The 63,018-nt window shown below is 38.8% G+C and overlaps 6 protein-coding genes across 12 annotated transcripts in view; 3 read left to right on the forward strand and 3 right to left on the reverse strand.

The window, feature by feature from the left end:
• Window positions 1–7,113, reverse strand: part of LOC103718354 (protein DWARF 53-LIKE-like) — an 11,085-nt gene extending 3,972 nt beyond the window's left edge. Inside the window, exon 1 of the mRNA XM_008807140.6 lies at window positions 5,393–7,113. Coding sequence (XP_008805362.3) covers window positions 5,393–6,660 — 1,268 coding nt within the window. The 5' untranslated portion in view covers window positions 6,661–7,113. The remainder of the gene's footprint in view (window positions 1–5,392) is intronic.
• Window positions 7,114–21,113: 14,000 nt separating this feature from the next.
• Window positions 21,114–29,990, forward strand: LOC103718363 (uncharacterized). 6 transcript variants are annotated; one of them, XM_089925095.1, is made up of 9 exons: window positions 21,125–21,512; window positions 21,656–22,306; window positions 22,790–23,102; window positions 23,194–23,473; window positions 25,339–25,446; window positions 25,984–26,262; window positions 27,792–27,935; window positions 29,530–29,744; window positions 29,818–29,990. In XM_089925095.1, exons 1-8 carry the CDS (start codon window positions 21,251–21,253, stop codon window positions 29,704–29,706), a joined length of 2,214 nt encoding a protein of 737 aa, XP_089781221.1. In that variant the 5' UTR covers window positions 21,125–21,250; the 3' UTR covers window positions 29,707–29,744; window positions 29,818–29,990. The 6 variants fall into 6 exon arrangements, with proteins under 6 accessions (XP_008805380.3, XP_089781222.1, XP_088559629.2 ...); XM_089925098.1 differs by having other exon boundaries at window positions 29,646–29,744; XM_008807158.5 differs by having other exon boundaries at window positions 21,114–21,509; window positions 29,530–29,990.
• Window positions 29,991–35,368: 5,378 nt separating this feature from the next.
• On the forward strand, window positions 35,369–42,166 carry LOC103718402 (uncharacterized). Of its 2 annotated transcripts, none has more exons than XM_008807209.4 (6): window positions 35,369–35,834; window positions 38,303–38,431; window positions 38,530–38,650; window positions 38,751–38,832; window positions 41,411–41,564; window positions 41,701–42,166. In XM_008807209.4, exons 1-6 carry the CDS (start codon window positions 35,550–35,552, stop codon window positions 41,833–41,835), a joined length of 906 nt encoding a protein of 301 aa, XP_008805431.1. In that variant the 5' UTR covers window positions 35,369–35,549; the 3' UTR covers window positions 41,836–42,166. The 2 variants fall into 2 exon arrangements, with proteins under 2 accessions (XP_008805431.1, XP_088559632.1); XM_088703506.1 differs by having other exon boundaries at window positions 35,371–35,834; window positions 41,731–42,166.
• Window positions 42,167–43,003: 837 nt separating this feature from the next.
• On the forward strand, window positions 43,004–47,035 carry LOC103718412 (uncharacterized). The gene is made up of 3 exons (XM_008807222.6): window positions 43,004–43,335; window positions 45,039–45,381; window positions 46,699–47,035. Exons 1-3 carry the CDS (start codon window positions 43,160–43,162, stop codon window positions 46,762–46,764), a joined length of 585 nt encoding a protein of 194 aa, XP_008805444.1. The 5' UTR covers window positions 43,004–43,159; the 3' UTR covers window positions 46,765–47,035.
• A 343-nt stretch (window positions 47,036–47,378) lies between these two features.
• LOC103718431 (phosphoinositide phospholipase C 6-like) lies at window positions 47,379–52,632 on the reverse strand. Its single transcript, XM_008807260.5, has 9 exons — window positions 52,049–52,632; window positions 51,248–51,444; window positions 50,792–50,927; window positions 50,468–50,707; window positions 50,117–50,370; window positions 49,679–49,796; window positions 48,293–48,445; window positions 48,141–48,227; window positions 47,379–47,926 (listed from the first exon to the last, which is right to left on the reverse strand). The coding sequence occupies exons 1-9, from the start codon at window positions 52,361–52,363 to the stop codon at window positions 47,633–47,635; spliced, it is 1,794 nt and encodes a 597-aa protein (XP_008805482.1). The 5' UTR covers window positions 52,364–52,632; the 3' UTR covers window positions 47,379–47,632.
• A 1,775-nt stretch (window positions 52,633–54,407) lies between these two features.
• LOC120110306 (phosphoinositide phospholipase C 6-like) lies at window positions 54,408–60,166 on the reverse strand. Its single transcript, XM_039124967.3, has 9 exons — window positions 59,800–60,166; window positions 58,747–58,943; window positions 58,095–58,230; window positions 57,808–58,020; window positions 57,084–57,247; window positions 56,686–56,803; window positions 55,367–55,519; window positions 55,206–55,292; window positions 54,408–55,059 (listed from the first exon to the last, which is right to left on the reverse strand). The coding sequence occupies exons 1-9, from the start codon at window positions 60,088–60,090 to the stop codon at window positions 54,769–54,771; spliced, it is 1,650 nt and encodes a 549-aa protein (XP_038980895.2). The 5' UTR covers window positions 60,091–60,166; the 3' UTR covers window positions 54,408–54,768.
• Window positions 60,167–63,018: the final 2,852 nt, after the last annotated feature.

The following is a 63,018-nucleotide window of genomic DNA, read 5'->3' on the forward strand; positions in this document are numbered from 1 at the left end:
CATTTGGCAAGTTCATCGGTGCCACAGAAACTCACAACTCAGAATGATATGCAGAGATATCCATATCATGATTCACAACCAGTTTTTCTTAAAATTCATTAGGCCTCTGCAGTCTGTAAGATGATCAAATTTGGTGAGGACCCACCCCTAAGGAAAAAGAATAAGCTTGGATCAAGAAATATGAACAATCAAATATTTCCAGCTTCATGTATCCATCCATGCATTGCTAAAAATAATGTATCCAACCATGCAAGAATAAAGTCCAAACAATCTGCAAAGTACGACTCGATATCTCCATCTCCTCTTTTCCAGTCAACATTACAGTCTGCTGTTTCAGTGCTGCAGACAAAGCGGAGTCAACCTGTTATCACTTCTGATAGTTTCGATGAACAATGTGAGCCCAAGTTGTCTGGCTCAAATGGGAAGTTCTTGCATTAGATGATGGCCACTCTCAATTAGAGAGCTAATGTCCCCATGTTTTCCATAATGTTATTGAACTGGCATCTTGCATAATGTTTCTTTTACTGGAAGAAGATTAATATCAGAAAAATTTATGGTGTAAGATGCTAGACAAACACTCTGGCAGAATTCAATATAGTATATTCCAGAAATGGAAAATGATTGAATGAATGGAAGTTATATATGATGATATTTTCCAGACAGCCTTTCTAGTAACTGTGGCTCCTCTGCTAACTTGAACTATCCCACTGCAGTTCCAACTTCTTCTAGAGAAACAAGATACAAAAACAATGAACGAATAAGCTGGCCAAAAAACAGCATTTGTGCAAATGAAGGAATATCTTGGTACAGAATATGAGAAGGAAATTATGTAGCCATAGCAACAAGATGAGGACTTACATGTGGCTTAGATGAAGGAACTTGAAAGGAAGTATTAATTATTTAGCTTCTTTGAATTAACAATTGTCAACATTGAACTTAAATCACACCTTGCTATTGGCCTTTTTCCTGTTCTTTTATTAATATGCTGACTGACATTAGCTTTTGTTATAACCCTATTCTGATTTCAAATGCCAAGACTGCCTGATGCATTGGCTGATGTAAACTTAAGGGCTACAGTTAATCTGGACAAGTATTCTGTTTACACCAGGAGTCAATCCCTAACCTAAATTGCTAATCGAGTACAGGACCTCAAAAGGACAGGAATTGACTGAATATTTAAAAGAAACATAGTACATATCGAGCGACAAAACACTTAAGATGAATAATTGAGATGAAGATGATAAGGTATAGAGGCCATATCATGGCGAGAGAATTGCCAACAAAGAACAAACAGAAGTATTAATCATCTATCTGAACCTTTTCGATGCCATAACATTAGTAATTGAAGAAGGCAAGCATCTGATGCACAAATTGGTTAGCTTTATCAGTAAGCACATAAAAGGGCTTAGCTTCATAAAATAATTGAAAAATATTATCGACTTATTAAAAACCATTAACAAGTAATGCAACTTTTTCAGCAGAATATCCAACAGAAAGCATACACATATTAATACATTGAGACTCAGAGGAAAGCTTTAAAAGCTGACCTGTCTCACAGAAATAGTACTTTGCAGGCATAAAATATGCCTGGCTAGAAAATTAGAAATGGAATGGAGATAAGGCATGGACAAGCAGAAAGAAGGTGAGACTGTAGCCAACTTAGAAAGAGAAAAGCAAAACTAAATGAATTGAATCTTGCATGTAGCAAACAAATATGAGAAATATTGAACTTACTCATCTCTGGTGATGGATGATTGAGAGCTGTTTGACTAATAAACCAATAGGTTCAAGCATGGGATATAATCTCAAGCTCCATGAAGTGAGTTGACAACTTGGCCAACGAAAGTCCACCAGAGTATTTTCAGTTAATGATTCAAAATCAACTCAATGCGTCTTAGATTACAATTTAGAAAAATAAGAAAGGCACAGGATAGAAGAAACTGGATTTAGCATACTGAAAAAGAATTTCTGACGTAAATTATGCAATTGTTTGCAAAATGCCAAATTATAATGGAAAAACTCTAGAGAAATATTGCTCGTGAGGAGGAATTTTCCGGCTATGCTCCAAAGTATGCTAGAAAAGTAGCAGCTAGACATGAAATTTGAATGGCTTGAGTTTCAAAGTAAGAGAATCAATCCGGCACCACAACTATTTCTGTTCAAAATTCAAATATAACATAGTCAAGTGCATTAATCCTAGAATATCACCCTTGAAGAACATCTTCCTAGCCACTAGATAGCATAACTTTAATCAAGGTTCATCCTAGTTCACCACTGATAACAATAGTAGATCTCTTCATGACATATGGAAAGAGGGTGAATGGAAGTGACAAAAATGGTGGAGGCAACAGAGAGCCATTGAAAGCCTCAAGACAGCAGGATTTGAGGTGAGAGCTTGGGGTAGAATAATGAGACCACAGATCATGTAGTTTGAGTGTTATATAACTAGACTCATGATTGATCAAAAAACTAGATTTGGTTGCTTAGTTTCTAGATTCGGTTGCTTAGTTTCTAGATTCATTAATCTTGTATTATACAATTTTAATATCTTATCACATTTTATTGTCGAAATGGAAACCTTTTATTTAATAGGAGAAACAACCAATGATTAAATGCATAACAATATTTTATAAACCTCTCATCCAAAACCTCCTATCCCATTATCACTATTCTAACCCCAACCACAGATCCTACAACCCACCACCCTATGGCTTCCGATGCCTCTTTGACACCACTTTTTCATCATTCTCATTTTCACCCTCTTTTCTTGCACAATGAAAAGTGAAAATGAGAACCTTTTCATCATTCTCATTTTTCTCAATTGTTCTCCAAAGTCAGAAATTTGGTGTTCAAGAGTAATTCGACAAGGTTGAGAAATTCAGAGTTTGGAAAAATTGGGCATAGCCAAAGAAAATTTAGGAGAAATTTGGAACATCTGAAAAATAACAAAAGAAACTATTCCTGAACTTGGAAATCACAGGGGATGAGATTGAGATAGCCACTGTGGCCGAGGGAGTGGATGTGCGCTTTGCCGAGGAGGTGTGAAGATAAGCTAAGAAATTAATGCATGTAGGGGCAGCAGACATGGATCTAAGTTGAGATAGAGGAGAAGACGAGGAAGTCATGGCATGTGGGCGGATGAAAGGGAAAAAGTGGAGGGTGGAAGAACAGGAGACGTGGCTTGCTCTGAAGTCCCAACTCCCAAGTATTAGATTTCTCTTACAAAAAAAAAGGAAATTTTTTTAACATAAATAAATTAAAAAGACCTCTACACCCACTGGCCACCTCAGTGCCTTGAGCCATGAGCGCGAAATACAACTTCTACATGGAAACTAGCAGCAAATAGTTTTCTATTTTGTGATTTATCCATATATTTCTTGTATTCTATCTGCAATTAGATTGCAAATGAACTAATTACTCGCAAAATAATTCTGCAAGGTTATCAACTACATATAATTCACAGATTCTTCAAAAATTTGGCAAATCTTATTACTATGCTATTCTCCTTAATGCCAACTCGAGATGGAAAGTTGGTGTAAATTATTCCCCACGTGACCAAGAAAGAATTTTCTAGCAGCATTTTTTAGCTATTCATGTTTCTTTTTCATTAAATTTGGGAGGTGGTATCTTTTCTTTATTATCATGTATCAAGGTTTGCCGTAACGGTCGGTACTGTACCATAACGAACGTACCATACCGTACCGATACCAAAGCGGTATGCAATCTTGTGCCATATCGGAATTTGGTTCACCTTACTGACTCATACTGTATCACGTATGGACACTATGATAGAATACCAGTACAAGGCCTAATACCAAGATGGCGAACCTTGTCATTCACCTTTGGCATGGTTCTCCTTTCCTACTATAGAAAACCGAAGCATGTGATGGAGATAAGCTGCAAAGCTTTCAAAATATCTTCCATAGTAATGTTTTCCATCATCATCCCCCCACTCAAGTAGGATCATCAAAGTGTGCCTCAAGCACCATGGACTGCACTTCTTCATGTCCCAACAGAAATTTTGCCTTTTATAAGATCATAATTGATGTGGAGATGTCATTCGAAGATGGTCCAATGTTAGCAAGTCCTCTTGGCATTATTCTCCTTTGTTTGTTCTCTACCATGCCTAAGTGTGATTTCTTTGAGAAATCAATTGTGCTATATGATTAAATGTGAACAGTGCTAGAAGCCTAGAATACAGTTTTATGTATGGCTCACCTAGGTGTTAGGCTCTCTTTATCTTAATAATGATATTTTGTGTTTTTTTTGGTTAAAAATTACGCCCAAACCTAATCATAAGAAATGTTTCAAAACCATTGCCTTAGCTCAAATCGTTTTGGTCACCACATCACTATCTGCCATTTCGATTGCAAGTCAACCACAGTTGGTTTCATCCTACTTCCTTGCCCTTTACCTTTTGTGGTCTCATCTGATTACCTTAAATCAAAAGAGGTGACAAAGGGTAACAGGAGGACTACAGAGATACTTTGCTCCCCACCCCTGTAGAACTATAGATGGTAACCGGAGATGAACAATGATCAAAGTCACCGGTCCTACCAGCAAACATGAAGTGGTAGAATGTCTAAAAACAATTCATATTCCACATTTAAGGGTTCGCATAGCTCTAGTCCAGTGGAGACCAACATCCTTGCTAAGGGGACGGGAGGAAATTGAGGTAGGCATAATCCACACAGATGTCTCAAGAGTGAGAGAGGTATGGGGTTCAACAAGAAGGTCTCTTGTGCATGGAAGATTTGGCATCCAAGGCTGGGAGTTGTCCCTCCAACATATAATAATATAAATGACTGACCCAAACATTTGTTGAATCAGAACGATCAAATGGTTAAAGCAGTTTATCCATCCAATTTGATGGTTCAAGGTGGATTCTCTACAAATCTAGATCACCACTTAATCCAACCTTTATTAGTTAGTGTCTGATGATTGTCGAGCTGGTTAAAAACTATGAGTCTGTATGCATTTTCCACACCTTTTGATCTACCTGCATCTCATGGTACAAAAACAAGCAGATTTGAGGAGCTGTGTCGTTGTTGTTAACTGGCCTTGAGCTCACAAAATTTGGGCATAAACAGTTAGTATGAAAGCAAGTCATTATTTTGCGCAAGTAATCCAAATGAAGAAGCACAATACCACGAGGCCGGCCTCCAAACAGGATTCCAATCTCTGCCTAAAAACAAACCTTTCCACAAGCAAAACAAGACCTTACAGTCATCAATATATTCAGGAAATTCAAGGATGATGAGCATAGCTTTAATTTCTAAGAAAAATTTTATGAAGAAACAATTAAAAAACCTAAATTAAACCAAATGGCAAGTCATATTGATGATTTAAGTAGAGATCAAAGTGTAAGGGCCCAAGGCACTGATCTACCCACCTGGGAGGCCTGGGGAGCGATCCACCAATCCCGGGTCGTTCCGCGGTAATCGGCAGCAGCTGCAAATCCCAGTCTTTGTCCAACAGAGGATACCGCGACAAGAACTTCATGTAGGTCTCGTATGTGGCCGACCACCCCATCACCCACAGCCTCCCCCGGAGAAGCTCGAGCACCCTGGTCAGCTCCAAAACCAAAGAGCTTTGTTTTCCCGCATCATCACCCCCTTCCACCATCCCCTTCAAATCCCCGATGCTCAAAACCACACCCGGCTCCTCCGCCTGCCGACCCAGCTCCTCCAACCAGGCGCCGATCCACGACCGGTCGTCACCGCTCTTCCCGAGCTCCGACACCTCCCTCTCGATGCTAACGAGCCTCAAACCGCGCAGCTCCGGAGGTAGGACGGACCAGTTCTTCCGCTCCACGGCTCGGGCGAAATCCCGGGCGGCGTCGCCAGCAGTGACGCCGACCAGCATCGGATTCCGGCTGCTCCTCCGGGCGAGGACCTCTCCAATCCTCCGGCAATTGCCGTCGCTGTCATCGGAGCAAAACTGGGAGGAGAAGGGGAAAGTGAAGCCCCGTGGCGTAAGCGCATCCAAGTCGTCCGCAGCCGAGAAGTTGCACAGGAAGAGCGGGGGGCAGCGGGCGGCGCGGGGAAATCGGAGGACGGGCGGCGGGGGACGGAGGACGGCGAGCTTGATATCGCTGCTCCGGAACCCGGCCTCCCCGAAGACCCGGCTAACGACCGGGTCGTCGAGGATGGCGAGCACCAGCTGCTGGAGCTCCACCTTGACGCCGGAAAACGACGACGACCCCTGCTGCTGCTGCTGCTGCTGCTGGTAGAGGTGGAACGTCTCCGGATTCCTTCGCTGGTTAGCCTGCGACCGCTTGATGGCCGCCATCAGCGAGTTCGACACCGGCGGCTCCTCCGCCAGCGCCGCCTGCTGCTGGTGGTGGTGCGACGACGACGACGGCAGCCTATCCAGAGCGACCCCGAAACAGAGCTCCAGCGCTTTAAACTGCAAGCGGGGGGAGTACGCGGAGCTTCGGGCGCGGGATAGAGCGTCTCGGAGGATGGAGGGAACAGCAGTGGAAGCGGCGCCCCCAGGGGATGAGGATGAGGAGGAGGAGGAGGAGAGGAGGGCATAGACGACGTGGAGGGAGGTGGTCTGGGCGTGGGCCCGGCGCCGAGCGACGGCGACGGCGTCGTCAAGGGTGGCCGCGGCCTCGGCCGCCAGGCACTGCCGCGCGCTGCTAACCGGCGTCGGCATCCCGGAATACCATATACAGCAATTAAAAATAACCAAAAAACCTCTCCACCGGCATTATTAAAAGAGAGAAAAAAAAAATCTCCAACCTCTTATTATATAATAAATAGAGCAACGGGGTTGGGAGAAGCAATTCTCGTTCTTGGCCAGGAAAGGAAAGCCGGGCGAAATATAAAACTCGGGGGAAGTGGTAGACTCTATCGTCCCCTTTTGATTATATCTATTTGGCGAGTAGAGTAGAGAGAGAAGGAGGGGGCTTCGATTCCGCGCCCAGCTATCGCTCTCCCGGGAGGAGATGCCAAAGGGAGCGTCCACTTGTTACAGGAGTGGGACCCAATACCAAACGCGACGGTGGAGCAAAGAAAAATAAAAAAAAATAAAAAATATTTCACCCCACCACTCCACCTCCCACTCACAGCACCAACACCCAATGGGTGGTCACTGCCGAGTTTGGTCACTTCCACCATCTTGGGTAGCCGTTATATTATCAATCTCAAAGAAGACGATGGATTACAAAAATTCCAACGGTCATGCTGGATGCCATACACTGCATATGCTTTAGACAAACATTAGTCATCTCTCTTTTTAGATGGATGATGCGGCAATTATTCACGGCTGTATACCCTAGAAAATTCTAAATAAATCCGAAAAATGGAAAGAGATAGGTTGGGTTTTGCTTTTGAGCCTACCTATTTGGCGGCTAGATCGGTTAATTGTCAAAGGGGCAAAGCAAGTCGCAATTGGTTTTCTATTTCAAGTGCTCTCGATCGAACTTGGGTTTGCTATTTGCATTACATTGTGTGGATCTTGGTATTACTAGTGATAAGAGAATACGGAAAGATGAATTGAGAAATCAGAGGACTAGTTTATCTCTCAATTTTGGATTTCAATGAAAAGATCTATTCATGAATTATAATAGCTTGTGTACGACGTGATAACCGCGATTGCATGGAGTCCATGTAATACTCGAGGAGCTGCAAGCTGTATTGGCGGCATGGACCTTGTACAATCATTGCTATTGTATCGTACACAAACTATTTTCTACACTAAATGCATATTGTTCCTATAGTGATGCATCAAGATGCATGCCTGATGGATGAGGTTTACAAAAATGAGTGGCTATGATTGGTGGCATGCATAGCCGCATGGTGCATGCAGTGCAGGAAATAATTGCTCAGCCCTCTTCAATTCAACTCCCAATTAATGGAGAGGACTCCGATTATCATAGGCGGACCCATGGCTGACATGAATTATTATAGTTTGCAAGGGCTCAGATAGGCCCTCTTTCGTCCGTTGGATACTGTTGAGAGATGCTTGATTTATATTGTGCTAGGAATGAGTTGGATTGGGATAAGCTTCAGAATTCTTATCCAACAGTGGCAGGCACGTGTGGATTAGTATGGCTCTTCACCTGCTATTTTCTCGTGCCCCTGTCCTTGCCCTTTCACTCACACGTAGGTGGCGGCCGTGACACGGGTTCGAACCATAAATGGATGGCGTCCATTAGTTGCACACCATCCGAATGTCTCCGGAAACAGTCTCGTATGGTTATGGAAAGGTTGCCTCGGCATTTGATGTGATCAGATATTAAAAATTGCATGGTACAAACTCTCTCTCTCTCAAAAAAAAAGATTTCATGGTACAAGATTGAATGAATCTGATAACTATATAGCTGCTATCAATTTTTTTTCCTCACCAACCGTAACCGTGACATTTGCACCAGATTTAGATTTGTATTATTAATTTGCTTCGTCGTCAGCACGTGTGAGATTGCGTTATTGCTTGTTTTTGTGGTACAAGTTATTATTGGTAGTTGTTGTCCAGCCAATACAAAAGGGATATTTGAGAGCTAGCCTTGTTGTGCATTTATGATCAAGACTCCAACTTAGGAAGATAGGCCGTCATTTTCCTTTAAAGTTTTAAAGAAAAGTACAGGAAAAGAAATGGAAAAGGAAAAGTCTCTTTTCTTGAACAGAAACATCTAATTTTTCATCTTGTGGCTTTTTGCAAAGAAAAAAAAAGCTTTTCATAAGTTAAAGCAACATTTGTATTGCTGAAAAGTTATATTTCTTTCCAATTTTTTTGAAAATAAAAGTTAAAAAAATTGAACCGGATTTTTTTCCCCCATTGGTGGAGCTTTTTCTAGCTAAACAATTATTTGAAAAACATGTATACAAAAATATTAGTTAATTATCTTTTTTTTTACTAAACACGGTGACTAAAGATCGAAAGAAGAAAAATAGAGTTGTTGGAATGGAAAAAAAACTATTGAGAACAATATTATGAGGTGCCTTATAGTATATATAAACCATTGATGAGTAAATGAGAGAGCGAGCCTTGGTTGATCGGTTACATAATTTCCTATTATCCTATATATGTTTCATCTAATCAACAAAAATATTATGACAGGCCTGGGATCATCTCTAGTTTGAGCAGGAAATAGAGATATATCATTCATATGATCCATCTTCTGTGTATCATGCAATGGCTGGTGATTGGACATAGTAAAGATGTACGTATCTTTCCCCGTGCAGTTACATGATGTTGCACAATGCACGAATAACTGGCGATTAAGCTGTATCTCTCTAGTGATTGGAGAAGATACGAGCATGAGTGCAACACCTAAGTGCACGTATAATAGACACGACAAGGTTAGTGGCTCATTATCCTAAATAGTCGGCATGCATCTCTTTTATCTCAGCTAGTGTAACTCCTCACCAATCTCCACTGCCTCAACACAAAAAAGCTTAATCTCACCTTTGCTTGTTCTAAATTCCCTCTGTAATAGCTCCTCCATACTCCATCGACCCGACATCTTTTACCTATCATGGCGACCGAATCCTGTGGAATGTTTTAGCTTTTTATCGAGTAGGATTTAGCATTGATCTTTTCATCATGTAAGATGCTGCTATATATTTATTATTGGAGAGCAAGCATAATATAAGCCCTTTAGAACCATCAATTGTTATTTTTCTTCTAATTTTTCGCCTTCTAGAACCATCAATTCGTAGTCTTCCTTTGTTCTACTATTACCAGCAAAAAACTACTGCGCTTCTCGCTTCTAGCTCCAACACTTGTTGAAAACTTCGAGCATGGAGATGAGGTTGAGTGCCCACCCCCCCCCCCCCCCCCTCAATTTTTAACTTTCAGGTATAAGGGAGACAAGCATGAGAATAAAAAATTAGAATCTAATGAAGTATATCGATACGCATCAGCAGCAAAGAAGGAAGTAAATTGAGATCTGAATTCAGAATGAGATTAATGTTAGAGCCTCAAAGAGCTTATCTTCAACTAGACAAAAATGGAGTCAAGCTCAAGACTAGTGCGTGCTGCATCTCGAGTGTCGCCATTTTTTTCAACATAATGCTGCGCATTTGCGCGTTTCTTCCACTTACACTCAAAACGATTCCATTAAGTACCCTTAGTCTAAAGGTTATTAATCTGAGGTGCTGAATCATATGGCATCCACCATCAATCACAGCAGGCATCCACCATCAATCACAGCAGTCATCCAAAAAAAAATAGTAGGGCCCATGTCCCTCATGTTCTTCCTTCAGGCACTCGTTGCACGCGCCTGACGCAGCGTGGCTGCCAAGAGGAGGTAGCATTCCAACCTACGCTATGTGCCAAGCAACATGCATGCATGCATGCTCCAACCTCTCTCTCTCTCTCTCTCGATCTTCTTTTCTTCCTCTTTCTATCCTTTCCGTTCAACAGAACGGGATGCGATATGATGATAAGGATGGTGATGGAGGAGGAGGTGGTAGTGGTGGGAAGGGGAATAGAAACCCCCACCAGCCACCACAAACATCCCCTTCACCTCTTTAGAATCTGAAAGCTCTCGAGTTGCACCCCGGGCCCCGCCACCCAAGCCACCTTTACGCCCCTTCCTCCCCTTTTTTTTAAAATTTTTCGAGCACGTAATCCTCTATGCCCCTTTGTCCACGCCCCCACCGGCCCCGATGCTTATTTTTTTCTCAAAGACCAAAGACCGGGTTAAAAGTATAAGAACAAGCAAGAATCCCACTCTTGTCTCTTGCTTTCTCTCTCTCTCTCTCCATGTACACATCTCTTCCCATCCCCAGCCCACGCCAGTGCTCGAAAAAAAAAAGGCGAGACCCTCGGGCCGGACCTGTCGCCCTCAAACCCTTCCATTATTGGGGGCAGATGAGCACTCGGCTTTTGAGTGATGATGAAGTCTAGAGAGAGAAAGAGAGAAGGAGAAAAAAGTTGGAAAGAAAGAGGAGACTCTTCGCTCAGTAGAAAGGTTGGAACCCATATTGGTTGGCTTTCTTTTGTTGGATGGTCCCTCCAACCGCCCATAAGAGGACACGCCATAAAGGCACACATGTCCATCAATAGCTATCGCTGTTCTGTTTGTCTTTTTATATGTAAGCTTTTACATATCTATCCTTTGAAAAATTGAACTTCCATGTGTATGTACTAGCAAATTATTCTTTTTGTATATTGGTTGACATGCCTTCTAAGTTCTATAGAGTGATCATTGGATCCACAAGAAGCTATAAACCCCGTTCCTGATACGGGTGCATGCACTTTTGCATATTAAAATATTGATCCTCAAGGCATGGTTATAATAATAATAATAATCTCACAGGCCAGGTTTCTCTCTCTCTCTCTCTCTCTCAAAATATAGTTAACCCACCATCTTATATCATATCCTCTCCATCAACATGTTACTTGTTAAAATAAAACAGCTAATTTCAAATAATTGAGGTAAGACTTGATATTATTATAATTTAGATGAGTGCATTATCTATTTAGATCAATGTTTTTTTTTGTTTATTACTGATATAAAAATATCATGTGGTGTAACCAATTAATGACAGGCAGTGTTCTTGTTACGTGACAATCATCACTGCTTTGATCATATTGCAATCTTACAGGCTAGCAGGAGTGTTGTTGCAGCATCAGCAATTTACAAGATACGCATGCAAATTATATATAAGCACCAAATTAAAGAAGAAAAAACATAATTCAAAGGATATTAATTATATGTGATATTTTTATCTTGTTTTGTTTTGTTTTGCGGGGTAGGGGGTTGAGTGGAGATCGAGCTATCGAATATTGTTGCTTTGTGGAATTATTGGGATGCCTTTCGGAAATGGAGTTCTCTCTTGACACGCACTTCTCACCGTGCGCCGCTTGGCTGCCCTTTCGGGGCCAGACCGGGCCACCCTTCTGCTCCACCAGATATTTTTCCCAACCTTGGTCCTTGCTAGCCCCGGCACTAAATGGCAACGACCCTTGGTATGCCATTTTCTACCACTGGATGCTGGAATCGACCACTTTGCTTGATGTGATATAGCTTGCTAGCCCGGAATCTGATCACCCTTCCATCTGGTTCCCAAAGTTGGGCCAAAGTCTCATAAGTCCACAGGTCTTGACCTTTGTTACGTTTTAAAGCTTAGCTTAGCTTAGCTTTGATTATTAAAACCCATATATTGCTTTGAAGTCTGATCCATCTCTATCCCCATCCTATGGCATCATGTGTCAAAGCTTGGTAGTGCTTCTGTCGCATGGAAAGGTTCTCTGCCCACTGCTTTTCTATGTGGGTTGGCCAAAACCTAAAGCTAGGATACAATTAAAGGTGGCGGCTTTTCCTCCCTATACTTTAATTGGGGTGCATAGCCATCCCCTGTCTTCTAGCTGCTACAAAGTTATCTATCTGCTAATGACTTTACGTATCTTTCGATATGATAAAAGATGTATCTAGCCATGATCATTGAGATCGGAGTTTGATCATATTCGGTGCCTTTCCTGTTCCACGGTCACACCACCTTCTTTCTACAGGGTTGCTACCGTTTGGCCCTTGTCTTTATTTCTATGGCCTACCTCTACCTAATTAACTTTAGCTATATGGGAGGCCTGATGATGACCACATGGCCATTTTGTTTGGATTTGTCTGTTCATTCAATTCTTTGGAAATGGTTTGCATGGAATCGCCCTTGTGATTTTGTCTTGTATCATTAGAACTTTATATACTCGGGGTAGAACTCTATTCCAGATTCCATCGCTTAGAATTCAAGTACTCTTTCCCTGATATAATTTAGATTGAATCTTAAGTGCCTATTGGTGATGCAACTACCTTGAGACTTTACAGGCAAGTAACAAAGAGTGGCAACAACTAAAAGAATAAGAACTTGAAACAATGTGAAAAGAATATGCTATGGTCCTAAGAGACCACAATGTTTTCATTCTTTCCACACACCATGTTGCTTTAGATTCCAACTAGATAATATGCTTACCAATCCACGTTAGCGCTGCTTCATTAAGGATGCATGGGGCGATCGCATTAGGCACAAAAAGGGAGAACACTCGAAGGCCACAGGCATATGCACCAAGCCATTTGATCACTAATGATCACAACGCATGCAATGAATGGTCCTGTCCTTGGATGCATATGTCATATGCCCCTCCCATGGCATGGGTGGGATAGATGTGATGGTGTGTGTATTAGGGGACCAGTCCCACTCGCAGGAGGGTTGAATTAATTGCTCCTGTGATTGATGGCACTTCCACTGTCACACACAGGGAGAGGGAGAGATTCAGGCTTGAGTGGTTGTGAGACTATTCAACGTTCCACTCTGTTGAACATTTGAAATGGAGGCCTCAGAACCTTTTCTTTGTAAAGGTGGCGGAGGACCCTTTCATTGCTGTCCTTTATGCTTTTCTCCTCACCTTTCTCCTTGTTCCGTGGCTCTAGCAAGTCTACATTAGGCCATGGAAACGCTTTTCCTTCATGCAGGGGCTGCCCTCTTTTTTTTTTTTTTGTGGCTTGTGGGGTTTGGGCCATTTCATTTGGCCAAAATCGTTCCTCTCTAGAAGCAAATTTCCTTGGCTTTCCTTTAGAATCATTGGTGTCCCTGGCCAGTTGCAAGCTGCATGCCTCTTAGCTTTCTGGGGCTAGTGGGAGTGGGGAGAGATCACCTCCGCTGCATGCGAGACAGCTTCCGTGCATGACTTGGCTCCCATTCACCACCATGGGAGGCATCGTCCATCTGATAACCCAATATATAACCCGACCAGATTGCTGATTGGACTCAATAAATTTATCATGTTGGATTCCAACACTGTATCCAAGATCTAATTTTCTGTCAACTTGTGCAAGATTTTGGGTCCCCAGGGCCTAGCTACTATGGTCATGTTCCAGTACGGAGATTCGTTGCATCTAAAGATAATGGGATGATTTTGGGTGGATATTAGAGCATCGAGATTGGTGAGCGTGAATCTTAGCACCCCAATGAATGGTAGATGACCGGCTGCATGCCGAAGTCTTATATGATCAAATAAGCTCAGCTTGTCTTCTTCTAAATTGAGCTTAGCCTTAAAGTTCTAATGTGGGAGACATCAATTATTGATACTGTGGGACCTTTGGGTCACATTAGGTCATATCAAATGGATGCAAAAGGGTGAAGGACATGTGTGAAAGCAACTAGCGACATTTGCTGTTACCACTATACTTAGCAATGAAAGTCCAAGACATCATAAAAACTCATTAGTTGACTTGCTGTTAAAATTGACCATCTCCTCCATTCATTATGATGTATTACATTTGACTAAATTCAATGTATGGCTAAAAGAAGGAAAAAAAATGTTGTACCTCATAGAATTTACTTGTTCGATCAGCAACTAAGACAAATGAAACTTATTTTTATTTTAATATCCTGGCGAAAATATTTTTTATTTCTAATAATATGATTAGGAGTTTAGTGTGCTAATGCAACAATGATTTGAAGGAACCAAAATGCAAACTTATTTGATATGCATTGATATGTAACACACAAAATTTAACGTGTATATTAATCACATGGTAATAAACAAATCAAGATTATTATATGATATTGACCATTACGTTACTGATCGAGGGATTTAATCAGATCCTGTTAATTGTTTTAGAAGCTAAGTTACCCACATTTTTTTTTTATCTGCGATGGTTCTTTTTCTCCCCCCCGTTATGGATCACAAAAAGGCTTGAATGGCATGCGCAAATTAGTCCACGGCAATCAGTCTTCTAAGGACTTGAGTGCTAGGGCCTACTTAGCACCAACTTTTCATTGATGTAGGCAAATAATGGAGCCCAAGCATAGCAAGGAAAAGCATGGAACAGAGCTGCCCATTGGGACAAGCTGATTTTAGATTCATTTTCCCAAACTACAATCAACTTTTTCTTGCTTTAGTAGAATATGATTAATTGTGTATCAAATTAAGGCATTGTTTGGAATTGCTCTTGGTAGTAGAATTTTTAAAAATAGAACTTTCAAACTCTCTCTCCCCCCCCCCCTAGGATTAGGGTAGATATGCAGTTAAGTAAAACCGAAGCTTATTTTCTAATACCGATGAGTATTCTGATCGAATGGGCCCGCAACGTGCATCGAGCAATCCATTTACTACATGAATTTGGAAATATTATTTATAAAGCAATGTGTTGTTATATCATCATCATCATCACCATCATGTTAAAATTTTATATGTTCTTCTTTGATTACACAAGTCTATAGCAGGTTATATCTGTGACCAACTACTACAACAAAAATAGAATTTTCTGACTCCTATGTGCCGACGCAAGAAAGTAGCGTCGGCAATTTGTGAGCGCGCCAAATTTTGCCAATACTTTTTAGTAGCGTCGGCAGAAATGAAATTAAGACGACGCTAAATAGCGTCATTAAAACCAAATTGTAAGACGACGCCTCTAAGCATCGTCAGGGGCCAAAGAGAAAAGAGCAGACGACATATAAAAGTGTCATCAGAATCCTACTTACTAAACACCCCATTTAACACTTAACTTTTTTGGTTGAACCCCTAGGCCAGATGACGCTTAAAAGCGCCGTCGGACGCCAACCCACTCCCACTTGGATCAGATGACACTTAAAAGTGTCGTCGAATGCCAACTCATTCCCAAACGACACTATAAACGGTGGAAGGCGCCGATGGTGCATCCCACTTCCCTCCCCCCCTCCCATCCCATGGTCGCCGCCCCTATAAAACGCCGCAACCCTAGCACAATTGCACATCCTGCAATCCTTGCCTCTATGCCAAACCTAGGATTTTAACTGCAGAGCTCTACTAATGTGAAGGTTTTACCAAACACTCTAAACACTAGACTTAATCTTTTAAACTTCTTCTGTTTCTTCAAAGAACTGGTAGCTTTGATTAGTGTTGCACGACAAACTGGGGATATAGAAAAATCGCCAACATCTTTTTGGAGAATTGACAGGTCACCCACTGATTGCAGCTCTTTAGACCGGGTCCACGAAGTTGAGATTTGAGAACCTTAGCCAGGCCAGGCTTAAAGCCACGAGCCCACGACAAACACCGCTCATAGTTGGCCGATTTGGACTGAATAGTTTAACGTAGAAGGCAGCAATAGATGAGGTTAGCTGGTAACAATCGCAATCATATAGTTATTACGAGTGTGCTATTAACGCTTGAAGGTGACAAAGATTTTTTTTTTTTTTAAATAAAACAGATGGATCATATATAAAATATTTTGAAGCGAAAACAGGATGAATGGTGAATTAGTCAACAGAATCTTGTCTTGAGTGCTGAGCTACATAAGGAGCAACCTAATCGGCCGCCCCATTAGCTTCTCTATAGAGTATGGATATGTCTGGCTACCAAGAACACACACTCCCTAGCACAAAAGGATGTCTATCTTTACATGCAAAGCCACTCCTAGACTTTGATTTTTCTTCATTTGGTTGAAATTTGATAGCTTGACAGGTATAATATTTCATTAAGTTTACACAAACTTTCCCAGGTGCTGCCAAAAGTCCCAAAAACCTACCCTTGTGACGTGCGCTCAAATGAAGATTGAAATTTGCGGATTTTGTTGATTTAAACGTAAGCACATTCCAACAAAATCCAGATTTTAAGAACTTGTAATCTGAATAAAAATAAGAAAGTTGAAGGGAAAAATTGGAATTGCAAAAGACACTCGTGGAGACGTCCAAGCATTGTTTAATTTCTTAACTTGTTTCGTAAGATACTCGCATCAGTTGTACCAAAAAATAAATAAGCCTTGATTGAGGAATCCATTAGGTATTTTCTTTATGAATCCATATGAACTCACCAATACTCGCCTAATTGACATGAAACTCATGCACAGAGAATGGAAAAGTTTAACATATCTATGGACTCATGAATAATTTTTTTACATCTAGGAAATAATTGGTCATCAACCAACTATAGTACACCATCGCAAATATAGGGCCATCAAGATTTGGCTAATCATTAATTTGTGCATTTTATTTTAAGGAACAATGTTTAGTCACTGGCCACTTCAATGAGAAGCCATATTTTGATAGTTAATAGCTGGAATTAACTTTCTAAAGGATGCTATTGGGACAAAAGGAAGATATTCATGCAGGTGAGCCCCAGCAACCACTAAAACAAGGAGTTATTATGATAAGTAACCATCAAAAGAAGGTAAAAGAATGCTCTATTCACTCTCTCTTACACTCTACACAATTGGATTGTTGATTATCCTAATATTGGATAAGGCTTCTATGCCCCTCCTATGAACACATGGATTGTTGATTATCCTGATATTGGACAAGGCTTCCATGCCTCTCCTATATGCCATGATTACCATCAAGAGGATTCTACATCTCTGATCATAGTCCAAAGTTTTCGAAAATGATATCGCAGTTCATTTTGAAAAAGATTGGCAGCATTGAGAAGATTCTACGTCATAAATCTTTATTGGTTTACCAAACTCTGATGTGACTATCATTCTACCTTGAAGAACTGCTAGCATCTACTCAATTATTCTTTTATGTAATGAAATTTATTAGTTCTTAATTTCTCTTACCTGCAAGCTATTACTTCCTTCAGTACTTTTACTAAGACATGAACTTGCTTTTCTTGATTCCCAAACTATAGATTTGTATTTTTTAGGAAACACATATCAATGATACTTAAACATCCATACTTAAATTTTATGAATCCGCATGAGTTGTCATGGCCTGAATGCCAAATTCATATGAAATTTGTATTTAAGAAACCAAAAAAATAATTCAAGTTATGATTTTTTTTGTTCAAAAAATAGGAGGGGAGGGGGAGGGGCAGAACCTCACCAGCGTAGCAGCCCCAACTGGGCCCCCTTTCATCAGTGAATATTCGATGCGGGTCGCAAGTTTCTGCATGCCCTCCTCAAATCGTGGAAAATCTCACTGGGCCATCCACGTGTGAGTACGTCATCCTAGCGCCACCTCAGTACTGATAGATAGAAATATATCCATACAGAGACATCCGAGCGTAGGGCATACGGTCTCCTGATTTAATCGATGCTCATGCATTTCGAACCCGGACAACTCAGGTAGAGTCCAAGCCCTTTTACCACCAGGCTACCATCTTGGTGGCTTCAAGTTATGTTTGATCTATATGAAGTTGTCGAGTTTTGTCTTCACAAAGGGTACACATCTCAGAGATCCCAAAATAGATTGATATAAAATTAGGGACCAATCCTGTTATAAACTTCTCAACAAAAAAAAAAAACAACCTAGTAACTTTTATCAAGCTATATGAAGTCATTAGATCCTGCCATTTCATGTATAACTTGTATCTTAGGAACCAAAAAATAATTTTTCAACTTCATGTGATTTCTCGTCCTTAAAGAATGGGCAATGAATCTGTGACACTAGGGATGCATATCGGGCGAGATGAGGTAGCCCATACATGGTCTCAAGCTTGGCCCAGCCCATACTCAACCCACATGTTTGGGGCAAGCTCAGCCCAATAAATGACGAATGAGTTCATGTTGAAATCAGATCAACTCATAGTCTCATAATAATAGGAAATCAGAGTTCGAAAAAGGAATTCCCCTCACATCTATCGTATATCCGATCCGACCTAACTGTCATCCCTAACTTATACGAGAAAAAAATTTTAATATTATATTTTTACTATATATATTTATATGTACATGTTAAGTAAGTATTGCGCTGAGCCTGTTCGAGCTATCAGGCTCATAAGTCTTATAATGTTTGTGTGAGTGAGGTATCTGAAGCAATATTAGAACTCTTATAAAAACATAATGTTTGATTAATGTGGCTTATGCCTTCCAAGTTGTGGAAAGCAGCAAAAGCATAATTATGCGAACAATCCAATTTATTCTGCAAACATTGCAGGAGATTTATCATTCCGCACACTCAATAAGGTGTGAATTTTTCTTCCTTCCTTTTTGCACTGGGCATTTCTGTTTAATAAGTAACTTTGCTTCAAGATTTCTACTATAGGTAGAGGTCCTTCATGATTTCCACTTTATATTATTTTACAGTTTTCTTTGCTGTTTATCGTAGTGGTTTAGGCCCATGGACATTATGGACATATAAAAGGCGGCTTACAGGCTGGTCCATTAGCAGCCATACTACCCCAACTACAGCTTGAGCTGTGCCCGTAAACAGAGGAATCAAAGCCACCACAAGCCCCTCTTTTAATCCATTCCATTTTGTTTTTATTTTTATTTTTCTTTTTTTCAGATTAGTCAATCTTCTTTCGAGAATGGGAGAGCCAATATGTCCAAAATTTAACTAAAACTTATTAAAAAAATAACAATAATTCCTCTGATATAAATTATAAACTTTTTTTTTGTAAAAACATGATATACGAACCCATCTTAGAGAGAGAAAGAGAGAGCATATAAACAAAGAATTGATTGGATCAGCAACAAAAGCACCTAAAATATAACATGAACCGTATGATAAATAATCAACTAACTTCATTTCTTAACTCAATAGAACTATAATCGTCGAATGGTAAGCAATCGACCAAGCTTTTATTTTCGGGAGGGATCGAGCCTTGTAAGCCCTCCATGTGCTTTTTCTTCTTCTCCTGCTCCATCCCTTCCTTCGCTTTAGTTCACTTCAGTTCACTCCAACAGATGTTATCATTCCAAAGAATTAGTCCAAACAAGCATTTTTCTATTTTTAATTCAAAACTCTAATTTATTTTTTCTTCATTCATTTAAAAAGAATATATTTAAATTTAAATTCTTTTGTCTTGTACGACATGAAATGTTGCCAATAGGAAACAAAAAAAAAAAAAAAAAAAAAAGACCAAACCAGCATCAACCCAAATTGATAGGCATCCTGCTCAACCTTGATGGTGGCTCTATCTTTTATTTCTTAAAAAATAATAAAATAATATTTGTACTAAACATGTGGAGCAAAAGGCATTGGTGATAGTAATTATGCAAGAGACAATTGCAATTTTTCATCTCAATCATACTTTGACATTTGACTAATAAATTCTTCTCATTTTCATCCTTTAAAAAAAAAATAAGATAATTTATACAATTTTTATTAATAAATGAGATGTATAAAATGCATCACAGAACTCTGATGAGCAGCAATTGCATATCCAATAAACCCACTTCAGCCTGTTTTGACTAAAACCATACAAACGGCGGGCGGAAGTTCCGTTACAACGGAGCAAGGACGTTTTTCGTTATCTCGAAACTACAGAGCTCTTCAGAATTTCTACCCTCACAGGGTGGTGACCACACTCCCAAAGTTTGACGTCCGAGGCCGCGGGAGAAGGGAAGAAAAGCCGCCTTTCCACCACCCGCCGCCTCAATCCCCTGCCCGATAAAACTATTCGACGAAATCGACCTCTCGCCACGTGTTCTCAATTGGTCCCTTTCACAAGTCACTCTCTTCCTCTCCCTTCCACAAGTACCCCCTTCCTCTCCCTTCCTCATTTATCCACCTACACGGATATCAAAGCATTCCGTTTTCTATTCTTGCATAGATCTCAAAGCATTTGATTCTCTGTCATCCATCCGTCTGTATATATCTTAAAGCACTTTCTTTATATGCACAGATCTCAAAGTGCCCTCATCATATATCATTTATCCACCAAGATAAATCTCAAAACATCTCATCATCTGTCAATTATCCAGGTATATAGATTTTAGAGCACTCCATCCTTTATCATTCATCTGCTTACACAGTTCTTAAAGTATTTTATCCTTTACCGTTCAATTGTTTACGCAAATCTTAAAGTGCTCCATCCACTTAACTCTCTTTCTCTTTCTTTTTATATTCATGCTAAAAAAAAAGTGTCTTGCTATGGAAGCTGAAAAGATAATTTTAGAATTTTATAAAAGTTTAAAAGTTTTTTGGATAATTAGATTGAAAATGCTACGAGATTTATGAGCTGGTCGGTATAACTAGTAAAATTATAAAATTACAGGATGAACTAAATTTATATTCATGAGAACGGGAAATGGCTTTTGAGAGAACCATAAGTTGAGGTCTTTTTCTTTTCCACCTATTAGGTGACTCTTTACGTAATAATACTTTGTAAGAGATGACTGATATTTTTTAGATTTTTAGGACCCAAGTGTTAATGATTTAACTTGAGCCGATGCCTCTGTAATTTTTTATTTTTATTTTTACTGTTTTTTTAAAGGATGACCTCCCCGAGCGCTATTCAACTCTAGCGAGTCGGTGACGCTGCCTTCCAACCCCCCCTTCCTCCCCCCCCCCCCCCTTCAAATCATGCGGCCCCGATGGGATCCCGTCCTCCGCTCCGTAATCCTCCATCTCCCTCCTTTTGAGTCGCTCCGCCCATGGCCTCCCCGAGCGTGCAGGACATCATGGAGTTCTTGACGGCGCATGGCTTCGCCAGCGCCGCCGCCGCCCTTCGCGACGACATCAACTCCCGCTCCGCCGCGGGCGACGCCGACTCCGTCGGCCTCGACCTCCTCCGGCCGCTCAGGATCAATCCCTGCAGTGGCGATGGCGACGGCGGCGGCGGCCTTCCGGTGAGCTCCGCCTCCAGCTCCCGCTCCACCGACGCCTTCGTCAGCCCCGGCTCGTCCCCCTCCGGTGGTACTCCCGGAAAATCTAAAATGACTATTCTTCGAGCAATTACAAGCCAATTTTAGTTGATTACTTGATTAATTTGTTACTTTCGACCGGCATTTTATCTTAAATTCTTGGTCTCGTTACCTATTTTGATGTTTCTTGGACAGAACTATTGAATCCTTATGGAATTTGGTCGCCGGCTGGGGCTAAATCATCTGACTCGTCGTTGGAGAGGGAATTTGGGACTGCGCGAGAGTATGATGAGTCGAATTTGTTCGATGTCCCCTTCTGGGATGATGATCGGTACGAGGGCTATCTCAATGATCCGTACATTGTAAAGATGAGCCCGAGCCCTGGTGGATGCCAGACCGAGGATAAGTTTATAATGTCTATGGATGCTGAGGAGAGACTTGGGAAGCAAGAAATATTTGATTTTTGTGCTGGAGATGAGCATGGAGATGGTGTTGGTGCTAGCTGTTTGGGTTGTTCTGAGATTTATAAATGTTCTTCTCCTCTATGCGATTGTTGCAGTGAATTGAGGGAGCGGTATGACGTGAACGTTGTTGGAAATTCGAGTTTGACAATACATGGAAGGTACCAGATATTTGATGACTATGCAGAGAGACTGGATGAATGTGGGGAAGAAGATGGGCTTCAGTTGAAGTGCGTTGATATGAGGCCAGAGGATGTTGTTTTGGAAGGTGATTTGCTTCAAGATGTCAATGAAGTACAGAAGAAGAAAATTTTGGAGTTTGGGTTAGTGGAGAAGGAATCTCATATGTGTAACTCATATGCAGGTGCCAGGAGTAATCTCACAAGTGAGCATTTGCTTTTTTCTCTTTGATTAATAGTTGTTTTCTGTAATGTTAGTTTTATTTTTTTGGCCAGGGGGTGACTGTCGATTTGTCCAGTCTGTTTGAACAAAAATGATGAGTTGGCGGAATTTGCAAGGTGGCCTATTTATTAATCATAGTCTCGATTGATGGTGTATTGTAAATAAAAATTTTCGATCTGGTTGTTAGACCAGTCTCTTTGTTTTATTGGACACTAAATCTAAAAAGAATTCTAACTTAACTACGTTCTAGAGAGAACGATACCTTTTTGTGATGTGACCATCATTACATGTTATTATATGTTTAATATGGTATGTTTTCTGAAATCTTCTTCAGCTTTGGTGCCTCAGCTCTTACAGTTCTTCCATTCCATTATAATTTCAGAAATATGTGTACTTTTCTTTCTTTATATTTACTATCGTTTAGATGCTGGGTTTCATTATTGAAATTTTTGTCATGTGAATGTAGATGATGATTCTGTATATGAGAGAAAAAGTAGTGGGGATTCAAACAACTGTGGTGGAGTGATTATTGTAAACACTATAGATGATAAGGAGGTGCAAAAAAGAGACTACTGCATACAACCTTTTCCTGAGAGAGCTTCTCAAGATGTAGATGATGCCTATGAAGAGTGTGAAACACTTGATAGGGCACTTGAGGGTTCTGGAGCTGTGGACATTGAAGGAGAGGACGACATTACCAGTAATGAACTTCAGCTGTATAATTGTGATGAGGATGAATATGAAGCATTTGAGTTGAGAATCATACATCGGAAAAAGAGGTAAAATAAGAATCAAACCTTCTTGTCAGAGTATAATTTGATTAATGCATAAAACTATCCTTGTGCTCACATGCTGGACAATCAATTACAGGACTGGCTTTGAAGAAAACAAAGATCTGCCAATTGTTTTGAACTCTGCTATAGCAGGCAGATATTATGTTACTGAATATCTTGGTTCAGCTGCATTCAGCAAGGTTGTCGAGGCACGCGATCTTTATATGGGAATTGATGTGTGCCTTAAAATAATAAAAAATGATAAGGATTTCTTTGATCAGAGTTTGGATGAGATCAAACTCCTCAAATTAGCGAATAAACATGACCCTGCTGATGAGCACCATATATTGCGTCTCTACGACTTCTTCTATCATCAGGTTTGTTGTATCAATTCAGCATATAAGAAGTCTCTTGAATAATGTTCAAACACTTGTTTTTTTCCCCATTCTCACTGAGATAGATCATGCCCAAAAAAAAAAATCAAAGTTCTTTGTGTTTCTAACTGATGCTCAACATGAATATTTTTTTTCTAATATAGTCCTCCTTGATCTGCACTCTCGAGCATTACAATTTTATATTGACATATATACAAAAATACTTGGGAGATTGACCTATAAAGATTGGATCAAGGTCAGTATTCTTCCCCTAGTGAGAGGAATTGACCATTTTACAGCAAAAACAATCCTATCAAAGTCCTCTTGCATAGTTGCAAACTCTAACCTCAAAAGGAGAGCCAAAGCACATTGACAAAGTATCCACTATACATCTCATCCTATTTATCCCAAGCTTATTGGGCATTCTACATACAACCCTATTAACAATCTCTTTCTCAAATCCACTTGAAGATGGATAATCTAGTTGAAATGACTCAGCATGATTTGAAATCTACTAAAAGCTTATTCTAACCAAAAGCTCGTTCTACCCCTTAGGAGATCAGCCATCATTTGCATGTTGTGAATAGCTAGAAAAGACTGCTTTCTCAACATCTCTATGTATAAAAAGAAATGTCAAAAATGATTCTTTTTCTCATTGAGGTACATCTCCCAAAACATTTCCTAAGATAATGGTAGAATGTTAAGCGCAAGGATGGTCACCTATCACTGTTCTTACCCCTTAAAATTCCAACGGATGCCTTTATGCAACCAGCTGATTTTAATCTATTGTTCCTACTTGGAAGAACATCCAAACTTGAGCCTTTTTTTTTTTTTTTTTTTTTTTGCAGAATGGCACTTCTGGGAAAAGTCATAGGCACTCCTTGTTCACATTATTATGATACTTTCTACAGTCAACATAAAACATGCACGAGATCTTTCTCCAATTGTCTTATTTGAATAACTGAGATCTTTCTCCAGTATCATGGGCACACTTCTGGGCCTCTAAACAGTAAGAAGCCATCAAAGTTAAAAATTTTGTCTCCCGATAATTTTGGCTCTTATGGCACATAGCTGGCATTGTGGAAGATGAATATTTAACACATTCAATAAGGTAAGAGGCATGTAGTTCTTGATGCAATTATCACTCATCATTACTTATGAATCAAGGCAAAGAAATTCATATTAGATCCTGACTGAGAAGTCACCCTAGTAATACACTTTGTATCTCTCCACACCCTATATTCAACATCAACAATATCCAAGAATTGCTGATAAAAGAATTGAATAAAAATCAAGCTCAGGTGCCTTCTTCTCAGGCATCTCAAGCAATGCTTTCCTAATCTCTTTCTATGTAATTTTCTAAAACATTGTATAAGTCATAAAAGATTGGTATAAGCGCTACCAATCAGGGTGTATGAACACCTGCTAATAATCAGGGCACTAATGCAAGCAATGAGTGGTTGGTTCTTAGTAGGAGACAATAAATTTTATAAGAATACTGTGCATTCCATGAGCATTGTGGATAAATGACGATGGAGGTTTTCAACATTTTTGGTGTTGAATCTGTAAGTCATGTTTGCTGGATTGTTTTTCACTCAGTGGTTAACAAGCAATATTCTTTTGAAATCCATATGCATTTAGTTAATATTTTGTCTTTATATATTTTTAATTAGGTTATTTCATCCGTTAGGATTTTCTGCTTTTGTGATTACATGTGTTTCTTTCTTATACTAATGGGTATATCTGGTTTGTTCTTGGTACTCATATTTAAATTTGTCCTTTTTAATTAAATAGCTTTATAAAAATACAACTTCTAAAATTTGATTTGTTGATTGTTCTGAAATTCTGACCGCAGAAAAATCCTACAGGAACATCTTTTCATTGTTACTGAACTACTTCGAGCAAATCTGTACGAATTTCAGAAATATAATCAGGAAACTGGTGGGGAGGTGTATTTCACATTGTCCAAGATACAGGTTTATTCTTTCTATTTTTAATAGTCATTAGGCACTCATACAAAAGTTTTGTAGACTAGGAATACCTGTAAAACTAACATAGTCCTCACCATATTACAAATAAAACTAATACATCTGACCGTTTGCCATAATTGGAAATATTTGTAGTCCCGCTTTGATCAGTAACAAATAAGGTGAGTGAAAGAATTGTTTTCTATGCTTGTTTAAAGAAATTTATGATAATATTCATGCTGGCTACTCTACGAGTCAAGTCAAAACACACTAAAGCTTTATCAAAAAGGCACCAATTTTTAATGTAATTTAGAAATGTTCTCTCTATTAACATGCCTTGAATCATCTAGTTCATTCTTTAGTTTGTTAAGATCATTTCATTGGCTGGTGACAATCTTTAAGTTTCAAGTAATGCCGCATATAATTTCCTATTTCAACAACAGAAACTTGAAATTCTATGTGTTACTTATTTATTATTTATTGTTGATAGGAAGAACAAATACTAAATGATTAACGACTTATATTGGATCTTCCTTTTTCTCTCAGGATATAGCTCGACAATGTTTAGAGGCTTTGGAGTACCTGCATCATTTGAGAATAATTCATTGTGATCTAAAGCCTGAGAATATCCTTATTAAAAGCTACAACAGATGTGAAATTAAGGTTATTGATCTTGGAAGCAGTTGCTTTCAGATGGACAACTTGTGCCTGCATATCCAATCTCGTTCTTATAGAGCTCCTGAAACTATTCTCGGTCTACCTTTTAATGAGAAGATTGATGTTTGGTCTCTTGGTTGCATCCTAGCTGAGCTTTACACTGGTGATGTAAGTTTAACTTGATTTTCCATAGCTTAAATTTATAGAGATATGCTTTTTTGTTAGATATTGTAACAATGTCTAATGATATATAAACTCCAGGTATCATACTTGATTGGAATCATCACTGAAGTAAAAGTTCTTTTCATCCTTTTCTTGTAACTGCTTAGTTTGACAATGTTATTCATAAAATGCAATTATCTCTTTAGAGAAGCTTATAAAATTCATTATGTGATTGAAAGATCCACCCTTTTCTTTTAAAATAGTCTTATGACTAAGTCCTTATGGTTTGCAGCACAAATTTCACCAATGTAATTTATGTTATTTGTGTTCATTCTAAGAAGAAAGGAACAAGCATCCTTGTCCCTTGATGGTAGAAAATAAATTTCCGTTTCACAACTCAGTTTTGGTCTTCTTTAGACCCTACTATTTCTCGTATCATCGACTCCCTCTGTGAAATCCTACCATCTAGGATGGCATATAACTGCGATCATAGCTTCAAGTTCTTCGATGGAGACACAACTGAGATTTTGTGATACTTCCTACTAGAGAAGTTCAGATCAAATGCAGAAGTTCAGATCAAATGCAAGTTGGTCTACAGGGTCAAGTCTCTCTATGATGGCCTTATTGACTGTACCATTGATTGATTAGTTGGTAGTGATTTCAACCAAGAGTATGAAATTAACTTCGTTAATGACATCAGAAAAAAGACATTGACTTTATCAAAAACTTCACTCCATCGCTAGACAAAATCATATTAGGTGAATTCTTAATGTTCTTATCATTTATATGTGACCTCGATGTTGTTACATAATACATGATAGATTATATATTAGATATATTGGTGTTGAATGTCTGGCCAACCTGGGTTTTCCAGGGCTAACTTTATTTAAGCCCAGGCCTGGCCTGAAAATTGATATCTGGCCTGGCCTTATGCTGAAAAGGCAGCCCATGTGGCCCATGCCAAGTATATAATACCAATTAATATTACTATGTATAATACTACCATGTTGTCAGAAATCTTTAACTGCAAGAAGCTTGAGAAAGTTATAACAATGCACGGATCAGGAAGAATCTTTCAGTGGAACAAGTGGTAGTGTTTCTCTGTTATAGCAATTATTGCCAGGGTACATTCATACCATTCTCCCATGTGACTTAAAGCATTATCCTTCTTATTACGAGGGCTATCTCCTTTTTCTGAAAGCTTATCCTTATTGGTGCAAGGAATTCTAAGTTTATTAAACAAATTCACCTGACTTACTCAGGATATGCTTAAGAGATCATTCAACCAACAAGTTGTTAGGATTTGGAACTGCTAGTATAAACTCGATTACAGCTCTCTTCAGCCATAGATGTTGTGTTTTTACTCATCCATATGTTTTCCCCCTTCAAAAACTTTGTTCAAAGTATCTGCTTAAGAACAAGTATTATTTATGAAGCACGTATGTATAGATCACTGCTTGCTATAATATTTGAATTTTTAAAATTTTCTTTCCATACCAGCTGATTACAAGTTGTAAGGTTTTTTCCTACAACAGGTGCTCTTTCCAAATGTTTCAGCAGTCATGATGCTGGCTCGCATGATTGGGATTCTTGGTCCAATTGACATGGAGATGCTTGTAATGGGCCAGGAAACCCACAAATACTTCACAGATAACTTTGATCTTTATCACAGAAATGAGGTTTGTGTCACATTCTTAGTCTTAACTTCAATATAAAAGCTGTCTAGTCATTTCTTAAACTTAAATAAGATTATCATTTTGTTAATCTTTCCGAACTCAATATAAAATAAGGTTTGTTAGTTATAATTTTGTTTTCTCAGTGTTAATATCTTTTTGTATGTAGAAAATCTCTTTACTATAGCTGCATAGTAATTTTAAAATGGGAAATAGAATTACATTGAAAGACAAGAAGAATTCATTTGATTATTTGTCAATTTTTGCAAGCTCAAATATATGATATAAGGCTTGTTAGTTATAATTCTGTTTTGTTAATGTTAAGACGCCCTTGAATGTAGAAATTCTCTTTACAACAGCTACCTAGTAATTTTGAAATGAAAAATAGAATATTCTTATGTAGGTCACTTTGAGGTATGCTACCAGAATCATACATCATATCTATGTTTTGCTTAGTATTAGTTTTTTGGCTTCTGTCCATGATGAACCATACACTTCTAAACAGGGAGTGTTGTTTCATATAAAGTCCTGCAATATTCACAGTGACATGTTTTTGTGAGTTCAATTATTTTTAGTGAAAGGCCAATTTGAATGTCTTGCAATTCAATGTTCTCAGACTTTGAGCCTTGGCGCTACGGTAAGGTTGCTTCAATTGTGACCTAAGGGTTTCATGGGTTCAAAGCATGGAAATAGCCTCTCCACATGTAGGGGTAAAGCTGGATCTTCGTGAGACCCTGCAATGGCAGGAGCCTCATGCACTGGGCCGCTCTTTTTGGATGCTTTCTAAGGGATTCATTATTTTGGGATTTTGGTTTACAGACAACTAATTTAGGCAGATCATCAATTGGTTTGAGTCGGAACTCCATCTTTCAAAGAAGAGGATTAATTCAAAGTAACTCAAAAGAAACGGAATACATACAACCTGTTGAAGTGGTACATGTGTAGATAATGAGCATGGACGGATGAATCCTGTGCAACATCTAATTGCATGGAAAAAGGTGAACTAAGAAAATAAGAATTCTCAGACCATCTATTTGTGGCACATTTTAGCGAATCCTGCTTACCCTTATGTTAATGTCTTCCTGATGGCAAGTTTCTAAACTCTTTGTTACTTAAAATGCAAGTCTTTCTTGAAAGACTAGCTATTGAAAGTAATATGCATGATTGATAGCATAAAGATTGCCGATAGCCATAAATCATATGATAGACTATCTTCTGTCTGAAACTCATGCTTGAAAGTTTCTAGATCATTACCTTTGCAACATTCAAACTTGAAGCCACATTGTGAATTTAAGCCATTTTTACCATAACATGTCACATAAATGAGAAATCTTTGGAATAATTTGGAGGAATTATTATGTAAGGAGCCTGGATATAACCTTTATTACCTCGAGAATAATCAACTAACAGGATCAATGTAGTCCCATGGGGAAGTTTGTTGTGTTATGATATAGTTACCTTGTTAGCTGGTTTTCCTCATTAAAAAAAAAGGTTAAATGATTTTATAGTGTCATTAAGTGTTTATCTGGCCAAAACTGTTGGAAGTATGTTATGACTATTGAAAAATAACTATTTTATTTTGTCTATATGTGCTTCTCAGGAAACAGATCAGATAGAGCATGTGATACCTGAGAAGTCATCATTGGCACATCATTTGCAAGTTTCTGATACAAAATTTCTCGATTTCCTTTCATGTTTGCTCGAAATAAATCCTAGGAGGCGGCCCACAGCAAGACAAGCGTTATTACATCCATGGCTTTCCTTTCCATATGAGTAAATCTCCATCCAAAGTTTCACTGATGCCCCTTATAAAAGGCCAGTGCCATACCACCTTGTTTCAATACCTGCTATTGCTTTTGCTAAGCAAAGGCATTTTCACCATCTACAGGTTCAATGTTCTGTTGTATGTTTGTCCGCAATTTCTGCATCCCAAGTGTATTGAGTGAGTATCCTGAAAACAACAAAGAGAAAGTTATACCAAGTGAATCGAGTCATACATGTAACTATGCATGTAAATATCTAACATACATGTTCTGTATATATTTTATGGTTCTTTCCGAACGTTTGGCCCTGAGTTCCAGTTCCATGCTTGCAACTCCCGGAGCTGGAAATGCTATTAAGTTCTAAGCAGCTTTTATTTGGCTAGTAAGTTGATTTCTAAGCCACATTTTGGTCCTGTCTTGGCCTGAGTGTTATCCATGTTGCCATCAATCAAGTGATGTATTTGTATTAAAATCATTTGGCTCTGGAAGTGGTGATTAATACTGATAAATCAGTGGAAGGCTTCTGATTTCTAAAACTCCAATACCATAGTAAGTTTGGACAGTTGACTAATATTAGGATTAATTGGGAAAAATGAAATGTTGCTTTTTATTGTTTTAGATTAGAAATTTCGAAACAGGATATGCAGATATCCTAAGTGATATGTAACGTTCAATACATTGAATAATCAGCAAATATGATAAAGCAAGTACTGTTTTATACTTCTTCTTGTGTTAGAAATTTATTATGCAGGGAGCTCTATAGTTGAAGTTGTACTGCAACTTAGAAGGCATTGTCTATTAGATGAAAGTTTTGAAAAAAGAGGGATGCACTTAATAGATATTTCGTAAAACATATTGCGAATGGATGTTAGGTTAGGATAATTGATATATATGGAGATAAGGATATTTTAGATAGGGAGGTTGGTGTTGAAGTCGCCAGTGGTGATATTCATGGTGCGGACCTAAGCACCATGGGGAAGGAGGACGGGTGGTGCGGGCTTTGAGGAGGTGGAGAAGGTGAATGAGAGAGGTGGGTTGGGTGATGTAAAGGTGAGGATACGTGGTGGTAGAGGTAGAGGAGGTGGTAGAGTGGAGGAGAGGGGAAAAGAAAGGAAATTTTTTTTTTTTTAATTAAGATAGAAAGGGGAAATTCTTTTTTCTTTAATTAAGATATCTTGTTTTGTGGCTATTTTGACTGCAAGTGAACCTACCACAAGATGGCCTAAGTTGTTGCTTAGGAGCAAAGCAACTTAGTACATAATTTGAGGGGTAGATATCCAAACGAGCGGGATGGTTTGCACCTCCAACTTGAGTTACATATGGCTCTACTGTTTCCAAGTAGCCTGTATAAGTAAGCAGACATATCATCTTATAATTCATCAGTTCATAGATAATTTCATGTTTATTCATGTTATTTTTAATAAAAGAGAATTAGTTGGAGACGAAAAAACAAAGGAGTAAACTCGAAAACATTTTTTTGGCCATCTTGATTAAATAGTTTCTTCATGGTTAAAAGAAAAATAAGTCTCTTTGACAACATTAAACCAAAGTATTAGGCGGCGTGACCCAGGTATCGGGTAATCCTAAATAGTTGAAAACCAAAATTGAAATGTGGAGAATTCTTTTAGTCTTGCTCGGTTAAGGTGATAGTCAAAAGGGGGGCAAAATAAGGGAGTATGATAGAATAATGCTGAATAAATGAAGTTTATTCAGATAATTCCAGTTTATTTAAGAACCACACAGAATCATTTTATTCTGCTGGTGTGGAATAACCTTCTTTTCATCAAGCATTATTCCAGAATGTGCCTCACATGTTCACCACCCTTGGCCTCAAAACTTAATCCCAAATCTTGAATGATTTAAATACACAATATAATGGAAGCGTAATGTAGATCACAACACATCATTTGTCATGAACGGTGATGACATAGTTACATAAATTCTATGATGGAACAACATTAGTTCCCGGATAGTTTCTATTGAAATGAACGACCTCTTGTCGTCACGGCAAGCCCCCTAAGAAGAGTATATCCACGAGGACTCGCTGCTATTATTTATAACCATCCTGGCCTCGAAAACCAAGCCAATTCAACTATGTCCCAGTTTGATAGACCTCGAGCCAGCTTTAAAATTATCACCAACAGTCCCTAGAATGTGAGTGGTTTAGCCGCTACGAACTAAAATAAGCATGGATTTACGTCCAAGCTCACAGGTTTTTTAGGTTGAAACCATCTTATCTTGTCCTATGTTCAATCCAACTTGCTAACTATCAATAAATTAAGTTCGCAATTCGATTTTATGTGTAATAGGACTGGTAATGGACCCCTTTTTTTTAAAAAAATTGGCTGAGCAAGAACAAAATACTTGGAGGCTTATCATGCTGACTGCAACTTCACCTAACGTGCCAAACCCAAGCATGGCCCACGACACCAACTTGGATCTAAAAAAAAAGAGACATGTTTGTAGGCAATCTATTTTTGATTTCTATTAATATTTTTGTTTATTCCTATTTTCAGAATGGTGATCCAAAATGTAGCTTATGTTTTGAACGGATTGCATTATAAAGGTTTGCTTTGTAAAGGTGCATCAAGAGACGCATCTCTTGGTTTAGACCCAAAAGACACATATGGCAGTTTAGTTTTCTTTTCAGTAAAGGGATGCAATATGTCCGAGGGACACGTCTCTTAAATAAAGGGTTGCGACCCTTTACTATAAGACGGCTATTCACTTGCAGTCTATCGTATTTTTAAATAAAGTATATGAATTATTTCATCTCACACGACTCAGCATCCTATAATGAGGGTGCAAGAGTGGATTAACATCTTGGTAATATATGAGAAATGTGAGTGAATTAAGTTATATAACTTACAACCAATTACCTCAACTATCTTCCATGGCTATTTTATCAAATTTACAGCGCCAGTCAAATAAGTTTAGAACGATTCTATCCATCTTGGCACCCCACTTTCTTGGGCGCTTTAGGTGGTGTTCTATAACAACCAACCAAGAAACTCATTTGCATATCTTTTTATAAAAAGTAGAGATGATCATAGGTTAGATTTGGACATGGAAAATATCAAATTTTAAATAGATATGGCCTAATATCTAACTAAAAATGAATATAACTTAGGCTCGAGATTGTCTTCCTCCAATGGTCAGCTCTAAATTGGCAAGCTTTGTTATACCAAATGTAAGAGCAAGCTAAACAATCCAGTAAACCAAGAAAAAAAAGTTGAAAATATCACTTAAAAAGAAATGAGTGGGTGTCAGAACAATTGATTCCCCATAACGAATAAGCTAACTTTATCTCTCAATTGCCTATCCTGTGCTGGAGAAGGTCCTCTAGTTCTTTGGATTTAGTTGTCTAACTTTATACTCGGGATATTCCCCACTCCATGGCACCTTTTGCTCGTCCATTCAGCTCGCTTAAAAAGAAATGAGTGGGTGTCAGAACAATTATAGTCATTTACATCATTATTCCTTTTTTACATTCTTTGAATTTATCTTAATTGCAAGTGTTTGAGGCCCAAATCTCCTTGCACCAGGGAACTGTTGCGTTGTCCATGACGCTGATATCCTGAATGCGCCAATCTCCTTTTTGTCACACGGGCCTCATTTATGAAAGCTCTTTTTTTTTTTTTTTCAGGCACTATTCTTGGGCCTTATACCATTGCTCATCTGAAGGTGACCTGACCTGACTATACCCTGGAGAAATGTATGTGGAGTATAAACTATCACAATCCCTTATCTACTTTTGACTGATGTGCATAAGAGGACACAAAGGTAGGTCCCATCTTCTCTTCTGATCCAATTAACATGTTGTTATCTAGAAGTAAAATAAAAGTAAATTAAAAAACCAAAGCCCTGTGCTCTAAGTATAGAGCGAATCAAAACATTAAATACCATAATGAAAGAAATCGGAAAACAAATCAGCTAGCCGATCGATCCCATATATCGCACCAAAGACTTCATGTATTGCAACTGATAAAAAGCTACAAGCCTTGATGCATGGTTTCAGAATCTAACCATTACATCATTTTATTCTTCTTTAATTCAAGAAGTTAAAAGAAATATTTGATTCATTTGGTCACTAGCAGGATATACTTTCTTCCAACCCTTCCACTGAATCAGCCCCCCAGTGGTTGACTGACTTGGACTAGGAGTCAAGCCTGTAATTTATAACAACTAATAATGCTTTCCCTCACATCATGGCTGGTGTTATAGGAGAACATAGTTCAATTGCCCCACCCACCCCAATCTCATTAACTTCATACAAAAAAATAATACATCGAGCACTTGCATTACCTCTGAACCTGGTCATGCTTTCAGTTTGATACAGCCCATGGCTTTTGCCACTCTTCTGTTCCCAGTAAGCCAGTCGTATTAACCAATGGAAGAAGCCCAAGCCATTTACAACTGCCACTTGGCAAACCAGTTTAGAGACGCAAGGAACTCAATACTGTTACTGGGTCCATCAATAATAAACAAATAATAGAATATCCCCGATTCAATGATTGTGAGCTGGATTTCCTACAAACATCCATAAAAGTAGCGGAAAAGTAAAAGCTTCTATCTACCATGTGCCCTCCATCATTCCATGCAAAAGACCAAGCTTTGGACTTCTTCTACCTTCCACATCAGCTGCAGGCCCCACCCATGAAACGCCGTGAGAAAAATAAGCCTCGCACTCGATGGAATCTTTGAACCAGTCTTTACTCATTCATCCTCTCCACTTGACTCAGACCAGTACACCGAACTATCAAGTTTTCTTTGCGGTGTAGAAACTTTTTTTCTTCGGATTCAGTCCAATGCCATAGGAGCTTTAAAATTCGAGTTTGGATACATATCGTATGGATCTTAATGTATATGAGCATGGATATGGTACTGCTGAATATAATGCAAGAGGTGGACGACAGTTAAACAAGACAGTATATGTACACGATGTGCATTGTTTGATGCCCATTTATCTTCTAATAGCAATTATTTAGAGATGCACAACTTTCTGCAGTATGAGAGATATATGATGCAGGATTTTGTTTTTTTTTTTGCTGAAATGGATGATTCATACATTTCTGGTACGGATACATCTAATAAAATCAAAAAATAAAAGATTTTGAAGCGCTCTAGGCAACACCCTATCTCCGACCCATAGGATGTCTTCGAAGTGACTGGTTATGTACGAAGCCACCGAATCCATAGCCTTGTTTGCCTCTCTAAATAAATGCTTGGTCTGAAAGATCACTCAGTTATTCACCATAACTAAAATATTCTGAAGCAGATGGTGACCCCACTAACATAGCTAGAGCCATTTTGAATTTAGACGTTCACAGTGGCCATACAAGATCTTGGTTGAATGTATGTATACCATGGATTATATAATACTCTTAACAAAAGGCTTTTGAAGCTGGTGGTGTTCTTGCACCAAAAACTACGGAGTCAGTTAACGACTCGGTACCGGTTCGGTGTCCCCCGACCCAACCTCAACTCTCTTTCTCTCCGGGATAGCCGGCGAACCGCCGTGAGCGACCCGGAACATCCATCTCGGAGGCTTTCTAAAAATAAATAAAGGCATAAAAAACCGAGCACCACCGGTGAGCCGGTGGGTCCCATCTCCGGCCCCACGCATGATTGGTACGTCCCCTTTTTGTCCCCGCCCCAACCCCCCTCCTCGCGGCCAACGAGCGATTTTGGCCTTCCTTTCTCTCTTCCCCTTCACCTCCTCCGCGCCGACCTTCTCCCGGCTCCCCGCGGCGTATCCTGCCCCGCTTTGTGGCCCCAACAGCGCCTCGCCACGTGGACGCCCGCCAGCCCTCGCTCCCCTGACTCCTGTCCTTTTTCCTGCCTCTCCGGGGCTCTCATGGCGGAGCTGGCCGCGGCGGAGGTCTACGCCGCCGCCGGGCGGAGGACGACGACGGGGCAGGCGTGGCGGACGGTGCTGGGCTGGCTGGGATTCCTGTTCCAGATCCTGCTCCAGATCCTGAGAGGCACGCCGTCTTGGGCTCAGGTGCTCTCCTTCGTCGGCCTCCGCCACCCCCTCCTCTCCTCCTCCTCCTCCTCCTCCCCGGCCTTCAAGCCCCTCCCCGCCGAGGCACCCAACGACACCCCGCCCCCGCCTCCCCCGGAGGTTCTCGATAAGCTCACGGTATGTCATCGTCTCCGGTCCTCTTGTTCTAATTTTTTTGTTCCCTTGGTGGTATTTCCTTTCTTTCCTGGGAAAAAAAGGGAGAAAGGAGCCACTTTTGTCCTTGAATGTAATAAAAACCTCATCTTTTCTTGTTTTTCTGCATCTTTACTAGTGATTTTTATTTTCGATTAGAAGGACGAATGGTTAGCGGGATCCGGTTTTCGTGCGATTGGTGTAGATTTGTTGGTTACTTTTGATCTTTGTGAGCTTTCTGGATCCGGATGTTCTGTTTGGAATTGGGAGATCGGTCATTAAACTGGAACGATGCTAGGATCCGATCATGTATTCTCTCGAGTTCTGACCAATTTTAGATTCTTTTGGGAGCTTTGGGTGCCTGTAACATCTATTCTCCTTTAGTTTCAAATCCGAATTTCGCCACTTGCGGCTTCAGGGGCTTGATATAATTATTGGATTCTAAAAGGTGGGGTGATGATTGATTCCAATTACTGGGAATGGTTTTAGGATGAAGCGTTGAATACTGAGACATGTTCGTCTTTTCGGCTGATGCTGTCTGACCATCACACAATTCAAGATCAGTTTTGAGAGGATTTACATCATCTGGGTTAAGCAGCGAAAGAGCTCCATACTCCGTGAGGGATGGTCAAGAACAAGATCAAAATTGCATATGACTTGGTCCAGCTTTTGCCTCTTCTCGCACTTGGCCTTGGATTTCTATTTGCTGACAGGAATACTGCCATTGCTACCACCACTAACGCAACATGCTCACACCACTACAAGCCTTTTTCACCAATCATACAGCCCACCTCCCCCTCCCCACAAAAAGGCAACCCCCAATCAGCAATTCGTGTGTTCCATAGTGATGCAGAACTGGACAGCAGCCGAAAAGATTGCAACTTTTTAAGATAGATGAAATGCAAAAAAGGACATGCTTTTGGTACCGTCTTTTCCCATGTTCGGCTACAAGGTTTGGTTAAGAGGATCGTAAGGGGGTGCTATATTATTAGAGGCTTGAAGTCATATCACAATCTGTGGTATACCCAACAATAGAAAGTTAGAAACCACTGATTTAGTCCAAAAAATGTGTTAACGTACTGCTACTCTCTCACTGGTCAGCTAGAGGATGGAAAGTGGCTATAAAATAAAACAAGTTGGACCCTTATCCCATATTTATGGAATAAAGATGTTTTGCTTTGGCTTCTAAGCATCAATGGCATATGGCAAAGTTCTTAGGCACCCAATTGAAGTTTTATGGTTACAATTAAATTAAGTGATTTGTTTGATGATGCCCTTGAAACAGAGAAGGAAATAAAACACCTTGAAGATAGCTCACTGAATTCAAAACTAGGAACATTGAGAATAAGTTATTAACTTGCTTTTTACACCAATATGTCATCTTTGAGGCCAAGAAGGGGAGCATAAAGCTTTTATTTAAAACTTAATATTTCTCTCTTGCCTTACCAAAGATATGCTGCCTTTGTCATGGCTTGTCACATGTTATTGTTGCAGTGATTGTGTTACTTATTTGGAAAATTCATGAGAATTCTAGTGATCCAATTTTGCAATGCTTTGGGTATCCCTTTATATTCTTTGATTTTTTTATAGTCGCTGGACTCGAGAGATCTTCCACATGCCCTTTGGTCACTATAACTAGAACTAAGTAATCACATGAATTTAGAATGGTGGGGTGGGTTGGCAATGTAGAATTTGAATGATTGAATCATGAATGTATTTGGGAGGAAGTTCTTTTGCTTTTAGAATGAGGTGATATTTATACAGGGCTATAGCATGAACTTTTGGACTCTCCAAAGGAATATCAAACACAAATTATACCTTAAGCAGCTGCCAAGCAAAGTAACTTTTCTATATACGATATTCCTCTAAATTATGTAATACTTGTAAGAGGTTAAAACCTATCTATTGATTAAGATCTTTTATAGAAAAGTTACTTTGCTTATATATAGAAAGATCTTTTATGTCCCATCCCTTTCTAACTTATATTTGTCTTCCTGAAAAAGTTGTTTGCCTCAATTTTCATGTCTGGGGTAGTCGACTTCAGTCACCTTAATGTGTATATCTGTGATATTCATGTATATAACAAGAAATATGCAACAAATAACAAACACAGTTTTTATTTTAAAAAGAAGATTTTATTAAGGCAAGCTAGAATGGCTGGGTTAAGAAAAGTTTGAGATAGGGAATTAGAACTCAAGCATTTTCTCATAAATTCCTTGAAAGTTTTGTTAACCATGAGTAAACCTTCTTTGATTTACTTTACTCTTTTATTGTTCATTCCTCGCTGCTTGGCTCTTTTTATACTTTTTTGTTCCATAATACACCTTTTTTTTTTCCTTCTTGTATCAAAGTGGAAATTATCATTTCATATTCTCCTCTTATGGTTGCCACTGCCTCAACACAGTTTATGCATGCACCCTTTCTGTTAACTCCAATTTAGAATAAATGTGCAGGTAGTGCTTGACTTGGATGAGACTTTAGTATGTGCATACGAGACATCTAGCCTGCCTGCTGTTGTGCGTAGCCAGGCTGTTGAAGCTGGTCTCAAGTGTTTTGAGCTGGAATGCATATCAATAGATAAGGTAGCTGTCTTTTAAATTTTTACATCTTATTTATCTGTTTGTCTAATTTTTATTCTCTAAAAAGGCACTTATTTGAAGTTGAAATTGCTGAGCTGAAGGAGGTTGAAGGAAAACAAAAGGTGAATCATGTTACTGTGTTCGAGCGTCCTGGTTTGCAAGAGTTCCTACAGCAAATTAGTGACTTTGCAGACCTTGTTCTCTTTACTGCTGGTCTTGAAGGTCTGATTTTATCTAATATTTTTATTTATGGGACATCCTTGTTTAACATAATTTTTTATCCTTACTGCATTTGAATTTTCATTCTTTGATATTATTTCAGGTTATGCTAGACCACTTGTTGATAGAATTGATATTGAAAATAGATTTAGTCTTCGTCTTTATCGGCCTGCAACAGTTAGCACGTAAGTTATGCTTATCTCAATGATAGCTGCAGCTCTCTTAGAATTGATTTTATTTGCTTGAAATATACTTTTTTCAATTGTTTTCTTGAGGCTTGTTGTTGTTGTTACTTTAACAGTGTGGCGGATACTTTGAAGTGATATTAATTAATATGATAGTTTCAATCTTGACCAAAACATTTGGGTTTATAATTGCCCCAGACATTCACCAAGGTACATTTAAGGCCTCATTGACTTCGACTAAAAGTATATGAAAGAACTTTGGACCCCTTGGACTAGACAGGGATGAGGATGCCTCATTCTTCTTGCCCTTCTTTAGTCCTTTTGACCGAATAGTGGGGTGTTTTAAGATGGCTTCACTTTTTGATTGTGTAGCTTGAGAATTTTTTGATTCGAAAGAAGTTTGAAAATTGTGATCCCTCAAGTACCTAGGAGATGTAGTTGGAATCTGATTTTGCATTTTAACCAAGTGCAAAATAATTCATGTGTTCACTTTTGGCAGAGAGACCCATGTGACAGGGAGCTCCCTTCTGCAAGATGGTGAGCTCCCTTTTGTGAATGGGTTCTTGTAGACGATCCTTGTTTGTTTGGGATTTATTTCTTCCTGCTTTTTTAGGAAATCTTTTGTCCTTTTTTTTTTGAGAAACTTTCTTCCGTGAACCTAGTATAAGCCAATGCATTGTCTTCTAGTGATGATGAGTAATCTTTTATGATGAAGGCCTCTTGTTTCCTGTCTCCTATTCTTGTTTTGTCTATTTGGGGGAATTGGTTTGACCTACAAGAAATGCGAAAAATGAAAATCTCTTAGCAACCTTGTTTGTCTTATTGTTGGAGTAGCACAAGTTACATAATTATCTCTATTCTTATTGTTGAAGTAACACAAGTTACATAATTATCTCTATTTTTTCACCCGTTTGAAGATATATAAAGTCTGATCGGTTCCCTTTATATGAACTGAAAACCAACAAAATGGAATTGGAGGTTAACCGTATGATGCTGCACATCTTTTAGAGTTATCTTTGCGGATGATATTTTATTGTTCTTCCAGGAGTGTTTTCGTTATTCTAATATAATGATTATTATTAACTCCTATTTGTGGGTAACTGCAGTATAGAGTAGATTTATGATGATATTTAAATTATAATTAATGGAATTTAGTTAAAAAAATAAAAAAATATTGTCATGAATAATTTTATAAGCTTTTATGATTTTTTTTGTATCTGAGCATACAGGATCTACATTTTTCATGCATATGTTTTTCTATAGATCAGATGTTTTCCTGTTCAAATTTTGCCATTTTTGCTTTGATAACCTTGTGAGTGCTAATTTTCTTCCACTTGGCTTAGATTATCTGTTTTCTATTTTCACATTTATGCAAAGTCTCAAAACCTGTGACTCTCAAGATATGAACCACCAGGCAAGAACAAAGCAAGCCTCTGAACCAATTCACATGGAAATATAACTATAAAATGTCCACAATTCTTGTCACATGAATTACTGATTAGCGATCATGAAGAACATATTTTATCATGACTACCCATTTTACTGTCCCTTTTACTTGTCTAATAATCCCTGAATAAATGTTAATTCAGTTTCTCCTTTTTGTCCTCTAAATCATTATGGATGTAATATTGGCAGTTCAGAAGATCATATGCCAAATCTAGTAAGTTGGAAAATATGTGCAGATTTGTGGAATCTGCCAACTAGAACCAATCTACATATGAATAGAGTTGATAATTAAAATTCTGTAGCCCACTGGAGCATGTGGTATTTCATCTGCCTCCATTGCACTGTAGCCAAAAGAATTCAGATGTGGGCCCACATGATTCTCTGTACACTTTAGCCATCATATATTGTGATGTATTTCATATATTTCACGTACAAAGATATCATCAAATTTTCTGACAAGTTCAGTTCACATATAAGCACAAAACAGAATGTTTTTGCTCTAGACCACTGTTTACCTTCCAAAAGTCAATGTATTATGTCTGCCAGGATCTGGATCTTGCTCCTTATGATGGGATGTAGAGATTAGCTGCATTCTGGACTTGGTATTTAGATGCATTTTTCCTGCCAGTTTCTATGAGTTGAAACTGGCGCTTGGTTTGCAAATATGTTTACGGTGCTGCAGTACCTGAAGAATGCCCAGTGGCAAGAGATTCCTTCATCTATTTATTCTTTTTATGTCTATGCAAACATAGGCCCAAACTTTTTAAGGGTTCAGGAACTACATGGACAATGAAGAATGCCCTAAGTCATTTACCTGAGAAGACCTCTGGGTTTGTATTTTATTAAGGCGCATCAAAACTTGTGAGCATAAAATTAAGAGATTTACCCCACCATCTAGACTTCCAATGTGGTATCAGGGTTCCTGATGCACTTACATAATTGTCTCTTGTATAGGGTTCCTTTACCACTATGACAACCCATTGTATTTACATTTATAATGTATATTTTTATTTGTTAAATCTGCATGTCGAATTAATTTTGAATGCATTCTACACCAAGTGATGTTTGGAATCATTTCCACCCTGGATTAACTCGTTCTTTTATTTTTTTGTAATTCTATTATTTAAACCAGGGAATACAGGGAACATGTCAAGGATCTTACTTGCCTATCAAAAGATCTATGCCGAACTGTTCTTGTTGATAACAACCCGTTCAGCTTCTTGCTGCAGCCATTGAATGGAATACCATGTGTTCCATTTTCTGCTGGACAGCCTTATGATGAGCAGGTAAGAAGAATTTGAACCTTCCAATCAATTTAATGAAGGGAAAGCTAATTTATGTTGCGATAAATAGGTATCTCATAACTATAATTATGTTCTATCTTTCAAATCTCATATTTTTCTTATCATGTTCTGCTTTCAGCTTATGGCGGTTGTTTTTCCTCTTCTTAAGCACCTCTCTCTCCAGAAGGATGTCAGGCCTGTACTACATGAAAGATTTCATATGCCCGAGTGGTTCCAAAAGCATGGGATCCCTCCCTCTAATCAGACTTTGTGATGTTTCCTGAATAGAATTAAGAAGCTATGGCTCTTCGAGCACCTGAACTGACAGATGCCTGCTGTGCCACGATGCCATCCGATCCCTGGAATGCCTGTACATTATTAAATTGTTGAATGCTCCTAATTAGAAGTTGGAATTCAATAGTATTTCATCCAACTTGTTCAATCACGGAAAAGCTATGTTTGTCTGTGCAATTTAGATAAAACTCAGCACTGTACTTATGCAGCAGAAAATTTACTCTGATTTCTTGTAATTGTTTATACAATTGTAAGATGATAGTCAAGATCTGTTAGTGGATGAAATAATCAGCCGATGAGGTTTTGAAGCATTTTTGTTTCAATTTGAGTGCCTGTTTGGAATATGATGGAGGCTAAAATGGAATAATTTTCTCAAAGCAAAAGAGGCTATAACTTCATCAGGAATGATTGACCAAAGAGAAGTGGTCAGAAGTAAAATCTAAATTACTTGCAGATTATGTGCTGCTTGCCCGACTTCTCGCATTTGCATTATTGAGAAAAGCGCCGGGCATGAGTAAAGGTGTTTAATTCTTGATAATATCATCCATGCGTACAAGTCCTATGATATCATCCATCTCTTTTCTGGGAGAAACTATACTCTACATTGCGTGCACCATTTGATTGTGAACACGGCTAATCATAGCTATTTGTTTTTTTAGGCTCTATTCATTGAGCACTTATCTCAGTGCATCTGTATAAGAATGAGTAGTTGTAATTGGCTACATGACCTCGATCCCTCTAAACACTTATCTCGATGCATCTGTACAAGAATGAGCGGCTATAATTGGCTGCATGCATGACCTCTACTTCTCTGTATGCATGTTTTTATTTTATTTTATTTTCTTGAGAGGGCACGGCATTCTTATTATTAGCATCCCCAATTTTTTTTTTTTTTTTTTAAGTTTCAGATTATGGGAGCATATTATTATTACAATTTTTTTTGAGAATGTCAGTTCATTTAATTACTAAAATTATCTAATATTATATTGTTGGTAAAATTATTGGATATTGATAGAAGTGATATATTAGAACTCTCTCTGATAGTATCATTGGATCGTTGGATGTTGATATTAGTGACTTGAGTTCGTTTGGTCTGTAGCTTGATTTTATCGTCTCCTCATATCCTAGGCCCTTGTCTTTGAATTCCGTCGCTTCTCCTCCCCTTGTTCCCAACCATCCAAGGGTTGGAAAAAAAGGGGAAAAAAAATTCTTGCCCTACTTTTGTTCGCGGAATTCCGACGCTAATAAAGTCGTCCGTTGCGGCACCGGGTTTCTTATTTTTCCCTTTTTTTTGTGCGATACAGATGGATTCCTCCTCCAAAGCCTTGAAGATGGTCAAGCTGAAGCCCATCGACGCGACTCCGGCGAGCTTCGCGGAGTTCGGCCAGGTGGTCTCAGCGTCGCCGGACGGACAGGAGTACGGGCCCCATGATGCCCAGTTGGAGCTCCATCGCGGCACCCCAAGGAAAGAAAAATCTCGGTCTCTTTTAGACTTTTATTAATCTTTTCATACGATGCTCCATCTCTCTCGGCCATATTTAGGAACTTTTTGAGGCAGGCAGTTTTCTTGATTTTTTTTTTTTGTTGCTGTCGTCGTTTTTTCTCGTTCTGGCAATTGTGTCTTGGCACTCTTCTTTCTTTTAGCTCTTTTGCAAACTTCTCCATTTGATCCAGAATTCCCTTTATTAAGAAGGCATTTTACTTTCACAGTTAGAAGGAATTTGGGTTTCATGAGTGGCTGACTAAATGCGTTGGATTTCTAAAATTGTTTCGCTGAATCTATCATTCTACTATATCAATTACTTTTTCTGGAAATATAGAAACAAAAACTACCTCTTAGACATCAAGGGCATGTTTGGTTTGTGACTGGAATCAGAATTGGAATGGAATTTGAATACTAGGGATTGGATTTTGGAAGGACTGGTGTATTTTTTGTGAGAACCCGTCCCACATCGATTATTCGTCGGGTAGATCTTGGATACTTATATAGGATCAAGAAACTTAAATAATACTTTCTGTCTAGCTATTTTAGGTGAGGTGCTGGATCGTGATAAATGATATCAGAGCGGATCCATCTCATAATCTATGGACTAGGGGACATTGCAGCATAGATCTATTGAGGCAAACAATGGGTCGATCATGGTGCTTGTGATTAAATTTGAATGGATTTAAATTTTTAACCTGACGAGGATGCCACGGTTTAAACGGAAAGAGTATGTGAGAACCCGTGGAGGCGTGTGTTTAGTCCTACATCGATTATTCGCTGGATAAATTTTGGGTTGTTACATTCTTTCTAGAGTCTAACTCCTCCCAACTCCAAATGTTTTTAGATGCATAGCTTCTGTCAACAATAGCCAAATTTCTTTGTTTGTGACTTGAATGCCTTATTCTGTCTTGCTCTTGGACTTGACTAGATGCATAAAAGGAACTTTATGATCTCTTTTTTATTTGTAACATTTTGCCTGGCCATCAGATTGGTATAGATATTACACTTTACATGGTGGCATATCTTTATTATTTAGACTATACGACATGATGCACCTCATACGGTCATACCCATAGACAGTGATTAAACGAGAAGGATATGAGTGGCCGTATTTGAGAGGCTGCTTTGAAATGTGAATGGTTCTGTAATTGTCTCGTGCAACTCTGTATCTATGTGGATACATATCAGTTGGCATCTTCAACTTGTTGACCACCTTTGGAGACAATATTGCATCTCATTGTAAATGATCATTTTATGCGCTTCTTTCCACATCTACCTTCAATTTGGAAGGTAGGTTTTTCAACATATAAAGTCATTCCTTGAACCATAAGCATGTCTGAGTTTCTTCCTCTTCTTATATTTCTGGAACTGAGCCTGATATTTTTGTGCAAGTAGCATCAGAATCACATATTTGGTTGATCCCAGGATCTATGCCGAAATTTCTGCTATTTTACGCAGCCATGGCTTATGACTAACTGAAGCACACTGGCCCCTAAATTATGGGATTCTAAAAAGCATTTTATCTATGCAAATCTCAGCTTTTAGAGTGATCATGTCAATGTCCAATATAGACATGTAGAACTGAAGTTCTCATTGACACAGGCTGACATTTCCGCACTGATGTGCAATTTTGAGTCCAATCTCCCAAGCAATTGCAAAAACTGTTGCCTTGATAGTTTATCTTTTTCTCTTAACAGGTTATATATAATGCATTTGGAAGACCGAGAACTTAAATTTTCTAAAATCACTCATCATGCAAATGTAACCCAGTGCCTTGGTTCTGTTGGCGGGCAAGAGTGGTATCTTGGTGTTGCTAAGGCTTCCATATTGGATGAAAGCAATGTTAGTAAAGAGGATGGCAGAGAACTTATGCAATCAACCTGTGGACATTATTACATGCCTCCTCATCCTGAAGATGTTTGCATTTTTCGAATTGCCGGTCCCAAATTTCTGAAGCTTAATGTCGGGACATGGCATGCAGGTCCGTTGTTCAAGACAAGGACTATGGATTTCTATAATCTAGAGCTAAGCAACACTAATGTAAGCATTTTCTTTTTTTTTTTCTTAATAATTGGAGCAGCTTATTTTTTAATGCTATTTTAAATTTGATTTCTGATAAGACTTTTATATAGATCTGATGTTCATAACTTTCTTTCCTTCTATTGAAGTGGAATTTTTTTAGTTGGAAGCAGGAACAAAGGTGCATTGTCCACTCAACTAAGTCTGGACATGAAATTCCAATTCTTGAGTGTGCAGTGACACCACCTTTCAGTTCTTACTAATAAAAAACTACTCCCCATTATTTACAGAACTTAATATTTGAACTGTAGTTCATTCTCTTCTGACTCAGAAATTTTATGATTATCAAATCAGAGGTTGTTGATTACCATTGAAAACACCCTGCTTTAATATGACAGCGCCTTGAATGTTTGGAACATCATGTCTTCATCTTATTTAATTGATGAAACTCTCAGTGTGGATGAGTAACAGCTACCTCAACTTTTATCGGGGAGCTGAAGAGGGGGAGAAGAGACGATCGAAACATTCTTATGGTTGAAGAACATTAGAGTTGCTTAAATATCATGTGAGGTGAAAAGGGGAAGGTAGAGAATGGGGGCCTCAGGGAAATGCAGATAATCCAAAAACCTTATGTAATATGTGAAAGAAGATAGATTTTTTTCCTTATGAAAACCAAACATGTTTTTTTTTTTATTTTTTTTTTATTTTTTTTTATAGGAATCTGCAGTTTTGGATGCCATAATCATCCATGGTAATTAGATAGGCGAATTACAGAATCATTAAAATAATGCTGGTTGGTTTGTAGTATATTTTAGGTATTTTTCTTCGGAACACCTTTGACTGTCAATGATGGCAGGTCTTAGGAACATTCTGTTTTATAACATAGAGTTGATGAGGAGATGGAATTTACATATAACTAGTCAACTCTAGTCAGGAGGATTTCAAGTAAGGATTGAGCAGATTTTTGTGGCACAACTGAACCTGATATGGACCCTTGAATAATTGATGTCTTGGCCAAGGCCACTTTAGGCAAAATGGGGCTGGAACTGAAACCTAAAAAATCCATTGGTGGGTAGTGAAATTGAACTTACTCATCATGTTAAGTTGTTAACCATAAAATTCTTCATTGCAGTTTAGACATGCTGGAATGGACAGCGTTGAGTTGTATTAGAATGATTCTAGTGATGTTTCTTTTAACTTTGTATGGAAAAGTTCTCATACTTTTGTTGCATATGTAATGTACTTAAGAAAGCTGACATGTTGCATGCATGTGCCTCTTCTTTTTACCCCTTTTATAATGAATCTTTTTTCTCTGTTTTTTTGCTTTTTTTTTTTCAGGTGGTAGATCATACGACACATGATTTCCTTCGCAATGATGGGGTGATCTTCTTGGTTGAGGACTAAGTAAATGTTGCATAGGATATTAGTTCCTTTGGCCCATAACTTATGCATAACATTCTCTTGTTGCTTGTTGAGAATCTTTCTGATGGAGATCTATGATCAAGAGTCTTTTCTTTCTTTAATCAGATTCTTGGGTAAATTTGTTGGTCAGACAATGGTTAAATTGTTCTAGAGAGAATTACTGCAAGTTATAAACCAAGCTCCTGCTTCCAAAAAGACCCAAAAATTTGATAATTGGAAGTACTACTAAAAAAGAATGTTTATGAATTGCCCACTGTAACGCTTTGATGTCTCTCACCTCTCTCTCTCTCTCTCTGTATTTACTGTCTCTTCTTTTTCTTTTTCTTCTTTTTTACTTCTCCTATGAACAACCTCTTCCTCTCTCTCTATTTCTCTTCCAATATTGTAAAACATGACACTTACCTAGGAAATTAATTAATTTACTAGATCAACATACTACTGCACACTTCTGTTTCTGTGGACTTCTGATAGAATTCGATCAATAGAATAGTTTCAAAATCAATCAAATCATGCTACCTGCATGATAGAAGATTTTGAATCACAAGTTGGTGAGCAATCAAGAAGACCGTAGCCTTCAGAAAGGTGGGACATAAAAGTTTGCAAATGGAGTTTTGGACAAGTTCAGCAAAAAACAGAAAAATCTTAATTTAATAAGTACGGGAGATCTAAATAACGACGCTAAAAGTTGACCTACAGAGGTATACCAAATTGTAGGAGCACAACTTAAAATACAGAGCCTACTGCAAGATCAAAAGCTATTGGTTCTGCAGCCTACCAAATAAGTTACAACACAGCACAAACTATTCCAAGGCTATTGAAGTTCCAACAAAACCAAGCTTCTGCTGCAGTCTCAGACAGACTCAAATCGCATGAGCAACTTCACAGATTTGAACTTCATTCCCTTGCGGTCATAGAGTGGAACTGCTCGGATCCCTGACCTCAACTCCGATACCGGAAGGCAGGTTTGTCCACCGAAGTCATCCTTCTCAGAAAAGTCATACTCATGAACTTCGACCCTCAGCAGAGCCAGTTCTGGAACAGTTAATGGGAAGCTGAATTCCTCATCCCAGACTGGTGTCCAATCATCTTCAATAGTTCTAGTTTTCTTCGTTACAGTATCAGCTGGCACTCCAGCTATCCCTACCTGAAGGTTGAACAAGTGATTATTCACAGACTTCTCTATGCTTTTATTTGCGAAATTACACTCTTGTTATTTTGGGCAAATAATATTATATGTACTCTGAATCAGCCAAGATGGCAGATCCTACAGAATGGAAGACAAAATGCCTTGGCCAACCATAATCAATGGAAACATACAGAAAAAGCTGTGGTAGAAGTAACCATTTTTATATTCTGACCTTCGTATAGAAATCTGGAGGGGAATATGCATCGAAGTGTGTCTGCTTAAAATCCATCCTCCATCCATCCCCCATGTATACTTTAACCTGTTATAAGCACAGATATTTAGCAAAGTTGGCAAAAAGCGGAGAGGTGCAGATAAATTTCACACCTTCAAGGTTTTCTTCACAGGAAAAGTTTTTTTGGGGTCAAACGCCTGGCCATCTAGACCAGCCTTTAACAAGAAATCAGCCTTTTTTATATAACCACAGCCTCCATTTGCTCTAAAAAATCCATGCATCAACCATAGAGACCTTCCATATCCCTGTCGAAGGAAAGGCACATTAAAATGCCAACTAATGAAAATTTCAATAAGATCAAAGTAAACAGATGGGTATGAATTATATCCATGTGATCATGCTAGGTATGAATTTTCACATGGTTAGGTCTTTCTTAATACAAAACACGTCTAGTCTAGTTTCTATCAGAGTTTCCTTAATATTTTGAGAGATTTGCTTCGTAAAAATAATAAACAAATGAGTTTGCAGCACAGTTGTGTGATTACATTAGCAAAAGCTTCTCTCTTCTAAAGATACATAAAATTCTACATTGTCCTATTTTTTATGCTTAACTAATGTATGGACCTTACTCTCCAAAGAGTCTTCTAAAATTCTAACTTAATACTGAATCCTATTTCCATCTCATCAAACATTTCAAAACATACCAGAAAACTTCTGCTACGGCACCTCAACCTAACTAGAACCAATTATTGATCTATAGCGTGTCAAATAGTATACACAAACACTATCACAAAGAGGTTTGAGGTGGCAACACCTCCAAAATCAAATTATTTGAAAAAATTGCTTGCTCGATATAGTATGGTATGACATATGCATGGAGAGACTTAATATTTAGATACTTTTTTTCTAATAAAATAAGTCTGCTAGCATTGTTGCGACATATTTTATCTTGTAGCATTCAATACAGTCACCCAAAATTCTCTCCCTTTGTTAGAAGAATGAGATCAGAACAGATAAAAGACAGGGAGAATGTTCTTAGCTGCCCATTGTTTTAGAATGTCAAAAATATATCACTCAGCAAGAAAGCTCATCAAAGCAAAATTCTTGCATAAAGTCTTGCCACAATTAGTAATCTTATACCCAATCGCTCAATCAGATATGTGCCAAATGTTTGCCATACAAATATTCCTTAGATCCCACTTTGTTTAGGAAAAAAGAAAAAATAGAAGACATGTACCGAACTAGGACCCATCAACCTTAATTGAGAGAATGAAACAGGGTTATATAATACAACCTAATCCACATGGAACCATCAGAGCAGAAACAACAAACAAATGGCATTAAGGGGAAGAGAAGGAAGAACAGCGGAAGATGGCAGGTGCTTAACTCCCATTCCAATATTATGCTTTTGAAAAGTCAATAGTACAATAAGAAGATCTATAGCCCTGCATGAATCATGAATCATGAATCACGAGTAAAGACAGCACCATAACTGATAATAGAAAATTGTTAGCTGCATGCTAAGCATATAAGCTCACCTGCATATTAAATGCAACCATCTGTGCACCATGCATCCATCCAACCAATGGTTTGTAATTAGAAGAGGTAAAACGGGTACCCTTTGGGTATATTCTGAGCAGATTCTGCTGAGTGAACCTATACATTGGAATTCAAGCAAATCAAGCACTTGAACAAGCAATGATGAACATTTTGATCAAAAAGGAAAAAACAACAAAAAGAATGATGAACGTGTTAAGTTTGCTTTTGTTATCTTGAAGAATAGCTTATCTTAAAGATACAAATCATTTAACTTGTATAGAAAAAGATCTACAGGTGGTCACAATTTTTTCATGGAGTTGTCTTGACAAAAGTGATTGGTATGTTATGACATTATGACATCTCAAGAATCAGCTGATTACCTAACCACACACGCAATCTCCATAAAATGAATGTTCCCGTGTGACTATAAAAATCACCTTACTATATCAGTCCCATGTGATGCTGCTGCCTTTGCAAACTGTTGCTCACTCAAACTAAGACGCTTTACTTTATCAAGATCCACCTTTAGTGCATCTCTCAACGGACCTTTAGGCTTCCCAGCATGAATAGCGATCAAGCGTTTGTACTCAGGTGCTGAATTTTGCTGGAAGCTTTGGTCATCGTCGTCGTCATCATCATCATCAGAATCTTCCTCATCCCGGTCCTCCTGATCATTCTGTTCATCTTCATTCTACCAAAGATCAATGAAATTTAATGAGAATGAATGTTAACAGGTCAAACTTTTCTGAAGAACAAGAACACATGCATTTTTAAAGCAAGAATTGTACCTTGTCATCAGATTCAAGTTCAGATTTTTGAATTGTAACCTCCTTATCCCATGTTTCTTCATCAGATGTATAATTTCCCTTTTGAGCGTCGTTCTCCTTAGAATTCTTAGATTTGAGGTACTCCTTGGGTGGTTTTGTTGAAATAATGATCTTATTCTTTAGAGAATCTGGAGAAGGAAATTCCTTAAGAGAATCTTTCTCAGGGTAATAAAGCATGTCTCCAAAAGTTTGAGCGGCCATCTATAAGAAAATGTACGTGACAGTTGAAAGCGAGAATTTGAGAACATTTAACATCTAAATTCAAGTGTAGAAAATAACGTCCACCTCAGCTACTTTAGCCTGAAGATCTGGTGTAAGGTGGTCCTCCAGAGTTATCACAAGGGGATATGGTGATGCACAAAAAGCATACTCTCTAATGGACCTCAAGCATTTGATGAGCTCTACTGGAGAAGTCAGCGTCCTTCAGATGCAGAGACAAGATATAAGAATGGTACCAACATGAAGGAAAAGAATAATATGATCTTTTTTAAACTTTTGTGAAATATAAAAGAAATATAGAAGAAAGAACAAATGAAATCTAGAAAGAATTCATTAGCAGCTGTTATCCAAAGTGTCTCACTAGACTAGACTCCCATGTCATCATCATAATCCAATTTTTCTTGGACCATCAGTGTGGACTTCTAAGATACAAATGTCTGCCGAACAAGAGAGCAAGATCGCCACAAGCGAACTAGAACCAGCAATTCTGATATCGCATACTTTTGAGCATTGGATCAATACCTCCCGTGAAGAATATCAACATTATCTTTTGCAGAATTAGGCCACATATCCAGCTCAATTACTCTCACACCCATCTGCAGTGCTTTGATAATTGGGACATCACTGCAATCACTGCTGAGCTGGTTTCCTGTCAGGTATGAATTATGGCCTGTGTAAATGTGATAATGAGATAATGGAGCAGTCATATCTTGGTGAACCTGGGATAAAAAGACTGCTGTCAATTATCGCATATTAATGCCAAAAATATATACACCATCATGTTTATAAGTATAGATTACACTGCAGACTAAACTTAAAAAAGCTTAGAAGAAAGAAAAAAGAAGAGCAAATGAGGTACAAAGTCTAGCACATGCTTAGTAATCTACAACTAATCATGGTATGACTACAAACCCCATTGGTAGGCAAATTAAAGTTATCATATCATAAAATACTTAATTGGTGCATGGAACAGAATTTTGCTCTGCATTTGGGCGGTTTTATAATAGTATCATCCTAAATTCCTAATCCTCTTTTTGAAGCAATTTATTTGGAAAGTTTGCATCTTTGATGTTTCACTTTGCTTTATGATTAGTGGTCAACCGTTCATCCACAGGAAATTGACGCGATAAATAAATGTCGCAAATCTTCCATCCAGATGAGTTATGACTTTCGCAAAACAAGTCCTCGTAGACTAAAACGGAAATTAGATTAGAAAACAATTGGCGATAACCTAACCGAGCGGTTACTTCACACCCCCCGCCGATAAAGAAACGGAGACGTCGACGGAGACTAGGGTTCCAGCGGGCTAGTAATCAAACCGACCTGGGATTGGATGGGCGGGTTGAGCTCGTCGGAGAAAAGGAAGTGGTGGAAGTCGTCGAGGGCGAGGAGCGGGCGGCCGAGAAGGTGGTGGCGGTGGCGGAGCTGCCGGACCTGGTAGATAATCCGCTCGGCGTCGGCGAGGGTGGCGCCGGACTCGCCCTGGGCCTCGGCGAGGAACCGCCGGAGCTGCTCCGGCCCCATGTGGGCCCCGCCCTCGGCATAAGCCGCGAACGCCGCCACCACGTCCGGCGGCGGCGCCGCCTCGCTCCACCGGAACTTCCGGGTGAAGCAGAGGCAGCACTTGTAGCTCCCCATTTCCCGCCTCTTCCGTAGTTCGCCGCTTCTTATTTCTCTAATATCGGTTTCTAGTTCTAACACTCTCTCGGAGAAGGTGGAAGGGGAAACGGCGACGGTTACGGCAGGGAGGGAACCGCGGAAGAGCTTCCCGTCAAGAAGTACTTCGGATTCCCGAAGCTTTTCGCTTCTCCTTTCTCTGCCACTTGGTGTCTCCGCCGCTTTCTACTCCCTCTCACTCTCTCTCTCCCATTCTCTCTCTCTCTCTATTAATTAATCCGTGGAGCATTACAGTGTGGTTAAGCTTCATTAAACTTAATGAATGCCTTGTGACGCTTGAAGGTTGGATCATTATTGACTATTATTATTTTTTAGGCAAGTTTCACGTTAATCACCAAATCGATCTCCTCAACTCTTTCTTCGGTCTCTCTTTATTATAGTTTTGTTTTTGTTATTATTATTATTATTTTTTTCTCTCTTTAAGAAAACTGTGGGCTATTGCTGCCAGCCTGTCGTCGCCGGCCACGAGTTTTCTTAATATTTTTTATTAGCGGGCAGTCGGCAGAACCGGATCCGATGCTCGGTTGGTGGCGCGATGACCGCTTAGTCAATGTGCGAGGACATTAAAAAATAGCCGTTGGGAAGGAGAGCGGTTAAGCTGCTCCTTTTGATTATTATTTTACTGATAGAAAAATTCTCTCTTTCGAAGTGAAGGAAGGCATTACTCACCCGGCTTTTATTGATATGGCGAAAAAAGAGATAGATTTACATCGCAAAGAGGGATTCAGAGAGAGAGATAGAGAGAGAGAGAGCAACGGGCAGAGACGACAGAATCAGTGTAGTTTCAGAGATATAAGAGAGGAATTCGGAACTGTTGCTGAGTTGATTTGATAACCACTCTGTAACGGGTGACCGGATTCAGTTGTACTTGAGACCATTGCAAAGGGTGGGGCAAGCAGGAAATGGGAGGCTTGAGAGCTTGCGATCTGAATTTTTTCACAAACTTGCAATTTTGCCAAACATGCAAGAACCTTTGACTGAATTGGCAATGGGTCTACCACCAATCCACTTTCCTTCATTTGGTTTTGAGTCGAAAGCTCAAACCAGTGAAAATTTTATATTTTGTAATCTCAAATTTTTTATAGCAAAATTTTACATCATCGCTATTCATAAACATAGATCGGTCGGCCGAACGAAACGAAATAACATTAAGTGCTTTTCTACATTTTCTCCTCTTTTTTTATTTTCTTGTTTCATTACATTTTTTTTTTGTTGCAACAATTAGAAATACAAAGATTATTTTTAGGTGGGATGAAATGGGAGGAAGAAGTTGTCATCCAATCTCTTGCAAGCTGCCCTTGTATGTTTTTGACTTTGGACCAGATATCTCCAATTCAGAGAGAAGCTTATGGTTGCAAAGAGTAGACCATTCATTAAATAAGTGAAGATCTTCTGAAGCAATAAGGAAGATAACTTGCTGAGGAAAATTCTTGAATATAGAAAAAACTATCACAACAACACGTGGAGCGAAAAAGTCGTGTGCTGATCCTAAAAGCTGGTGCTGCCGTTGGTCGGCCAACGCTCGATTCTCCGCTCCTGTGATACGTGGGAGATGGATGGACGTCTCTCAAGGATGGGATCATTAATTGGACACCATGTAGCTGGTCCCGCTAATGGGAATTGGTCTTGAAAACAGGACATTCTGCACTAATATGGCATGATTTCCATAAGGTTTCTTCCACTCCTAGTTAAAAAACCAGAAAAATATGCCAACGACATTGGGCGAGATGATAAAAAAGGTACAACTAATGTCATATTTAAGCAATGTTTCTTAAGACTTTCATTGGCAACTGTCAACAAAGTGTAAAACCTACGAATCAGAAAGAGTTGGTGTTATGAATTTTCCTTTTTAAAATACAGCAGTTATTGACCACGGTATCCGAACCTAATCCCTAAGGTTTTTTCTAGTCTTGGCTTGATGTTCTCCATGCGTTATGAAGAGCATAAGAATGCCATCTCACAAAACAATTAAATCTGTAATAGCTTGAGATCTGAATCCAAAGGGTAGAACATTCTGAATAATCACTGAGCAAGCAATCAAGCAACCACCACAAAAGAAGGGGAAACAAAAGATTTGGAAGATAAAAAAATTGAATGGGAATCATAGCAGCATTTCACTGTTGCTGCTGCTGTCATGAGTATTATTCTTCTTTCACCATGTACAAGATCTAAATCACAAAATTACTAATATCATAGTCATTTAGATGTCCACTGAACTGTAGGAATGCATGTTATAGTCTGAAACCCTCCTCAATGATATCCAACAAACCACAGCTTCTGCAGCAAACTGCACAAAGTTATAACACAAAGTTGTATAATTTCATGGTTAGGGGAAGTCCAGCAGACAACAAAGCTCCGCTGCAGTCTCAGACAAACTCGAAACGCACGAGCAACTTCGCAGAATTGAGCTTTACTCCCTTGTGGTCATAGAGCGGCACGGCTCGGATCCCCGGCCTCAATTCTAATACAGGCAGGCAGGTCTGTCCGCCGAAGTCATTCTGGGGCGTGTTGCACTTACGGACTTTGAAACTCAGCAAAGCCAGTTCTGGAACAGTTAATGGGAAACCAAATTCCTCATCCCATACTGGTGTCCAATCATCATATATCGTTCTCGTTCTCTTCTGCATGGTATCAGCTGGCACTCCAACTATCCCTACCTGGAAATTGAAACACAAGTTGCTTCCCATGTTATATATCAACAAGATTGCACATCACATTAGCAACTGTGACATGCAAGGTCCAAGTTAAACATGAGTAGGAAGGCACAGAAAGCAGGGTGGAGACTATGGTTTTAAATTCTGACCTTCATGTAGAAATCTGGAGGGGAATAGACATCAAAATGCAGATGCTTAAAATCCAAGCGCCATCCGTCTCCCATATATACTTTAACCTGTTATGAGCGTATGAATTTAGGAAACTTGGCAAAAGGAGGATAGATGCATATATAATTCACAAAGGACCCACCTTTAAGGTTTTCTTCACAGGTAATCTTGCTTTGGGATCAAATACCTGACCATTTGGATTGGCCTCTAGCAAGAAATCAGGCTTTTTTACATAACCACAACCACCATTGGCTCTGAAAAATCCATGCATCAGCCAAAGAGATCTTCCATGTCCCTATCAAAGGGGAAGACAGACAAACTAATCAGTCTATGAAGTGCCAATTTGTGGAAATCCTCAATATATAGATTAATAAGAAAATGACATATGGGATTATCTATGCTAGGGGAATTGAGTTTGGACAAAAATGGAAACTTAATTTTTTTTTTTGTTGAGAAATCAACAATAACAATTTTATTCATGTGATCTTGTTTGGAATTCATGTGATAATCTTGTGTATGAATTTCTTCGGGTTTCTATAGGAAATTTTCTAATTTTTAGCATTTTTTGTGATGATTTAGGATTAAAATGGAAAAACATAATAAAGAAATCAGTTTGTTGAGTTGTGTGATTTTATTTGTAAAACCTTGATTGCTGTACACTATCTTTTCCGCTCATATAATTTATGAACTTTACTCTCCAATGTTTCCCTTCATAATTCCAACTCAGCATTCAGCAGTGTTCTATCTCATCAAACATAATATGAAAAACAGAAAAAAAAACTTATTCTAAGAGGTATTCTAATTATCACTAATTATTGATCTATGATGAGGGTAAAGAAAAATAAATAATGCCCATCTTAACAAGCAGCCAGCAATTTGACAGACCAAAATCTAGAGAGAGAGAGAGAGGCAACAAATATCAGACACCCAATAGTTGAAGAATTTGCTCATTCGGTATGGTAAGATGTAGTTTGCAAGTGAAGATGCTTAACATTTGCATAATTGCTTGTTTTAACCAATTAAATTTACAAGCTGCCCGAACTTTTACCATGTAGTATTAGGTACCGTCATCCAAACGTGTCCTGCTCGTGTTTGAAAACAATGAATCAGCATAAGGAAAGTCTGCAAGGGATTTTTCTTTTTTCTGTCTAGGAAAAAGATGGGGCTAACAAAGTCTGCAAGGGATGTCTGTAACCAGCATTTTGTTGTTATTATATGTATATAAACCTTATATAAGCCTCAATCTTAGCAGAAAATTTGATAAGTCTCACAACAACTATAATGTTGTTTCTTATTTTAAATCAAAAGTTCACAAAGCAACGATCTCTAGTTCTCATCAATTTACCCATCTGAAATTCCAACACTGATGTTTTTGTTAAATATAAAAGAAAGATCATGAGTTATGCGAGCGTAACTGATCATAGCAAATTATCAGCTCACTTGTTGAGCATGGAAGCTAACCTGCATGTTAAATGCAACCATCTGTGCACCATGCCGCCACCCAAGCAAAGGTTTGTAGTTAGAAGAGGTAATACGTGTACCTTTCGGGTATATCCTGATCAAATTCTTCTGAGTGAACCTATGATGCCAAGCAGAACAATTCTCAGTCAGATTAAAGAGGACAAGAATGTGTCAGGCTAGTCTCCTTTCTGCAGCTTCTGCCACACAGAGCATAAATTAAAAATACACTAATTTGACTCATCTAGAAAATAAAATAGAACATCTGCAGGTGGTTAAGTAATCGCCATGATAAATGGCTCGGCTTTGTTCTGACATCCAAGGAAACTAGACCTTCTGATCAACCAAACCACATATTTAGTCTCAAATAGATTGATGTTTATTAAGAATGTAAATATTACCTTACTACATCATCTCTATGGGATGCTGCTGCCTTAACAAACTCCTGCTCGCTCAAGCTAAGCCGCTTTACTTGGTCATGATCCAGCTTTAGCGAGTCTCCCAGCCGGCCTTTAGGTTTCTGAGCATGAATAGTGATAAGTAGTCTGTATTGAGGTGCTGAATTCTGCAGGAAGAAGTCATCACCATCAGTATCTTACTCCTGATCATGTTTGTTCCGTTCGTGATCATTCTGCCAGAGATTGATGGCATTTAATGGTGATCAGTGTCAATGAGTCAAATCTAAGTTCTGAAAATAAAGCTCTAGGATTAGTAAAATTTATACATGTATGGACATATCAAAAAAATCAGGCTCCCGAAGTGGGCCTCAGCACCCAGGCCAAGAGACCGAGCACAAAGGCCCTGTTAGTAGGCTTTGATAATGAAAAAAAAGAAAATGCAGAAGCAGTGTTGGTATACAGTTCTCTGTGTTAAGACCTTCCGATGCTATTAGCCAGTCTATAGCACGATTACCGAAACTAGAACAAGTGACCATAGCCCACAATGCTTTCTTTCCTAAAGTGACTAAACTAAGTTTGATAGAGGAAGCTGTTTATGTAGCGAAGCTTTTTGTGCCATATGATCGGTATTGATCTTCATTTTATACATTTTCTTAGAAACTGCTCAAGTCGGTATCCTATAAATACAAGATACATCATAACATGAAAGAAAAAAAAATATGTGCACCTTATCATCATATTCGAGTTCAGGTTTTTGTTCTGTAAACTCTGTTGCCGATGTTTCATCATCAGATGTTACCTTTCCCTTTTGAGAGTTGTTCTCCTTAGGCCGTTTACTCGAAATAATGATCATCTTCTTAAGAGCATCTGGAGAAGGAAAATCCTCAAGAGTTTCTGTCTGGGGGTAATAAAGCATGTCTCCAAATATTCCAGTGATCATCTGAAAAAAACGAATACCACACTTAAAATTAAGGATCCAGAGAACTACAAATTCAAATTTAGAATGATACTCACATCAGCTAGTTTAGCCTGAAGATCTGGGGTGAGGTGGTCCTCTAGAGTTATCACAACAGGGTACTCCGATGCACAAAAAGCATACTCTTTAATGGACCTCAAACATTTGATGAGTTTCACTGGTTTTGTCAGTGTCCTTCAAATGCAGTAAGCAAGTTACTAAGGGTAGTGCCAACATGAAGGAAAGATTAAAATATAAAGGCTTTAAATTAAAGATATATGCAATCAGCTGAGTCTACAGTTGGTAGCAGAAAGAAAAGGCCTAATCAGCATAAGAAGAGCACTTTTTCAGGCCTTGTTTCAAATTATGATTTCAAGGAAATTAACCTTGTTAGCAGTGTCTTGGAGAAAACAGAGCATCCCTAGTTAATAATGCTAATATTGTGCCCACTGTTGAAGAACAAAACTATCATCAAGTGGATATTGAAATTAACTATAGATAGATGGGTAGATAGACAGACAGACAGACAGATAGATTGATAGGATTTTCAAACTTTTCTTACAACATCATCAACCACTTTAAGGTGGCGAATATCTGTTGCACGAGACAGCTAGGTTACACATTTTACGCAGAATCCACAATCTCAATAACAAGTAATATTGAGCATCACAACAATAACATCAATAAAGATTTTGATAGGGTTGGAAATACCTTCCATGGAAAACTTTAACATTATCTTTTGCAGAATTTGGCCACAAATCCAGCTCAATTACTCTGACACCTCTCTGCAACGCTTCTATGATTGGGACATCACTGCACTTGCTGTTAAGCTGGTTTCCGGTCAAGTATGAATTATGGCCTGTGTACATGTAATAATGAGACAATGGAGCAGTCATATCTTGGCGAACCTGGAATAAAAAATTAATTTGAAACACCTCATGTTAGTACCAAAAAATAAATAATAAAAGAACAACCCTTAATCAAACAACTATTTTTACTTTAAGAGATATAAAAAAAAAGCAAATTAACATAAGGTTCGCAGCTGCCATGAGAAATATATAGTTTTGGAGGAAAATATCAGATATTGCATGAGGGTCGAAGTTATGTTCATCACTTTACAACTAGAGTATTACTGTAAGTCCCTGGGTGGTCCATATAAAAGTACCATAATTTAACTTAGCTATGAAATAAAAATTTCGCTCTCCATTTGTATGGAATATATAGAAAATGCTTTGAGACACCAATTGGTGAATGCAAAATATTTCTTGCGCTCACATAATGCTGCTCTGTCCGCTCGATATTTGGCCATTTTCTGCGTGCTGCACTACTTTTCACGAGTTATATGCTAGTCCCTTGGCTACATGGAAAGTAAACTATTTGTATGCATGAATTAGGAGTGCAGATTCTTTGCAATCTTAGTTAAGACTGCACGAGATATCTACAATCAGGATATGTGGCAAATTCTGATTAGTTGTGCAACTTGAGCTGCATAATTAAGGCACATATTATGTTACCAGAAACCAATCTTTCTTTTCATTGTAAGCAATTTTTGCATGATGAACATATTATGTAATCAGAAACCAACCTTTCTTTTCATTGTAAGCAATTTTTGCATGATGATGTATTTATTTGACCCCGCTAATTAATAATCCATTTTTTTTCTTCTCGCGAGCTGCAAGAGCAGAAAGGTGACGCTTGACCCGAGGCGTAGCGCTATGCCTAGTCTACCATGTTAGATCCTGGGTTCGCGCGTGGGAAACGGACCTGTGCCTGGATGGGTGGGTTGAGCTCGTCGGAGAAGAGGTAGCGGCTGTGGAAGTCCACCAGCGTGAGGAGTGGGCGGCCGAGGAGGTGGTGGAGGTAGTGGAGCAGCCGGACCCGGTCTACGATCAGCTTGGCGTCGGCGAGGGTGGCGCCGGCCTCGCCCTGGGCCTCGGCGAGGAAGCAGAGGAGATCGTCGGGCCCCATGTGGTTGCCGCCATCGGTGTCGGGCTCGAAGGCCACCTTCCGCCGGAGCTTCCGAGTGAAGAAGAGGCAGTGCTTGTAGCTCCCCATTACCCACCAATTGCTGGACTGCCGCCACCAGGATTCGTTCAGTACCAATATCTCGTTATAGCTCCGAGTTTGGACCGCCAGCTCGATCTCTGATATTTTCCTAGTAAAATAACGCACTGGGAATCTGATTCCCCTCGGCAGCGTGATGTTGATGGGAACCCAGGGAGCGAATTTACATCTAACATGAGGAACATTGATTTGCCGTCCGGACTTTTCTGAGATCGAGTACAGACTTGGCAATGCGAGGAAGATTTCGGAGAGATAAAAAAAGAATCTTGCATAAGCATGCTTCGGTAGCAACATGATGTCATCTCTTAGCAAACATTTTGATGAGATATATAGTTTTTTCTTTGCTCGGGCAGACCCTGCATTGGTCCGATTCTCTTGCTCATACTCATCTTTTCTGATTCAATTAGCTACACTCACATCCATCGCGTGTAAGCTACTTTGTACCAAAAAAAAAGAAAAAGAAAAAGAGTACATCACAAAAATCCTTAAGTAAATATGAAATGAGACAACAATTTGACTTGGCATCAATTCTTATGTGAGGACCGGTTTTTGACAATTTAAACCTGGCTCTGATGTCATGCCAGGTAATCATTTAATTCCAAAATCTTCAATATTATTGAATGAATTTGGTAATGCAAATAATTTAATAATAACTTTCTAGTGCTTTGCAGCATGTTTGTTTGAGCATACTTTGTCTTGCCTGTCAGTTGCATTATTTGGTAGAAGAAGTACTGCTAAAGTTACACCCAGGCGATCGAGAGATCTGACTCAAGAGAAGCTGTGGTTTTTGGCTCTTGTCTTGGTTTCCAGATCTCATCGAGTCGAAATATGTCAACTCATGATATATCTAACCCATCTTGACGCAACCAACCAGCTTTCAAGGCATAACTAAATATTATTTCGTAATTCCCTGATACGGGGATAACCTTGGTTTAGCATCTGGGGAACACTTCCCAGGGTTTGAGTCTACAATCTCCTCCTAGGTTTAAACGAAGAATGTTTCCACATTATGAGCAATTTTAATGGACTAATATATTTGACTGAAAGTAGTTAAATTTCTATATACCCACCCATTCTAATGTTTGACTTATGGCAGTTAAATTTACATCTACCCCATCTATTTTATCCTTTACCCACCTGTTTTGGATGGAGCCTAAGCTTCTGAGCGAACTCGGCCACCATTACTCATGGAACCAAAAATTTATGTATACAGTGTTGAAGCGAGGGTTGACGCTCTTAGAATTCAAATCTCCATCCCTTGTCTCAAAGGATAGGGTCTACCATTTGAACTAAGGTTTGGCAGTGAATTTCTATAGTATCTTTCATGTCATTGATGAGAAAATCAATTTTAGAATCACTCAAATATATAATAAGGATTCGTGCCTTGCACTAGATTTGGTGGGTTTACCACATCAAGGCTCCTCCTAATTGGCTTCTTGCGGTATGCTCAATGCCTTAAACTAAAAGTATATTCAAGCCTTAGCCTCATGCTAATAGCCACCTTAAGGTGGACTAGTGAGCACCATGGTTTCTTCTCATTTTCATCAAAAAAAAAAAGCTTACTGGTTTCTTTGCTGACAAGTTTTATTATTCTAAACATCGAAATGCTCTCGAGCATTCATTATTTTATTCGCGTCTTTTTCGACCAAGGGTGCACATGGTCCGTCGAATGTATCCAATGAGTTCTCTAAGATGACTATCAATCTTCTTTCGAATTAAAATAAGAAGACTACCCATCCACTTATTCAGATTCCTTTCCGACAACAACCATACCAAGCATATGGCGTGAATCACGCAATTAACTCCACTTGGTTGGATAGAAAAGACTAAAAAAAATATTTAGAAAAATTACAAGAAAAAATATTTAGGGATGCTCCTTACATAGTGAAAATCTAAGAAAAATAACCAAAAAAATATTAAACTGATCTTTTTATATAAATTAGGAAACTGCTAGACGGTGAAATTGTCTGTCCAATTGCGTGCTAGAGAATAGGGTTTTTAAAGATAACAATTAGGGCTCCTTAAATTGACATTCATTATCCGCCTAAAAGGTGAAGCTCTTAGCCAAGTTGATGCCATGGGGAGAGAGTATTTATTTTTATTTTTTAAAATTTTTGCTAAGGAAATAAAACCATAAAAGCAGTGAAGCTGACCTCTTCATGCACTAAGATAGATTTGATGCATGTGGATTAAAGTGAAAGAAAATCATATGACCGGCAAAAAATTCCTTTCCCTATCCCTTTGAGGATTGGAATTTAAGGCTAAACTTTTTGGAACTTTAACCTAACAAAGGAAGGCAGCAAGAATCGAAGAGTGACACCTACCGCATCCTTTTCCTAAAAAATAATCAAAAAGACACCTGTCATTATTAAATAACTTTGTCTTGGAGTATTCCTTGGCGCCACGTATAAATGGAAGGGATGAGTGGGGGCCAAGGAAATTCTACCATGGGGAACAAGGATTGTTGCCAAAGATCATGATTTGGCAGTTTCAAGTTGGCGTTTTCGGGACTTCACAAGCCAGTCCATCACTAATTCCTAGTCTAATATATGAATCTTTGGATCAATATCTAATGTTCATATCAATTTTTCAGAAGCTTGCATATTTTGTAATAAAATTTAATTTCTATGCATACCCTCATCTTATGATGGATTAGGAGTCTTGATCGAAATTTTTAGCAAGTCAGGTTGCTGTCTCCAATCAGTGAACTTGATAGATTAGTTCTGGATTGGCTCGGTTTGGATAAAATAGATTTTTATTCAAAAATAATTCAGATAAGTGGATTCTGGCCTCTATGGCCAATTCTAAGCTTCATCTTTTTCTAGTTTATTAAGCACGACGAACAAAAATCATATGAGACAAGAGAGGAGGAAATATAGGATGGACTTTCACATGTTTTTTACTGCCCATCTTAAAGCA

The sequence above is a fragment of the Phoenix dactylifera genome, chromosome 8 (assembly GCF_051530095.1).
Source record: "Phoenix dactylifera cultivar Ajwa chromosome 8, Ajwa_hap1_PhDact_Kaust_v1.1, whole genome shotgun sequence".
NCBI lineage: Eukaryota > Viridiplantae > Streptophyta > Magnoliopsida > Arecales > Arecaceae > Phoenix > Phoenix dactylifera.

Excerpts from the sequence above, each read along its gene's own strand:
- LOC103718363 (XM_089925095.1), top strand. The coding sequence starts at position 21,251 with ATGGCCTCCCCGAGCGTGCAGGACATCATGGAGTTCTTGACGGCGCAT. Across the intron at positions 23,474-25,338 it reads ACGACTTCTTCTATCATCAG|GAACATCTTTTCATTGTTAC; the intron begins GTTTGTTGTATC and ends AAAATCCTACAG. Across the intron at positions 25,447-25,983 it reads TCACATTGTCCAAGATACAG|GATATAGCTCGACAATGTTT; the intron begins GTTTATTCTTTC and ends TTTTTCTCTCAG.
- LOC103718402 (XM_008807209.4), top strand. The coding sequence starts at position 35,550 with ATGGCGGAGCTGGCCGCGGCGGAGGTCTACGCCGCCGCCGGGCGGAGG. Across the intron at positions 35,835-38,302 it reads AGGTTCTCGATAAGCTCACG|GTAGTGCTTGACTTGGATGA; the intron begins GTATGTCATCGT and ends ATAAATGTGCAG. Across the intron at positions 38,833-41,410 it reads CGGCCTGCAACAGTTAGCAC|GGAATACAGGGAACATGTCA; the intron begins GTAAGTTATGCT and ends TATTTAAACCAG.
- LOC103718412 (XM_008807222.6), top strand. The coding sequence starts at position 43,160 with ATGGATTCCTCCTCCAAAGCCTTGAAGATGGTCAAGCTGAAGCCCATC. Across the intron at positions 43,336-45,038 it reads CCAAGGAAAGAAAAATCTCG|GTTATATATAATGCATTTGG; the intron begins GTCTCTTTTAGA and ends TTCTCTTAACAG. Across the intron at positions 45,382-46,698 it reads TAGAGCTAAGCAACACTAAT|GTGGTAGATCATACGACACA; the intron begins GTAAGCATTTTC and ends TTTTTTTTTCAG.
- LOC103718431 (XM_008807260.5), bottom strand. The coding sequence starts at position 52,363 with ATGGGGAGCTACAAGTGCTGCCTCTGCTTCACCCGGAAGTTCCGGTGG. Across the intron at positions 51,445-52,048 it reads ACCCGCCCATCCAATCCCAG|GTTCACCAAGATATGACTGC; the intron begins GTCGGTTTGATT and ends TTTTTATCCCAG. Across the intron at positions 48,228-48,292 it reads CTGTGAAGAAAACCTTGAAG|GTTAAAGTATACATGGGGGA; the intron begins GTGTGAAATTTA and ends TGCTTATAACAG.
- LOC120110306 (XM_039124967.3), bottom strand. The coding sequence starts at position 60,090 with ATGGGGAGCTACAAGCACTGCCTCTTCTTCACTCGGAAGCTCCGGCGG. Across the intron at positions 58,021-58,094 it reads TTCAGGCTAAACTAGCTGAT|ATGATCACTGGAATATTTGG; the intron begins GTGAGTATCATT and ends CGTTTTTTTCAG. Across the intron at positions 56,804-57,083 it reads CATAGAGATGATGTAGTAAG|GTTCACTCAGAAGAATTTGA; the intron begins GTAATATTTACA and ends TTGGCATCATAG.